The 67134-nt window shown below is 36.3% G+C and overlaps 14 protein-coding genes, 1 long non-coding RNA gene and 2 other non-coding genes across 22 annotated transcripts in view; 9 read left to right on the forward strand and 8 right to left on the reverse strand.

Moving 5' to 3' along the window:
• Positions 1–2103, forward strand: part of LOC116000050 (metal-nicotianamine transporter YSL2-like) — a 5202-nt gene extending 3099 nt beyond the window's left edge. For 2 of the 3 annotated variants that reach the window (XM_031240055.1, XM_031240056.1), the window contains 5 exons: positions 69–166; positions 255–389; positions 484–673; positions 763–877; positions 990–2103. In XM_031240055.1, coding sequence (XP_031095915.1) covers positions 69–166; positions 255–389; positions 484–673; positions 763–877; positions 990–1927 — 1476 coding nt within the window. In that variant the 3' untranslated portion in view covers positions 1928–2103. The remainder of the gene's footprint in view (positions 1–68; positions 167–254; positions 390–483; positions 674–762; positions 878–989) is intronic. The other variant, XM_031240057.1, reaches the window with a different exon arrangement.
• LOC116000054 lies at positions 168–2359 on the reverse strand. The gene is made up of 2 exons (XR_004094060.1): positions 2277–2359; positions 168–2121 (listed from the first exon to the last, which is right to left on the reverse strand). It is a non-coding gene; the product is annotated as an uncharacterized LOC116000054 (long non-coding RNA).
• Positions 2360–3798: 1439 nt separating this feature from the next.
• On the reverse strand, positions 3799–4419 carry LOC115999615. Its single transcript, XM_031239456.1, has one exon. The coding sequence runs from the start codon at positions 4417–4419 to the stop codon at positions 3799–3801; it is 621 nt and encodes a 206-aa protein (XP_031095316.1).
• A 2608-nt stretch (positions 4420–7027) lies between these two features.
• TRNAL-UAG lies at positions 7028–7107 on the reverse strand. The gene has a single exon. It is a non-coding gene; the product is annotated as a tRNA-Leu (tRNA).
• Positions 7108–11810: 4703 nt separating this feature from the next.
• Positions 11811–13751, forward strand: LOC116000053 (cytochrome b5). Its single transcript, XM_031240059.1, has 4 exons — positions 11811–11932; positions 12081–12170; positions 13114–13180; positions 13262–13751. Exons 2-4 carry the CDS (start codon positions 12084–12086, stop codon positions 13510–13512), a joined length of 405 nt encoding a protein of 134 aa, XP_031095919.1. The 5' UTR covers positions 11811–11932; positions 12081–12083; the 3' UTR covers positions 13513–13751.
• Positions 13752–14336: 585 nt separating this feature from the next.
• Positions 14337–18686, reverse strand: LOC115998956 (small G protein signaling modulator 2-like). 2 transcript variants are annotated; one of them, XM_031238631.1, is made up of 5 exons: positions 18130–18686; positions 16866–17001; positions 16728–16777; positions 16130–16183; positions 14337–16002 (listed from the first exon to the last, which is right to left on the reverse strand). In XM_031238631.1, exons 1-5 carry the CDS (start codon positions 18321–18323, stop codon positions 14775–14777), a joined length of 1662 nt encoding a protein of 553 aa, XP_031094491.1. In that variant the 5' UTR covers positions 18324–18686; the 3' UTR covers positions 14337–14774. The 2 variants fall into 2 exon arrangements, with proteins under 2 accessions (XP_031094491.1, XP_031094492.1); XM_031238632.1 differs by having other exon boundaries at positions 17831–18273.
• Positions 18687–24402: 5716 nt separating this feature from the next.
• LOC115999991 (probable 6-phosphogluconolactonase 4, chloroplastic) lies at positions 24403–26410 on the reverse strand. The gene is made up of 3 exons (XM_031239979.1): positions 25993–26410; positions 25772–25907; positions 24403–25103 (listed from the first exon to the last, which is right to left on the reverse strand). The coding sequence occupies exons 1-3, from the start codon at positions 26154–26156 to the stop codon at positions 24636–24638; spliced, it is 768 nt and encodes a 255-aa protein (XP_031095839.1). The 5' UTR covers positions 26157–26410; the 3' UTR covers positions 24403–24635.
• Positions 26411–27197: 787 nt separating this feature from the next.
• Positions 27198–28827, forward strand: LOC115999992 (ubiquitin-60S ribosomal protein L40). Its single transcript, XM_031239980.1, has 5 exons — positions 27198–27401; positions 27486–27572; positions 27702–27804; positions 28504–28570; positions 28658–28827. Exons 1-5 carry the CDS (start codon positions 27299–27301, stop codon positions 28682–28684), a joined length of 387 nt encoding a protein of 128 aa, XP_031095840.1. The 5' UTR covers positions 27198–27298; the 3' UTR covers positions 28685–28827.
• Positions 28828–29070: 243 nt separating this feature from the next.
• On the reverse strand, positions 29071–31841 carry LOC115999990 (pyridoxal reductase, chloroplastic). Its single transcript, XM_031239978.1, has 8 exons — positions 31657–31841; positions 31361–31589; positions 30655–30748; positions 30348–30471; positions 30051–30152; positions 29838–29989; positions 29629–29722; positions 29071–29549 (listed from the first exon to the last, which is right to left on the reverse strand). Exons 1-8 carry the CDS (start codon positions 31783–31785, stop codon positions 29364–29366), a joined length of 1110 nt encoding a protein of 369 aa, XP_031095838.1. The 5' UTR covers positions 31786–31841; the 3' UTR covers positions 29071–29363.
• Positions 31842–31886: 45 nt separating this feature from the next.
• TRNAL-UAG lies at positions 31887–31966 on the reverse strand. The gene has a single exon. It is a non-coding gene; the product is annotated as a tRNA-Leu (tRNA).
• A 1155-nt stretch (positions 31967–33121) lies between these two features.
• On the reverse strand, positions 33122–35176 carry LOC115999989. 3 transcript variants are annotated; one of them, XM_031239976.1, is made up of 2 exons: positions 33698–35176; positions 33122–33575 (listed from the first exon to the last, which is right to left on the reverse strand). In XM_031239976.1, the coding sequence occupies exon 1, from the start codon at positions 34845–34847 to the stop codon at positions 33735–33737; it is 1113 nt and encodes a 370-aa protein (XP_031095836.1). In that variant the 5' UTR covers positions 34848–35176; the 3' UTR covers positions 33122–33575; positions 33698–33734. The 3 variants fall into 3 exon arrangements, with proteins under 3 accessions (XP_031095836.1, XP_031095835.1, XP_031095834.1); XM_031239975.1 differs by having other exon boundaries at positions 33122–33613; XM_031239974.1 differs by having other exon boundaries at positions 33122–33622.
• A 1945-nt stretch (positions 35177–37121) lies between these two features.
• LOC115997948 (auxin-responsive protein SAUR32-like) lies at positions 37122–37606 on the forward strand. Its single transcript, XM_031237369.1, has one exon. It carries the CDS (start codon positions 37253–37255, stop codon positions 37601–37603), a length of 351 nt encoding a protein of 116 aa, XP_031093229.1. The 5' UTR covers positions 37122–37252; the 3' UTR covers positions 37604–37606.
• A 3632-nt stretch (positions 37607–41238) lies between these two features.
• LOC115999617 (auxin-responsive protein SAUR32-like) lies at positions 41239–41580 on the forward strand. The gene has a single exon (XM_031239457.1). The coding sequence runs from the start codon at positions 41239–41241 to the stop codon at positions 41578–41580; it is 342 nt and encodes a 113-aa protein (XP_031095317.1).
• Positions 41581–47542: 5962 nt separating this feature from the next.
• LOC115999618 (CDPK-related kinase 4-like) lies at positions 47543–52411 on the forward strand. Its single transcript, XM_031239458.1, has 11 exons — positions 47543–47812; positions 48198–48328; positions 48635–48676; positions 48760–48868; positions 48971–49049; positions 49880–50167; positions 50356–50465; positions 50780–50890; positions 51323–51385; positions 51629–51793; positions 52100–52411. The coding sequence occupies exons 1-11, from the start codon at positions 47543–47545 to the stop codon at positions 52205–52207; spliced, it is 1476 nt and encodes a 491-aa protein (XP_031095318.1). The 3' UTR covers positions 52208–52411.
• A 505-nt stretch (positions 52412–52916) lies between these two features.
• On the forward strand, positions 52917–54874 carry LOC116000347 (protein CANDIDATE G-PROTEIN COUPLED RECEPTOR 7-like). The gene has a single exon (XM_031240414.1). The coding sequence runs from the start codon at positions 53275–53277 to the stop codon at positions 54589–54591; it is 1317 nt and encodes a 438-aa protein (XP_031096274.1). The 5' UTR covers positions 52917–53274; the 3' UTR covers positions 54592–54874.
• A 5493-nt stretch (positions 54875–60367) lies between these two features.
• On the forward strand, positions 60368–62721 carry LOC115999925 (growth-regulating factor 7). The gene is made up of 4 exons (XM_031239882.1): positions 60368–60779; positions 61043–61213; positions 61317–61677; positions 61780–62721. Exons 2-4 carry the CDS (start codon positions 61045–61047, stop codon positions 62417–62419), a joined length of 1170 nt encoding a protein of 389 aa, XP_031095742.1. The 5' UTR covers positions 60368–60779; positions 61043–61044; the 3' UTR covers positions 62420–62721.
• A 2223-nt stretch (positions 62722–64944) lies between these two features.
• Positions 64945–65974, forward strand: LOC116000240 (small heat shock protein, chloroplastic). The gene is made up of 2 exons (XM_031240276.1): positions 64945–65307; positions 65496–65974. The coding sequence occupies exons 1-2, from the start codon at positions 65040–65042 to the stop codon at positions 65927–65929; spliced, it is 702 nt and encodes a 233-aa protein (XP_031096136.1). The 5' UTR covers positions 64945–65039; the 3' UTR covers positions 65930–65974.
• Positions 65975–67134: the final 1160 nt, after the last annotated feature.

The raw sequence follows: 67134 nt of genomic DNA on the forward strand, positions 1-67134 counted from the left end.
TTTTTTTTTTTTTTTTTTTTTTTTTTTTTTTTTTTTTTTTTTTTTTTTTTAATTGTTGTATGGCATAGATCATGATAATAGATAAGAAACTGCCTTATCCAAGTGGAACTGCAACTGCTGTTCTAATCAATGGGTTCCATACCCCAAAGGGAGATAAGATGGCCAAGTATGAAAGTTATTGAAAACGTCATTTTATGGAAATGAATCTAGTTTTGAATGACTGTAACATAAAAACGAAACACTGTCAATTCCAGGAAACAAGTTCATGGGTTCATGAAATTCTTCTCGATCAGTTTCCTGTGGAGTTTCTTTCAGTGGTTTTACTCTGGGGGAGACCAGTGTGGATTTGCAAACTTCCCACTGTTCGGGTTGAAAGCTTGGAAGCAATCGTATGTACTGATTCTCTCGTCTTCACAAGAATGAATCAGTTGTGTAACTATATCTGCTTCAATCTTGACTCCCTTGAACAATTGAATTCTGCAGATTTTACTTCGATTTCAGCATGACCTACATAGGTGCAGGAATGATTTGCTCCCACCTCGTAAATTTGTCTCTGCTTCTTGGAGCTGTTCTGTCTTGGGGGATTATGTGGCCCTTGATTCTCGAACGCAAAGGATCTTGGTTCCCAGCAACTTTATCCGAAAGCAGCATGAGGAGTCTGACTGGTTACAAGGTGTGTAGTTCAACTTTCATACTTCCTTCGGTGGACTGCTATTACTTAATGCATATGCCATAACCCGCCATTTTTGGCTTACAATGCAGGTTTTTGTTTCGATTGCTCTGATCCTGGGGGATGGTCTCTACAATTTTCTCAAGATACTCGTTTTCACTGGTAGAAGCATATACACCGCCCTGAACAAGAAGAATTCTAGAACAAGTAAATTCTTCGTATAAATCTCTTCTTCCTTTTGTCAAGTTTAATCGGTTCTTTACTTGCTACTGTTAGAATGAGCCTCTTGATGATGCCACTGACCGTGTTTGCCACATAGCAGTTCCAGAAGGCGAGAATGAGCCCCTTGATCATCTACAAAGAAACGAAGTGTTCATTAGAGGCAGCATTCCCTTGTGGGTAGCGTGTGTTGGGTACATGTTCTTCTCTGTTATCTCCATCATAGTAATTCCAATCATGTTCCCCGCTTTGAGGTGGTACTATGTTCTTGTTGCTTACGTTCTTGCGCCATCTTTGAGCTTCTGCAACGCGTATGGGGCTGGTCTGACTGACATGAACATGGCATATAATTATGGCAAAGTGGCTCTCTTTACACTAGCTGCTCTGTCTGGGAAGGAAAATGGAGTAGTTGCTGGGCTTATCGGATGTGGGCTCATAAAATCCATTGTTTCGACATCCTCTGATCTGATGCACGATTTCAAGACAGGCCACCTCACGCTCACTTCACCTCGATCAATGCTCGTTAGCCAGGGCGTTGGGACTGCAATTGGCTGCGTGGTAGCTCCTCTCACGTTCTTCCTCTTCTACACCGCCTTTGACGTAGGGGACCAAAACGGGGAGTACAAGGCGCCTTATGCTCTCATATACAGAAACATGGCCATCCTAGGCGTCGAAGGCTTCTCTGCTCTCCCCCGCCATTGCCTACAGCTTTGTTATGGCTTCTTCGCCTTTGCAGTATCTGCCAACCTGACGAGAGACGTAGCCCCAGAGAACGTCAGGAAATGGGTCCCTCTTCCAATGGCTATGGCTGTTCCCTTCCTCGTCGGGGCTTCCTTCGCCATTGACATGTGCGTTGGAACCTTGATCGTATACGTATGGCACAAGCTTAACGGTAGGAAAGCCGATCTAATGGTCCCTGCAGTGGCATCAGGCCTGATATGTGGTGATGGATTATGGATTCTCCCATCAGCAATACTTGCATTAGCCAAAATCAAGCCTGGAATCTGCATGAGCTTCTTCCCAACAAAGACCTCTTGAAAATCCACCTCAGATTCTGCAATTTCGACAACAATATCACTATACCAGACTGTCATATACAGATAATACCTGCTAGTTTTACTCAACAAACGTTGTAATAGCGTAAATAGGAACAGCAAATGTACCTAACTTTGATGCCAAATGAAAGTGCAACTGATACAAGAAACATTCCCTGACTCTCCCTTTTCGTTTTCCTGTTGATGATGGCGATTGGAAAAGTAAGAAAACGAAAAAACTTATCTGATACAAATTAGCTTGTTGAAATATCAAAAGTTGAGAACACAAGTTGTGGTATAATGGGATAAGCATAAAGGAATTAGATGATATGATAAGATAAGAAAGAAGTCACCTTAGTGGAAAGCACGGTTGCCTCGTTCATCAGCCAAGAGGGCAAGAATCTTTCATCCTCGCCTTCAAATATGGAATGCAATCATGCTGGAGCCAACCAGTCACAAGTAGTGGTTTGTGAAAGCTTTTCGACAACAGAAATGATTTTGCAATCACCACAGGTTTCCACAGTTTGAAAAAATCCAACCAGACCAAGCCATTAATCATGAAAACGATGTGTTCCAGAGAGTGACGATGAAAAAAAGAACAGACAAATGATGTTTTGTCTGGAGGGTGGGGTGTCACCATCCACCTTAGTTTCCATCCCCACAGTCCACACCTGGCAGTGCTCTTACCACTACTCCACTAGAACAACAACTATTGCTTTTCCCCCCTTTCATTCGTTCTTTCTAGAAGCCTTTAAGGTGTCTCATTCACTCACTCACTCACATGTTTTATCAACAGAGAACTTCACTTCCATCCTCAAAAGACTTTACATCTAATATCTAATACTAACAGAGAAGATTTGGGTTTTTCCCCAAATTATTCTGGTTCAGGTTGTGTGAAATACACAAGCACAGTAAAGACCTGCACTAAAATTAGACCAAGATGGAGTAAAGAACTGCATCCAAGTGTCCAATAAGCATTTGGATTATAGCTTACTGACTGAAAACAGCAGTGTCTACTGTCTAGTCTGCTATAGAAACTTCAAAATACAATGCTTAGCAGGTCTCGGGAGAGCTCTCTCGGGTCCAATTGAAACTCGAATCCAGAAGGAAGAGCTCTCTCGGGTACAATTGAAACTCAAATCCAGAAGGAAGAGCTCTCTCGGGTCCAATTGAAACTCAAATCCAGAAGGAAGAGCTCTCTTGGGAACTCGAATCCAAAAGGAAGAGCTCTCTCGGGTCCAATTGAAACTCGAATCCAAAAGGAAGAGCTCTCTCGAGTCCAATTGAAACTCGAATCCCAAAGGAACTAGGTATGATGCACAACAATACTCCTAATTAATCAAGTTAAAAGGCCAATGTTACTATTTGCAGTATAAATCTTGAATATGCAACTCAGAAAACTTGTTTGCCTGAAACAAATGAATGATTAAAGGATCCATTGCCCTAAACAAATGAAGAATTACATACCTAATACCTACTGAGCATATTTTCCTCAACTAGCACTGCCAATCAAGAGCTCATCAGCTTGAGCAGTTCAAGACAGTAAAACTTATTCAAACTGAAGCTGCTGAATTCACAGAACTTCAACTCTCATATACAAAATTAAGGAATTCAAGCATTCAAGAGAAGAGAGCACAAGTTAAAGAATCAAGAGATCAAGAAAATGGCACTTGAATTCTCATATCTCAATCCATTTGCTTAATTGCAAGATGGGAATAAGCTACAGCCAATTTAATCACACAAACAGATTCCCAAAGACTAGCTAACTTTTCTGAATTTTTCAACTGTTCAAAGTTATTTAGGTACACAAAATAATTACAGCTTCAATAGCAGAGAGGAGAATACAAGATTGAATGTTTCTTTTCCATTATGGTGTCAATCAATGAAACCTGTTTTCTGAAAAACGGCGTTGCGAACACGCCGCAAATCTCTCCCTTTGAGCGTCCGTCCAACGCCTTCGAAGACGGAGAACGTCACGTGCGACCTAGCCACGATCACGTGCGGCGGCACCATTTCCTCATCCTCGTCGTCGAGCTCATCTTCCGCTTCCGCTTCCTCGCACCGTTCCATTTCTCCGGCGCCGGCGGTGTTCTTCTTCGCCCACACCGGCACGTTCACGGGCGCCGACTGGTGGAACTTCGCGACGCCGTGGGAGCTGGGACGGGAATTCACCGCCGGAATCACTCTCGCCGCCGAGGCGGCGGCGGAGAAGGAAGGATTGAGGGTGGATTTGCGGCGCACGAGATTCCCGCAGTCTCCGGCGAGCGCTGCGGAGAGGCCGGACGTGGACGGCTTGAAGTGAGTGTGAGCACGGTGGAGGCCGGGCGGCGGAGGCGGAGGAGGGGCGGCGTAGGCGAAGTTTTCGGGGGAGTAGTCGGCGGACCAAACGACGTCGCTCTCGTCGAGCTCGAGCGGGTCGGAGTCGGGTTGTTTGAGAAGACCCATGAAGCGGAAGGATGAGGACGACGGCGAGATGTTGCTTTGCAGAGCAGCCATGAAACTGTTGTTGACTCACGCCCGCCTATCCTCAACAAACACCTTTTTATATTTTATTTTCTACCGCGGAGTAATAAATTAATTATTCTCTTTTTTTTTACTGCACGCATAATTCTGCACCAATTATTGCTTCACTGCCTTTATAAATTATATAACCGTGCTGATTTGACTAGGTAAATTCTATTTTTGATTTTTTAAAAGTTTTAATAAAATAAGGTAATCCTTTCAAAAAAAAAAAAAGGTAAATAGTGAAATTTCCTCCTTTTTTTTTTTTGGCAAATATAGTGAAATTCCCTTAAAAAGCTATTTGTTGAAATTTAATTATATTTGTCATATTTCTAATTCTTGATATGGAATTACTAATATGGTATTTTAAAAAACCATTATAATTCTCGATATGGGATTACTAATATGGTTTTTTTTTTTTAAAGTTTTAATAGAATAAGGTAAATAGTGAAATTCCCTTAATCATCAAATTATGGTATTTGTCTCTTATCTATATTATAATCATAAAATTATACTTCCAATATGGAAAATATCTTTTTTAAAGGTATATATATTTATTGATAGGTTTAGATTCGAATTTTATTATTCTATTTCTATATATGAAAGTATGGTTTCTTTTTGTTGAAATAAATAGTGGTCAACGTAATTCTTGTAGAATTCTTTTTATTGTGCACAAAAGAAAACAGAATTTCTGGCAGTATCTTTGCTCATCAATATATGCAAATTGCCTCAATAATTCTGAGATTCTATAATCGTATGATAGGTTAATTCTTGTCATTTGAGGTATACAGTGCATGCACCGGTTCAATCATGATTCATGCACTTTGGCATTTTAATGTATAAAAAATTTATTTAATTATTGATGGAATATTAACTCGTAATTTTGCCTAATAATTCTAATCTAACAAATATTTATAATCCCGGAAAGTTTGGTCTAAGACCGTGATTCATACTTGAAAACTCTAATTTGTATGACACGAGTGCCAGGTATACCATTTAGTATGCCACGTATGAGTGTCAAGGCAACATTAAGTAACATTTAATATGTCAGGCATGGAGCCGTTACAAACACATAACATGAGAGGTGTGACCTTTGAATCTTTATCTTGATGATTAATTGCATATGATAACGCTCAGAATATTAGAAGGATTATAATATAGATAAAATTTTAAAATACACACCTACACATAATTTTCTATACTTGCAGTTGCATTTAATATGCCACGCATGGAGCCGTTATATACGCATACCATGTGAGCCTGTGAGGTGTGACCTTTGAATCCTTATATTGATGATTAGTTACATCTAATAACGCTCAAAATATTTTTAAAAAATCTAATTTAAATAAGAATTTAAAATATGACACCTGAATATAATTTCATCTATTTGTATCAATATCTAATATTGCAACTATTGATGATTATATTATACCATACATAGTTACATATTATTTAATTTCTACTCAATAGTATATCATACTCTATTTTTTGTACTTATTTCTACTCAATAGTATATGCACTGTTGATGAATCTCATCGTGTAGTTATCAAATCAATTAATCGACAATTTAGCTGTGATTATCCTAGTACATATTTAATAATTAATAGGTTGAATTTTAAACCTCAATGGCTCCACGTGTCGGTCTAACAGAGTATTTGGGAGGACGTAAATCATGATAACTCAGTTCCCCACAACTCAGTTGAACACATAAACTAGACTTTTGCTTATTGCGTATAAGGAACCCCTCAATTTGAGAGGTTGTTCACATACTGTTGCTGGTGAAATTTGATCGCTGCTCTTTCTTTTCAAACTTACTATTGTGACAAATTGAATTGCCAATTCGAACTACCTATTTAACTCGATGTGACAGATGGTTGTGCGTACGTGGACACACAGTGACAACATAGAGTGTTGTGTGACTTGTGTCAGTGTCACATATTCAATTTCAAAATAGTAATAAATATAAAGCATTGGCATTTTCTTCCTGTTCTTTTTTTCCGTATAATAAATGCAAAATTTTATGAGTTGCAGCTTGTGTAATGAGAAATATTTGAAACGTGAAAGGGACTCGGTGCAGAGATTGCCACATATTTGTGTTCTTGATGATGTTTAGGGACCCCTTTTTCTATTTTTAGACTTACCCCATTTTCTTAAAGGTCTAAGGCAGAGATAAATTGTCATCGCAATAATCACCAAGTGTTTGGTCCATATTATATTGTATATAAATCTATCTGTTTTTAAGTGATATTTGCATAATCAACGTGATATTTCGACATTTCGTGCACTAAACGCATCGGAATAATTAATTTTTTATGGGCCGTTTTGTTGGAAGGAGTCAAAATGTAATATTAATCGGGAATAAACTATTGTTACTTATAAGTAAAAACGTAATACTTTTGACGGAAAACAAAAAACTACTCTTTAGTGTTTGTTTATTTAATAATTACAAAAATTATTTATAATTTTTTTAAAAAAACTTATAGCGGGCTGGGCCAGTATGCAGTATTTTTGTCGTTAGTACTCCGTAACTTTTTCTGGAGCATCCACTAGCGGGCCGGGCTGAGCTGTTAATATTTTGGGGTTTGAAAATGGCTTGGAAAAATGACGGCTGTGGGATTTGAACCCACGCCCTTTCGGACCAGAGCCTAAATCTGGCGCCTTAGACCACTCGGCCAAACCGTCACATTGATTTATTTTTATCTTTTTAACCTTCTAGAATATTAATTTTAAGTAAAAATATCATTCAAACCATATATATTGGGGCCGATGCCCCTAGAGGGCTTAGGCCAGCCCAATATGATAGAGATTTTGCCCAAAATGGGCCAATGCTCCATTAGTGCAAGATAGAAGACAATATGGTTCAGCATGTATAAATAGTGTTTGTAAGGGAGTAAGGTACTCCCTCTAGTATCTTCATAGAGTTTGGTTGGGCTATATTCACTCGGGTGGTCTGACTCAAATAACTCAATAAATATATGATAATAGGGAATAAAGACAAGGAAAGTGAATGTAAAAACACGAATATTCGTCAAAAAGACAAAATTGTATTAAAACTTATGTAATGCTATTACAAGAGAGTGAATGATGATGTCTCAATGAGACAAAGAGGGGTGCTTTTATACTAAGTCGCACTTCAACGACTCCCACGATAAAAAGGGCGGGTAGTTTGGACCTTTTTGACCGGGTTTAATGCCTCCACTAAGCGCGCTACAACTGTCCATGAAGCCACGAAGAGCTCGGTCTTGTACCTCCTCAAAGTGCCAAGCTCGGAGCTAGCTAGGCCTTGGACCTCCTCAAGGCATAGAGCTCGGCCTGGGACCTTTGAGGTGCACTTAGCCTAGAACCTCCGATGTGCCAAGCTCAAGACCTGGCCTTGGGCCCAATCGGATCCGCTCTATCGAATTAATTTGCTCTAGGCCCATTTATAATAGATCCATCAATTTTGTTTTTAATCTCGAACATTCGTGAGTAAATAATAGAGTTAAGACACTCCTGAATTCAAAACCAAACTATATATTTTTAGCAAATAATGTAGTATGTAACAAATGTTATAAATTTGTTTTTTTTTTTTCACTTGTTATTTGTGAAATAATTAATTTTGTCATATCTCAATCAAATAAATTTATATCAAAGTGTTAAATGTCACATAAACCCATTTTGATTCATATAAGAATTGTATATTGTCAAACTTATAGCGGTTTTTATGCAATTTAAAAGTTGGTTATGATTCATTACTTTTAGATTTGAAAATTGGAATAAATTTTTTGGTGATTGTAGAATTCCAATTTTAACTACCCAAATCGATCTTCACAAGGCTTTTCCATGAGAATGAAGACTTTATCCACTACTTTCTTCTCCCTAATTTCCATCTCTTTGCTTCTTTCTTTATTTCCATCATTAATTAGGTGAATTTCTTTGTAAAAGGCTAAAAGCATAAAATGAGTTTCTTGGCAACAACTTCGTAATTTAAATGATATTTATGGATTGACTTGTTAGTAGTAATGAGTTGGTAAGATCTTATAATTCTAAATTGCATAGTTGAGCTTTTCTCATAATTAGCCGTATTGTCGGTAAGTATCTCTACTAAAAAAATTATGTAAATATGTTATGACCATCATACACGCACAAAGTTAAAGAGAAGTCATTTAGAAAAATCATTCTTTTATCGATTCTTATCAACACCCTCTCAGTCAAGCTCGTCGCATATGATCTTTCTAGTGTGATTTACTTATCATGTATAATTTGTAAGCTATTATACATGAGCGGCTATCCAGTGCGCAATCTCGTGTAGCGACAGTGGGTTTTCGTTGTCATAAAAAAAAAAAAGAATTGATATATATTAAATTAAAATATTTTAAATTGTTAAGTGAAACTATACTGGACGGTACATTTTCAATATCAAAAATGAAAAATTGTGCAAATAACATGTTTTCTTTTTAATTTTTATTTTAAATACAAATTTCTCTAATGAACTTACTTGTTTGGAGAACTCTTCTAAACATAATCCAACTAAAACTCATGCAAAAAGAAAATGGTAGGTAAAAAAAAAATTATTTTTATTTGCAAATGGTGAGTAAAATGATTTTAATATTTGACTAATTGTTTAACCCATAATGCTGTGGGCTGAAGAACTCTATGGACTAAACAAAGACTCCTGGAATTGACTCCTTTTATATCTGTATATATATTTTAAGACTTATTTGAGAAAAAAATACTTTTTTTTTTATATAATGTGATAAGAATATTTAAAATTTTAGAACTTTAATTTATAATTTAATATCAACTTTTAAAATTTCATGTCAATTATATTGGAATATACTATGATATTTAAGACGACCAACTTTAGCTTGAGCCGCCAATTAACTAGTATATAAATTCACAAATTATTTAAAATTTTACACCTCAACATTTAGCTCACTCGTCATATAAATCAAATGCCTATTAACAATTTTTTTTAAAAACTTTAATCCAACAATTTGAGAGAGCTAGTAAGCATACCGTTAATACACCTACAAGCTAAGGTTGAAAGTTTGATATTAATCCCTCACTTTCTTAAAAAGGTTTGGTCAAGTCTAAATTAGTCCTACCGTAGTAAAGATACCATATGGCGTATGGAAAAGATTAAAAAAAAAAAGCATTTAATAATTTCAAACATTAATTTTTTAAAATTCTTATATTTAGATAATAGATAACAAAATTCTTAAATTGTTAGTTATAATGTGTAAAACTGTTTATTTTTTACATCATAAATTAGTTTGTGTGCCTTTTTAGCTTTTTCCCACTTGCCAACAAATGCTATGATTTGAATATATATGGGATATAGTGATATACCACGAGTATGTAAAATATAATTCTTGTATCATAAGATTTTACATAAGACTATTACATAACTGTACTATTGACTTATCAAATAGTGGTTATGAGTTTCCAATCACACAAAATAATAATAATTTGCCATAGGGGGCCATGTGGTCCAAACTTTGCTTAAATGGAGCATTTCGTTTTGTGTTTATAACTTTGTTTATGACGGCATGAAGTCGGCCTTCATGTGATTCATTCATTTATTTCTATTTTTTTGGTGATAGACAGACAAAACAGAAATATCAGCCAGCCAATACCAGCCCCACTAATTTTCTTAGCAATAGCTCTTTTAAAGTAGTATTTTTTTTTTTTTTTTGATAAAATCCCTGTTTGGTATAAAGTCGAGTCCAAAATAAGAAAATTAACACACACACACATACACACACGCACACACACAAAAAAAGTCAGGGAAAGGACAAAAAAGGAAGGTAGATGGTGGCTGGTGGTGCAAACACGTGTAGAAGCTTCAATAATTCTGAAGCACGCGTAACGTACGGCAGTGGGTAAATTTCGATTGGATTTAAACCCCAATTTCCCACCCAACAACTTCTACTAGAAGTTTTCTAATTGGTCACAGAAGTAAAGTTTAAAAAGAAAAATTAGAGATCGAGATTCACTAAGGACAGTATAAGAGTAATCTTTTAAAGTGATGAGCTTCTTGAGCACACTAAACGAATGTCTAACATTTGTGTTCAGTTGAGTTACCATAATTTACATTATCTCATATACTCTGTCGGGCCGTGACGTGGAGCCCTTGGGATTTTAGACTATTTTGATGCGTCCCAAGCAAAATGTCTACATGAGGAACTTGCGAGATGCAGTAAAAGTTAGGAAAAATTGAGAGCACGACTAGCATATTTTATTTTATTTTTTTTATAATTCTTTACCAGTTAAGCTCATAATGGCATATAGTGACTCTCCTATATGGGAGATCATGAGATCGAGTCTCAATAGGTTGAGAAAGTATACATAAACAGTACTACAATATAATAGAATAATACTAAAAAAAGTCATAATAATGAATTTACTCAATGTATATCATCGAATAATAATAAGTTTTTATTATCACCAAAAAAAATAAATAAAAATTACATGCATAAAATCATACAAAAATTCTTAATGTTCACAATTGATTAATCAATTTAGAATAAGATCCTTACAAAATTTATTAAGAATTAAACCCAAAAAAAAAGGAGAGTTTGAAACGATCTTGTTGTGGGATTATTGCACAAACATTTAAAACATGAAAAATGTAAAAAAGAAATAGTTATAAATTTAATGATAAGTGATTGGGTGGTAGAAGTAAGATGAATATATGGCGATAGTCAATAGGTACATGTGCGATATATAGGGGTTGGCAAGAAACAAATTTTAATTTTAATTGCTATATTGTGTATAATTTATGTTTAATTTTATAGATTTTGTAATTTTTTCTTCTTGTTGTTGTAAATTTTTTATACAATTTTGTTGGACTAATGCTAAGTCCACAAGACCCCGCCCCATCGCAATTCGCGCAATCAGTTCACACGTCAAACTTTAGCACGCACAAGGAATACGATACATATCTTCCATCATTATGGGTCTTTTTTCAATTAATGTTTCCAAGTGAAATTCGAACTTTCACATTATCGCCTTCAGTCATAACATCAAATTAGGTGACAAGCCATTACGCATAGTCACGGAAGGCTCTTTTTGTAATTTTTAGAGAAATCAATTGGACGAGAGACATTTGAAAAATCAACATTTATATGTGCCAATAAACGACCATTCACAAACGAGGAAGACCAATTGTATCTTCAAACAAAACCTGCTCGACACCAAAATCTTTATAAAGTGAAAAATAGAATACATTACCAAAAAAAAAAAAAATGCCTCCTAAATAAATAATTTGGATTCAATTTAAGTTTAAAAAAAAAACATTTTTTCCTCCAAACAAATATGAGTCATTGCAGTACTGCAGTACACCAAAATTGAAAAAAAAAAATAAAAATAGGAATCTAAAATGGTAGTAAAATTTACTTATAAATAAACAACTATGCTCTGGGTCGGCACACTCTCAACTCCCAGTAGTCAAGAGAAGAGCGGTGCGAATAGCGGAGGAAAAAAGCTGCAGTCTCGTCATTGACTTTCTCGAACAATCCATTTCGTGAGTATCTATCTTCCTTTATCGTAGATAGAGATTTGTGTTCTTGTTTGACTCTGAATCGCGAGTGTATTTGATTTTGATTCGCCGGTGTTTTGTGTGCAAAGTTCTGAGCGTTTTTCCCCTCAATTTCTCCGGTTGGTTTTGATAGGAAATGGGTTCGGATCAGAAAGTGCATGTCTTTGAGGAAGTCGCCCAGCACAACAAGACTAAGGATTGCTGGCTAATCATCGATGGAAAGGTTAGATCTTTATTCGCCCCTTTTGGCTTTTTCCCGTGTGTAATTGCGCCTGAAGATGAATCAGGGATTGATTCACAAGTTTTTTAGGTTTTTAGACAGATTTCAGATGGAATTTTGAGTATTTTTCCCAATTTCAATGAAGATGGGCATTCTTTATGTTCTGTGGCTGTAAAGTTTTGGTGCTTTTCATTGGATTCTTACTTTGTTTACTAATGATTGTTGCCTTGTTGAGCTTCAACCCTTCTGAGCTCATGGTGTTTGATAGAATCTATGAAACTTTTAAGAATTTTCTTTTCAAGTTGAAGTAGAAAATTTTGATGATTTTCTTTGTGAAGTCAGGGAAGATAGGTGTTGTGTGGAGTTGAAAATATATATTTTCAGTGAATTTCTACTCTACTAGTACATATTACAATGATTCAAAGGGATTAGTTGCATTGAATCTGCATGATTTCCCCTATTTTCTCCCATGGTCTCCCCTATTAGGAGGAGGCAATTACTGTTATTTAATGTTTAATAGCATCTATAGACTATACATTGATGGTACATTAAATATTCTCTCTTGTTATACTTTAACAAAGCCACATTAGAAAGCTAAAATCTTGTACTTAATTCCTACTTCACTATGCTACTTCTGAAGTCTTTATGGTGTTTTGAAACTAAGCATGGTTTCACGCAATAGCTGATGTTCTTTGAATTGTGGACATGGTTCGTGGATTGCGATTTCACTTCTCTATATTAATTTGCAATCTTTTACCATGGCTTTTAGTTAGTACTGTGGAATTTTGTATATCTTTGAATGTGTTATAGCCTTATAGGTATGCTAAGATATGGAGTGTGGAGTTCTTGCCTTGAGCGCCTTGTGTTCTGGCTGTTAATATTCAGCGTGTTTTCCTATCTTTCTCCAATAGTTCTGTTAGGTTATAACTTCAAAGTTGTTATTTAGGTTTATGATGTCACTCCGTTCATGGAAGATCATCCAGGAGGCGATGAGGTTTTGCTTTCAGCAACCGGTAATCTTTGTGATTCTTAATCCTTCCCTTAATGTTCTTTAACGGTGGAAGCGGGTTCTAAGTTTTGTCTCGGATGAACAGGGAAGGACGCCACCAATGACTTTGAGGATGTTGGCCACAGCGATTCCGCTAGAGAAATGATGGACAAGTACTTGATTGGGGTGATAGACAAGTCGACAGTTCCATTGAAGCGCACTTACGTCCCACCACCACAAGCTCCATACAATCCCGACAAGACCCCAGAATTCGTGATCAAGATCTTGCAGTTCCTTGTACCCCTCTTGATACTGGGATTGGCGTTTGCGGTCCGACACTACACCAAGGAGAAGTAGTTTACTCTGAACCTCTCACAGTTGCATGTTCAGGTCACTGCAGTAGTGCAGTCACTAATTTATTAAAGTTCAATGTGGATTTCTTCCCATGTTTTGGTCTCTAGTCATGTGTTTGGAGTTCGTCCATTCTGTGTATTTGAAATGACATTTTACTGTGGTTTACTTATATTTGCAATTTGAAGAGTAATGCATGTTAGAAACAGATATTTGTTCTAATTGATAATTGTTTGTCTATCCTATCACAGTTGTGATTCATGAGGTTTATTCAATGCAATTGTGTCATAATTTGTGAGTTATTGCACATGATCAAGTTAAGAATAGGGTTTATTCAATGCAATTGTGGTTTGTGAGTTAGGACACACAAACATAGTCTATCTAGTGTAATTTATAGAACGGGATAATGTAATTATAATTTGTAAATAAATTATTACATATGAACATGTTGAACAGTAGACTCAATTTGTAGACTATTACATATGAACAGATTGAACATTGGTCTATTGTAGATGAATGTTTACTCAATATAATATATACCCTTAGATAGTAGTTCGTCACCTAAAAAAATGGATCTGTAGTCTCATAAAAAAATGGATCTATACTCATTCTATCATGTACAATATAACATGTAAAACACATGATTGATTTATCAATAACAATACCAATGGACACTTTAAACATTTTCTATTGATTTATATAGGTTAAAAAGGTGTTTTGCAAGGCATTCAAAAATATAAAAATGATTATTTAATGTATTATATCAATAATATATTTAAATAATACTCCGTAATTTTTACCACAAGACTCGAGACAGACACATAATGGTATCACAACAAACAACAGATTAACACAAGGAAGAAATATAAAACCATTTGTTTATGGTTGCACTGGTAAAATATGATGATGTGCTTTTTTTGTAATTCCCTAAGATGTTCTTGAAGGAATGTCCGATGAATCTAAAGGTACACAGGCTTCAGGAGACCATTCACATAAACAGACTCCATTACAGCAGAAAATCAAGAAAATTCCAAGAAACAACAACAAACTAGTTAAGCAATGAAAATTAGTTAGGGAAGAAGAAGAAGAAAGTATTGGAACCCCACCGGAGAGGCGAGAGGCGGTGGCAGCCTAGAAGAAGAGAGTATCAGAAGCCCACCGGAGAGGGGAGAGGCGAGAGGCAGTGGCAGCCTAGAAGAAGAGAGTATCGGAAGCCCACCGGAGAGGAGAGGCGGTGGCAGGCGGCCTGTCATCGGAGAATTGGGCAGCTATATCTTGTCATGGAGGGTGACCACCAGGTCATGGGCATCATCCAGGAGCTTCCATACATCAAGATGACCTGCCATGTTATTGCACTCCCTCAAAATTTCATCCATGCTACTATATTTCTCTATGATTTGCTTCCTCCTTTGCAGAACAGATGCCGCAATTGCATAAAGCAACAGATCTTCAGTTGGTGGGGCTCTCAATCTGATCCTGCTCCAAGCAGATTTACCAATCCCGGCCCTAATCGCGGCCTGGTCGGCCCACATCACCTCCCACAAGCAAAGCGTTTGGTCGAATGTCAATTCTCGCCTGAAGAGTACTATCACCATCCTATAGACAAAAAAACAGTCCTCTGCCTGGAGCTTCTCCAAGTGTCTGTAAAGATGTGAATCCTTGTATTTAATGATTTTAGAAACAATGTTGAGTTGCCTCCGGATTCCCACCTCGTCGAGCCTGAAGTTGTGTCGAGCCTTCTTCATGAAACCAACAAAGCACCAGAAAGCTTCAAAGTCCTCTGTTATGACACTGATTATTGGAGAAAGTAAATCACTCATACCCTGGCAGTAGCCGATTTCAGGGTCATAAAGTGCATAGGCTTCAAGAATGGCAACTAAGCGAGCAGCGTGGAAGATTCTGCTAGGATCCAGGTGATCGTAGTCCTTCAGACCAACAGCTTCTGCACAACGGCGTGCCCTATCATCTGTTACTGGAGCACCCTGAGTGGCTGAATATGTCATCCACTCTCCATTAGAACGAATTGCATCAAGGCGAATGATACGTTGCCACGTGGCAAAATCTTCTGAATTACGGAGTTGTGACTGGACCTCTGTTGAAGGGGAAGAGTCCTCCCTAGAGGGCATCTCAGTAGTATTTTCCTCCATGCTTTCCATGGATGGCAAAGTTAGACTTGCTTCAGGATCAGAAGAGGAGTCTGAGTCTGATGATTCGTAGTCAGAGACATAGTTTGGCTCTGTTATTCGTCTTGAAATAGCAACTCTATCAAACAATACATCAGCAGGATTGTCTGAGTACTCGTTATACGGGCTTCTTTCCCCACTAGAAAGAGATTCCCTGGCACTAACAGCATCTTCAGAGTCTGGAGACTCCATCCCTTCAGTGAGAATTTCACTGTTTCCATCACCGGTTCCACTAGCCCCCCTCAATTTATAAGTCTCATCGGTGCATTTCAATAGCCGGCGGCAATGCCTCCGCAGCTTCTCATATTCCTTTCTGTATTCAATGACAAACCAAGACATATGTAAATTTAATTTTTTTTTTTTTTTAAAAAAAATTCCTTTTTTTGTTTCAGTTTTCTTTTTGGGCAAGGGAGCAAGCAGTATTGAGTCTGGAATAGTACCTTTTCTGATTTCTCACAGCATCTCTTTCTTCTTTGGAACTGTTCAAGTCATAGCTGCCAAAGAAACAAACTCGAGGACATTAGAGGTTGTCAACCGCATCAATACCGTTAAATTTTATTTAGCAATAATCAAGAAGAGACAATTAAGCAACAACTACAGCACAATTACTAACCGTAGGTAGATCATTAAATTCGAAGAGGAGAAAGTAAGAAATAAACCATTTAAGTTCATTCCAATTGTCAATGACAGAATTAGAAGGTTAAGTAATGAGGAATTCACACGTGCTTGAGCACTAAAAGACCATCCTCTGTTGCCCACTAGGGGCAGACAAAGATATTGGTGGTTCATGACTTCATGCCTCTATATATAAAACAGTTCTTAAACACATATTTAAATGGTTTTGTCCCACAATATAACAAATCAGGAAGAGGACTTAAGATGAATATACTTATGGGTATATACATAAAATTAGATGGGGACACAAAGGAATGCAGCAGAATGGTAGATAAAAACAAAAGGTAAATAGAAGACGGGAATGGGACTTTCTCAAACCAGAGGAAAGAAAACATGTTTATCAAGAATTCAAAAGAAACTCACACTCCAAGCAGGAAAGGCCAGACTTCAGCCCTGATACTGGGATCAACACCCTGCATAGCAAAGTCAGGAAATCATCATCAAAAACCAGTTTCATTGATCACCATAAGATCTAAAAATCTTAGGGTTGCTAAGGCTTACTCCACTTCGGACTTTCTTCAGAAATTTAACTCCACCAGCTCTAAGCCTTCCATCTTGTGTGAAAAAGCTTCTCCACTGTTGGGGCGAAAGAATGCGTTTTCTTTTTCGCCTTGACCACGGTGATTTGAGATGACCCCTGGAAATGAAAGATAACAGTGATGATTTTTAAATATATTTGACAACTGAGAATAAACACAATCGTACTAGCCAATAATAACTTGCAAAAACTGTTTGATGCAACAAGTAACATCCGCATAATTCATTCAACACATTTAGATATTTGAACAGAAACTGAAAACAATGAAGAAGTTTCCACCAGAGAAGAACCCAAAAACACCAAAATTGCTGAATTTATCAACCCTTACATCACTTTATCCGTGTATTTAATTTCTAGCAGAACTAGAAACAACATTGCAGAACCCAAAGTTTAAATACTAAAAGAGCATTTGGCCTGCAACCGAACTTTAATTGGATCAAAGCACATATTAATGATATTCTTGAATGAAGCAGTGAAGGGTTCCATCACAGTACAGGAACTCAAATCGCAGTTGAAAAGATTCAACCATCAGGCATATCCAAGTATCCATATCACCATATGGTTCCATTAATCACAGTGTATGGGAGAGGTGGGTGCACAATTGCACATCCTTTCAAGTACTATACAATAACACAAATTGAGATGAGAATCAATAACAGCAGAGACTATCAAGGGAATGACTCTGAAATTTAGGAAATTAGGAATTGCTCAGTAAATGTGATTGAAGAAAAAACCAACTTTTAGTGTCAGCAAACCAGCTGGCAAAATAAATAAGGAAATTGCAGAATAAAAAGGGGTCTGATTAAGATCTGAAGTGAAACCACTGAACTTTACTAAAACCTGAGATGAATCAAAAGCCCCCCCCAACAAAACTAGTGCAGAAAAATCGAGAACTAAAAGTGAGGGTAGAGAGAGCTGAGAGACTCACCGATCAGAAGAAGAACAGGAAGCCGGTGAGGAAGAGGCTACTACGAATAGAACCGATCTCAAATGGACCCACGACGTCGATGACGATGACGACGAAGATGAAGACGGCGAGGAGGAATTCGAAGAAGTCGAAGTCTGACTCCGTTTTAGGGATTTCATCTACTCCTATTATCCCTGTTTCTCACTCTACTCAAAAATATCTATCTAATCTACAGATTTCTAGGGTTTCAATGCTCAAACTTCCATCATAATTTCTCCCAAACAAAAATAAAATAAATTCCCCCCTTTCTGGTATTTTACCTAGAACCGCAATAGACGGCGGCGGCCAGGGCGAGACCAGCCAAGACCGTGACGGCGACAGCTACAGTAGCATCGGAAACTCCCGTCTTCTTCCAGAAGCCGCCAGACGCGCCGCCGTAGCCGATGATACCTCCTCCGAGCTTACTGATAGCGACGCCGACAGCCTCGACCAAAGAACCGTCGGAGACGGGCATGGAGAAGAAAAAGGCGATTTTACCCCTCCGCGAGCTCAGATTCACCGAACCAAAGCGAGTAGAATTTCCACCATATCAACCACCACCACCACCCAGCTGAACAAAAGCAGCATTCACTTCAACTGCTTTTCCTTTATTGTTCTGAGGAATCGCTTTTTCTTTTTTCTTTTTACAATTTTTTTTTTTTTTTTGGGTTTTCGCTTTTGTTTTTTTACACTCCCATGAGTCTCTTTCTTTGTCTCTTCTCCCTAATCACTGTAAATTAGGTGTGCAGTAGAGAGACTGCGTTTGATCCCACTCTCTTTCTCTCTCTCTATCTCTCTCTAAAAAGTGTTGTGATCCAGAGACTTGGACTCTTGGATGATGGAGTCTCCACACAACTATAGGATATTTAAATGCACATTTTCATTTTCCTCTTCTTTACAAAATGATTTGCATTAGTTTAATCATTAATTTGTTTTAATACTATTACATTATAATATCTCTTCATCTATACAGCATCCACCTAAGTTTGATCTAATGAGCTCCTATTTGAAAGAGTCACTGCATATCACTACAAGGTCATTGACAATATAAACAAAAAAAGTGTTAATTTTCTTACAAATTTTTTATAGGGATAATTACAAGCGGATTCTATTATTTGATTTACTTTTAGATTAAGTTTGATGATCATTTGACGGTTACTTTCAATTATACCGATATCATGATTCATGAATTCTCGATCTCGGAACCGTGTGGGGTTAAGAGTAAAGCATCCCGAGATTGGCGCATCTCGTTGTTATTTTAGAGTAAGTTTGCCCAATATTAGGTTTAGCGTTGATGTGGTGGCCCCTTTTGATTATAATGATTTTATGATTCCTCTCATATCTGAGACTATGAGATAGTATGATTCTTCTTCATATGTTTTGTTATGTAATTGAGTAGTTATGCATTTATTGGTCCCCAATATGTAATTTTCATGCTTAATAATGCAATTGACTAAGCATTATTTAATTGATTTTACAAAATTATACTTTTTTTTTCAAAGGATAAGTAGTCAATGAATATTAAAGAATTATGGAGTACAAATTATATTACTTGTCATAAGTTGTTTGTCAATTATGCGCAATATTTGATACCAATAACATATTTTAAACACTCCCTTTTTAGATATTTGTGGTTTGACAACTTTTTTTCTTTTCTTTTCCAATTGTGTGAGTGTGGTCAATGGTGATAGCGGTAATAAGTATAAAACCTATATATTACATGTATACGGATAAGAATACAATAGAAATATGCGAAGTAGTAGAGTAAAAAGTGTTGTATTGATAATAAAGGGCTCTTAGTACAATCCAAGTTTAATATACATATTTATCAGCTTTACCATACTTGAGAAGTCTAAAAAATTGAATCCCCAACTAGCGGGAGGATACTTCAATTTATAGTATTAGAGCATAGAGCATGTGTCGAGTTCTTAATAGTCAGGTTTGATATGATAGTACAACACTAATGGCATGCCTATATTTATAGAATTGGAATATAGTACACATGTCGGGTTCTTATCTGACGTATTTGATTGATAGTAAAACACTAGTGACTCAAGTTATTCGTGTAAAATGTTGATTCTCGAGGTCAAGTCTATACTAGTGATTATCCCCACAATGTGAAGTGCATACAATTCTTATAATTTTTACTTAGTTGTATTTAACCTAGGAATATATATATATATATATATATACACACACACACACCAAACATAGGATTTCATTACGCATCAAATTGCCGTTTAGTCCATCCTTATAATCAACGCTTAGGCGATGCTTATTGGATGAAAGACCTTAGTATGGAATTAATGATGAGCTAAGCAACTTAAATGTTCATTAATATTAGTAGAAATGTCTTTGTCATAAATTACCAGTTTTATACACATATTCAAGAAAAAAACTAATTGGTCTAACCCAATGATCAAAAAAAATTAAGCGGGTGCATAACTCTCATATATAAAGGTCATGGGTTTAATTATTGTTAATTCTTTTACAATCAAATTCGTCACACAAAATCTTCACATTGTGATTTACCTGTCTTGTGTGGTAACTCGCTCACTCCCTCAAATATGTTGGGTTTCTCTTGCTAAAATATATGTCGAGTTTGATTCTTATAAACACTTTTTCGATTGAATTGGTCTCATATAGTACTAACAATATAGTTTACCTCTCTTTATGAATTATTATACAGAAAATAAAATCTACCTCACTTGTACTCTTATCAAAATGAATTGATAAAAAAATAAAATAAAATTTGTTAATTACACTCACATGGGAAAACATGATGTTGAAAAGGCATTGTGAAGGACATATTGATGAGAGGGAGAAAGGATATTATTGTGTTTGTGCGCCCATGATATCATACGGTGCACACTCATCTTCTTTCTTGTAAATCTAATCATAATCGCTACACCAACCAAACGACCCTTAGGACGGAGTCAATGGACTTGATTCATACTCTTTCAATTTCATCAAGCCGGTCAAACTTGTAGCACCAACTTTGACGTCAATCAAACAAACCCCTAAAACTATGTACTATGTATTTTCAAAAAAAACAAAAAAAACTATGTAGTACTATGTTAAAGGCTTAAAGTTATGTACTATGTCAATCAAACAAACCCGAATACTTGAGAAGTAAATTATCACTCAAATTTCGTTTGTGATTTTGATACATTTACTAATTTTAAGTTACAAATGTCCGATATTGTATTATATTGTAAGATATTAATGTCAAATACAATTTATACGGAGTAATTGATAACATAACTCACATAGTCACATGTCACATCAAAAATTACTCACACTAGCAACTCATAGGAAGTCGAAATCGAAACCTTATAATTACTAAATCAATTGTCCAATCAACTCGATTGAATTGTCCAAAAATATTGTCACACTTTAAGACATTAAATGAAGGAGCAAGAGGAGTACAATGTGCCATGAGATACTTGGGGTTGAACTTAACAAATGTGAGTGCTATAGTAAATTTAGGTCGATCCCTGATTTGTATTCCCAAACATAGTTCCTGTGATCAACTGAGTTCCAACAGAGCATATTGGAAGATGTAATAAATCATGGTAACTCATTTGACTCGGTTAAACACCTTACTGCCCAGGAGCCCTCTCACTTTGAGAGTGAGTGACTTAGAGAGATTGCGCCTACACCGCCGTTTGTGAGACTCGATCCCTGATTTGTATTCCCAAACATAATTCATGTGACCAACTGAGTTGTCCATACAGACAATTTATATTCTTAATTAGACTCTTGAAGATGAAGTTCTGCATTCTAAATCAATGGCCATTTATTCATATTAAGCAACTCTAGTCAAACAAAGCCTATGAATTATAACATTTACGATTATACACTTATAGTACCGAATTGAAAACTATTATAATATGTATACATATTACTACGTACCAATATTAGTGTGTTACATGTGGATGTTTATGAAATTAGGTTTGCATTATAGGCAATCTATTCCATATCCTCAGCACAAGCAACGCCTTTGTAGTTGTATGTATGGACCAGTGCGCCCCATAACATTGACCAACACATCGTATTATCCTTTTCAATGTCCAACGCGCCACTGTTCTTTTCCTTTTGCATTTTCTTGTCCCTCTTTGCTTTCTCCGCCATCATTCTTTCTCAGCGCCAATAACAACAAAAGAGAACTAAGCTAGAAAAAAAACAAATTAAATAAAGAACACAAGAAAAGGGAGATTAACTCTTTAAAGAACCATTTCTTGAAGCCAGCACCCACCCTTCAAGAATTTTTTTTTATTAGTAATAGAAATGTGCTGTCACGGGTGTCTGTACTGTGTTATATTTGATACAAATATACATGTGTATCAGGTTATATTGAGTGTTGTTAGCTCGGGCTTGGGTACTAAAAGTATTCATACAATTTGGTATGTTGTGCCATTAATTAAAGTATTGAGAATATTTTTCTAGTACGAGAAAGTAGGGAAGAATGCGCATATGGTGTACTCATGATAAGCGTTGGGTGGTCGAGTAGAGTTTAGAGTTTGTTGCTATTGGTATAGGTATTGTGTTACATATGATACAAATATGCATGTGTAGCAGGTTATATCGACAACTGTTAGCCCTAGTGCTAAAAATATTCCATACAATTTGTGATATTATGACATTGGAGTATTTAGAACCTTTGTTTAGTGTGAGAGGTAGAAAAAGACGTACATGTGATGTACCCACAATACCATGTTATATATGATACAAATATGCATGTGTAGGTTGTTATATTGAGTATGTACAATTCACGATGTTGTGACATTAGAGCACTAAGAGAACCTTTCCCAGCTAGTTACGAGACGGCCAAGTAAAATACACTTTTAGTGTACCAGTTATTATGCTCACAGTAAATATTGAGTGTGGTCGAGTATTGTTTGAATTGAAGTTTTATCTTGTGATTGTTTTTTAATTGATTTTAAGGGAAATTGGGCAGCTATCTTGCAGGACAATTGAGTATGGCTCTCCTTTATTGGGAGTATTGGGACCATACACAGCCCTCTCTGAAAGCAAGCCTTGTTAAGGTTCCATTGTCTAGCTTCATAAGACATAATCATTAAACAACCCCCATCCTCAAAACCAGGTGACTCCTGATTTCCTGTTCATCATTCCTGCAAATCATCATCTTCCAAAATCTCTCTTTTTCTATTTATTAATCCCCATGATCTTATAAAGGTAAGCAGCTAATATTCTTTTTTTAAAACAATTCTTTAAACAAACGAGTGCACTAAATACATATGTAACACTAAGATACAGATACAAAATGACACATTTCTCACGATATGTAATATCTTGATTGCGTGTTATGTTTTGGTACAATAAATTTAGGCACATGAGATTTGCAACAATTCCCAAACCCCACCTCTCTCCCATTCCCCAATAGCATTGATATATTAGCAGACAAAGGGGGGGAAGAAAACTAGGGAAAAACCAGTCAAAAAATGAAAGTAAATATGTAAAGTTATAAGCATAAAAGGGCAGTTGGAGTGCATGAAAGTTAGGAGCATAATATAGGTAGGGGGTAGGGAGTATTTAAAAGAAAATTAGTTCAATTTATTATTACCTTCTTGAGACAAACACAAATTGCTTCAGAAACAAGATTTGTTGTCTTTGATGACTCAAATGTATGCCAAATTAGAAACCCAAGTGCCAGGTGGCAAGAAATGGGTGGGGGAGATGTAGAAAGGACATCTCATCCAAGCCAATCATGATGCATGAGCAATGAATGAATGAATGCCAATGATGGGTAGAAGAAAGAACAGAAACCAAAAAAAAAAGAGGGGGGGGGGGGGGATAAAAAAATTACCTGAAATGGACTGCACAGCATCACAGCAATCTGTTGTTTACAGAAATCAAAGAGAAAAGTCTTCAACTTGCCATTTGAATATCAGAGTAAAAAAATTGCCAATGGGCATTGCAAGCTTATTGGGCAGTGGACACAGCATTTATAATTGGCCTTTGCAGAGATATCTCCTTGAGTTTTTCTGCATTTCTTGGGTGAAGTGAGATGGGTAGACTGTAAGTTAAATAAGCCAATTTGCTGTTAAAAGATAGAGGCCCATTGGCTGCTAGGTTGACTCCCAGCTAGGCCCATGGTCACTTACCTCCCTGCCAGACCCTCATTTGCTCACAAAAGACAAAATTCCTCACCCCCAAGACTCCACACCCTACCAAATAGGATAATGTTAGGTTAAATCACGGTAACTCAGTAGTCTATTAGATTTTTTTTTTTTTGGTGATTGGGAGGGCCCGAAGGCCCTGGGTTTACTGGATTCTGCTAGAGGCGGTACCGTATAGGTCACGCCGGAGCAACTCTTTCACTCTATCCGGGGGTTGATCCAGTAGCCTATTAGATGAGAAAACCAATATCTGGTGCCCACATTGGGTATAAATCTCATATTGCGTATGTCAGGGCTCGACCCAATGTCTTTGTTCACAATCTATCACCTAGAAACCAACTCAGTTGTCCTTGTGGACCCCTGGCAGACACTCATTGGAAAAAGGATTGCATATCCTAATCTTATGGACCATGAAGAAAGAAGACAAGCCATGTAATTCCTTGTACATCTTATTCATTTCTAAGGAGAAGATACTCCAATTCTACATTAACAAAGATACAAGGAATGTAGTACACAGACAGCACAACAAGGGAAGTAATTAAAGTGGTACCATTGATGAAATGATAATGAGGGAACTAGTTATTAAAGTGGTGCTTGCAGTTACTATTTTAGTTGGTTCCCACACCTAACTGATGTCCATGGCTTCACAGTTTAGAAGCTGCATCCTTGTCCAAGAAAAAGGTCAGCTCATCCTCAGCCGAAACTTCAGTAATCGGCGGGGGTATCCCGTCAGGAGCCACCCCATTACCCAGAGCAATATTCACCATGTAGGCTAACTCAGCACCGGTGAGCACCATGGCGTTCTCTGAAGCAGCGTTGATCACTGGAAATGTGAAAGTGATCCTCGGGGGAGGCGGTTTTGGTGAATCTGTAATGAAAGTTACCCATCTCTCCTTCTCGTGGCGTTGAGGACGATTGGGGAATAGAGAAGCCACATGCCCATCAGGCCCCATACCTAGCAGCATCAGATCAAACTTGGGGAATCCAGTGGCAGATAGAGGTAGACCCTTGGACTCAACCAGCTGCTTGAGGCGAGCCTCATAATCATCAGCTGCACCTTCTGGGGACTTCTTGTCATTGATTGCATAAATGTTCGTCGAGGGAATCGGTACCTAAACACGAAATAACAGTGCCCCAAGATTTTAGCTGCACTATCAATAGGATCATCATAACAAGAAGTGTGAAATAATCTCCCCACAATCTCATCAGTTCTCCAAACTAAACTGCATCACCCAATGGCAGTATCATATCCTCTCTAGCTTGCTTTACTTTTCAAAAGCTGAACTAATATTCTAATAACTAGGCTGTCTAGACAATCCAATATCAGCTACTCTTCACTTCTCAAACATAGAGATTCTATGAAGTGAGCATCTATTGTTATTCATGGCAACCCTAGCCAACCCCATCCAATTTAGTCAGATTGTTGGTTTAATAACCATAAGGTTACCAGTTCGACTCCTGGTGGGAGTAGCCTATTGGCTTTCTTGGTTTGACCCAATCAGCTATTAACTGGCAATAGGCTTGGTCCTTTGCAGGCTAGGGGTGCACACTTTTGGATAGTAGCTACGAGTTTTCTTACTCACTTAAACATCTATTGTTATCCCCCTTAGCTTCATCAAAGTGAAAATCTCCACCCCTAATTGCATTCTATCACACACTATTTGATCTTATAACACTTAGGGTTGTAAACAAACCAAACATTCATAAAACTGTTCACAATTGAGCTGTTTGTGTGTTTAATCACACAATCAAAGCATAATGGAAAGTGAAGAGAAAGAACCTTTGAAAGAAAACCATTCCAGGCAAGAAGATAATTGCTGTCCGGGTGATCCAATGGAACCACCCTCTCATCCACCCAAAAGATCCACCATTTCGACCAATCCACTGAATCCTTGTACGGAGCCTCCACTAATTTCCTATTATCCCATCAACATTAATCACAATTTTAACAAAGACTGTAAAAGAAGAAGAAGAATGAATCGAAGAATAAAAGCAAATTACCTCATGGTGTCGATGAGGGAACCTCCGGAGAGGACAACAGTGAAGGAGCCTTTCTGTGCGACGAACTTCGCGGATAAATCGGCGGTGTATTTCGCCAGAGCCACCGCCACGTCATCCTCGGAATCGAACTTCAAGACGGTCTTTTTACCTTTTCCGGTGGCCATCGATAATCGGAACGGAGCTAATAAGCGAGAAAAAAAAAAACAGAGAGCTTGAATGCTTGCTTGATTGTGCGCACGGGTAGACGAAGATTTATAGATTCCTAGCCGTCGTTTTGCGGTATGGTGAATTGAAAACAGATTCTTGTAACCATTATGGTAATACGAATACGTATGTATTCAATGGAGGCTTTCATATCTGCGCAATTTCGGGTAAGGAATGATAAGATGCCATACTTTTCAGTTTGATTAGATATGCACCATGATTTTTAGATACAAAGTGTCGGAAAAATATAGCTACTGGCTATTTGTGCCATGTTAACAAATTCGAGGCTAATAAGTTTGGTTCGTAGGTTGCTATACCGATATGACTTATTATAATTTATATCCTTTGTCACGGATTTACGGTAACTATTAATTATAGTAATTCAGCTAAACATACTATTGCTCTTATACTGTTACTGATGAAACTCGATCCATGATATTTCTTGTCAAACTTCACCATGTGACTAACTGAGCTTTGTTAATATGAAACAAAGTTGTTTTGCTAATGACTATAGAATTAACTTAAGTCAATTAGTTATAACTTTTGTATTTATTTTATATGGAGTAACTCATGTCATAAAGACTAATACTATGCAACACTTTATGATTCATTGGCCTTGTACTTCGTTATGAGCTTAACAATAACTTCATAATGTATTCTCAAGTCTATTGATAGAAAGCAACATGAGAATCATGGGACCCTGGGACTTTGTAAAGAGACATATCAAAAAAAAGTTTCTTTAATGTCTTTAACAATAATATGGGCACGCAGTCCAAATTTCTTCAACAAGCTTTGAAAATTGATTCGTTATCATAATACGGGCATTGCTCTGATGATCGTTATCTTGTAAGTTACCTTTAGAAACGCAACTAATAAAGTTGTTACAAATAACAAATATACACGCAACTCAAGCGGTATTGCATCATTTAAAAAAATTGAGGGGAGGAATTCGAAGGTATTGAAAATTATAGGGGTAGTAAGTATAAAATTTTCCATAAAACACAATACCATGATCCTTAAACCCTAATCGGCGGCGATATAAGCTCACCCAGTGAGTTGACAAGTCATCTTAGAGATTCACAGCTCTGAAGAAGGAAGCAAAATGCAGATTTTCGTGAAAACTCTAACCGGAAAAACCATCACTCTCGAGGTTGAATCGAGCGACACCATCGACAATGTTAAGGCTAAGATTCAAGACAAAGAAGGTATTGCTCATATCTTGAAATTTGATCTTAAACTTTCAATTCTCAAGCTTTCTTCTCTAATTCTTCATTTTATCTTGTGTTTAGGCATCCCACCGGACCAGCAGCGATTGATCTTTGCTGGCAAGCAGCTTGAAGATGGCCGCACCCTTGCTGATTACAATATCCAAAAGGGTTAGTTCAGAATTTGTCCACTGGAAAAAGATCACATTTTTATGATATGATTATAAGAGAATTGAATTTATTGTTAGTTTATCATATTAAGCTTGGATTATATGTGGTTGTTTGTAAATTAATGGGCAGAATCTACCTTGCATTTGGTTCTGAGACTTAGAGGTGGGATCATTGAACCATCTCTCATGGCTTTGGCCCGCAAATATAATCAGGAAAAGATGATTTGCCGCAAGTAAGTTGCTTTTATGTTTTTTAGTTTTGTAATTCTATTTTATGTTGTGATTTTCACTTGGATAGTTGAGTTGACTGTTTTGAACCCTTGCTTAGAATTCAATGTTATGGTAATGCGTTTTGGGTTTTTGTCAAAGCTTATCTTCATAACTTGGCATATTGGTTGTTAACACTCTATAGAATGCTAGAGTGGTTCTGTTTTAAACATGAAATGTGTTTGACAGTTAGAATTGTTTGCAGATAATGTTTTCTCGAACTTAGTGGTAAAAGTCTGTTCTTTGTTTGCAACCTTTCTTTAACCTGCAGCTTATATGTGCAAATCAAGGAGCTTCAATAATGCAGGCTACTCAATGTGATCCTTCTCGAAGTACATTTGAGAGGCTTTCTTTAGTTTCAACTCGTTAGAAACATGCCCCGAGTTTTATTTGAGCACCCTGTTATCCAGTTATCCTACAATTCTAGTTGATTTCCTAGAAATGGTTCAACGGTGTTTGTTCTCAATAGTGTGATTGATTAAAGAGTGGGTCTAAGAAAAGTTTATTGTTTATTACTGTTAGCTTATTATTAAACAGTAATCCTACATTGGTGCGGTCATTCTTCATCCGTATTCCTTTCAATGTATTATTAAGAATATTGTGATTTTGATGTGGTAGTATTGTTCTTCTCTTACAAAAGAAGTATTTTGTTGCTTTTCTTCCAGATGCTATGCTCGTCTGCACCCCCGTGCTGTCAACTGCAGGAAGAAGAAGTGTGGCCATAGTAACCAGGTTCGGTTTTGTGGATTTTCACCCAAATATTGTGCTTGCAGTCTCTTCATTATGCCCTAATTCATACCGATTCTGTTCTTATTTCAGTTGAGGCCGAAGAAGAAGATCAAGTAGACGTGTAGTCGGCTGGGGTGCTTGGATTGCTTTCTTATTGGGCTGTGCTTAAAGATATTTATTCCTTGTCACTGTTTGTTGGATTATTGATGTTCTCAAGATTTTCACTTGCTGATCATAATATCATCCTTATTTTCTTGACAGTTTCATCTTCTGCTCTATGCATGTGTTACATGTTACAGAACCTTATAGAGCAACACAAATAGAAATAAAGTGCTGACAGACATTATTGGAGCAACAAGAATGTTAAAAGAACAATGGGAAAAGGAAAAAAATATGGTTGGCACCAGACACTCGTTCTCCCATCTATTGGGCTGCCGAGTCAATATGATCTACCCTTTCACTGTCCTGTTAGGATCGGGATGTGGGGCTCGGGAGCAAGGGAATGGCCTGTTAATGTCCACTAAAAACTGATTTAAATGACAATAAAAATGTGAACTTCACAACTGAAGTGTTCACTTGAGATAAATTTCTAACATTACACCTTAAGATGTGGATAGTTACACAGACCAAGGAGCCTCAGAAAGAAATGATACTGCTATCTTGCCTTCTCAATCAATGCCATGCTTAAACAATGAGATTTTGTATGCTGAATTCTTGTCAAGAATTAAGAACATGGAGCAGATAGGAGCTGATCTTGAAACAATTTATGGAGACGTTTAAGAGTTTCTGTGCATCATCATCTCGTTTGAAATACGTTTTGAATCATCTTTCGAGGGGATTCAAGAGCCGCATTTTCCAACTCCACCACTTCATCTGCAGATAGTTGCCAGCCAAGGGCACCCACATTTTCTTCAGCTTGTTTCAGCGACTTAACTCCGGGTATAGGAATGGTACCTTTGCAGATACACCAGTTAATAGCTACCTGCAAATACAATCTTAAATCATATGAACATTAAGGGAAAAAAAAAATGACATGCATAGAACCATTGAAACCAAAGAACCTGAGGTATAGTTTTGCGCCTTCTCTGGGCTATATCTCTTAGCGAGTCCAGCAATGGTTTCAGCCCGGGTAGAATTTGACTGAACAGCAAGCCCCTGTGAAATGATGGAGAACAGAAGTAAACACAGCCTAAGATTGAGAGGATGAAGTTTATCATTGCAGATGAACTCACACACGAATATAGGGTGAGAAACCGGGAATGAATCATACCTTGGCCCTTTTGGAAGATCGGAAGGGCCATATTTTCCTGTAAGCATACCAAGACCGAGGGGACTGTATGCAATCACGCGTATACCCAGGGAATCACATATATCTTTGATCTCCATTTGATCACTTCCCATACTAAGCAATGAGAATTGTACCTAATTTGCAGAAAGCTTAAGATATGCATATATATACACACACACACACTTATTTCTGAACCTGAGCTGATGACAAAGGAACTCCACGGGATTCAAGATAATCGTGTATTTTCAGTAGCTGCTTTGGGCCGTAGTTGCTCACCCCAACTGCACGAACTAATCCCTACATCCAAAATGCAAAAAACTACCAAATCAAATCAGGCTAAAAGACCTAAATGGGTTAGCGATTTTCAAGATGAAAATACATCAATATCTTGAGTAACATCTTAAGCAATCACAATCATGACAGATATCTGAAGAAGTATAGTGATCAGCACATATAAGCCATGGCAGAGAATCACAAGAAGTTCAGGATAACCTTCTCATACATTGCCACTAAACCATCCCAGAGAGCTTTCTCCTGCAGAGGCGCATAGTTTGCAGTAGACCAGTGCAACTGCCCTATCCCAATTTGCTCGATTTGCATCCTGTCTAGAGAAGACCTGCCCGCACATAATTCAGCATAAAAATTTCTTCTAATTCACAGCATTTAAACAACTAAGATTATGAAATATAAGCTCTTGCAGACCTGCGGGTCTTTTTCTTTTGACAAAATTAAAGAAAGGTGTCATAGATCTTGTATAGACAATGTAGGGATGCAAGAAGAAATGATGATTGAAGCATACTGGCAAGCATTTACAAATTGCCCCGGTGTCAGGCGCCATGGGTATGCTGCAAACTTCGTAGCAATCACAATGTCATTTTGGACTTGCTTTTTACCTGAAACATAGATGGCCAAAAACCTCAGTGCCTTACAAATCTACAATAGCTGCTGCCAGAATAGTGAAACCAAAAACTAATATGAAAAGGGCAACTCGGCTAAATTGGTCAGGCTGTTAGCTTGGTAACTATAGGTTTCAAGTTCAACCGCCATTGAGAGCGGCCTATTTGCCTTCATGTTATTAGCTTGTTAAGTATAAGATTTCAAGTTCGACTTTAACTGAGAGTGGCCTATTGCCCATTCAAGCTATTAGCTTGGTAACTATAAGGTTTCAAATTCGACCCCTAGTGAGAGCAGTCTATTGGCCTTCAGGCTGTTAAATAAGGTTTTAAATTCGACCCCTAGTGAGAGGGGCCTATCTTGATAACTATAAGGTTTTAAATTCGACCCCTAGTGAGAGGGGCCTATCGATTATTGGCTTTCTTGATTTGAGTCAAGCGGCCTACTAGTCTTCTTAGTTTGAGTCATCAACTATGAACAATTTAGGCTGGTTTACTTTTTTCCTACTGATTTGCTGACTAGAATTACATGGTTTTCTAGTACACACTCTAGGGGAGGGGCTGTTTTAGCATAATGCTAACAAGAAAATTGGGGAAATTGAGCAGAGAGACCTTGAAATTGACGGATGAACTTGCCAAGAAGCTTTTCACTTTGCCCATTCAACTTTCCGGTGCCATAAGAATCAGCAGTATCAAAGAGATTGATCCCATTCTGAACAGCAAAATTGAAAGTCTCCTGAAGCTGAGTATCCATGGATTCCTCATACCCCCAAAGAAGCTGGTTTCCCCAAGCCCAAGTCCCAAAACCCATGGGAGATACGCTTAAAGGTCCGACCTTTACCTGTAATACACAAACCAGTGAGCCAAATTTTCCAGAAAATGTTCAGAAACACAGTAACAGAGAGTACCTTTTGCCATGGCCAAAAAAGGGGGAGTTTGAGAGCCTTAAAAGGTGAAGAAGAGAGGGAGGAATCTATGGGGGAAGAGCATCTGACATGAAAAAAAGTAGGCTTTGATACTGGGAATGAAAGAGCCATGGCTTACTGTAAAAGAAGATAGGCAAACATCACCTTACAGTCAAGGAGAATAGAAATGGTTTTGTGGTGGGTGGAGTGTCTGATCCAAAAATAAAGGTTAATGACGGCTGTGGGATTTGAACCCACGCCCTTTCGGACCAGAGCCTAAATCTGGCGCCTTAGACCACTCGGCCAAACCGTCAATGTGTACTATGCCTAGAATTTATTATACAAATCCTAAAGCATAGCAAATGTTCTAAGTTCCGGGAAGTGGTTGGCCCGGGGGTGTGGCCAATTCTAGACTAAGTAGTGATTGATTAAAGAGTGCGATCAAGGTGCATAATTGAGCACTTAAACTAGATAATAATTAATTGAGAAAATGTAATTGATAGACATAATTAAGGATGTGCTTGATAAAGATGATCGATTAGCTGAGTTAGTAATGATCATTTGACAGAGTGAGTGATGGTTAGTTGTAGCATAAGTAATTAATTAAGACAAAGTCAATGATATTGAAGTATGTATAGCAAAATGTGGATCCAATTTTAGCATATATAAATTGCATGAATGTATGAAAATGAGGAGATCTTTTCACATCGAAATGTTATTTTAGCAGGACTATTTACTGCTACGTATTATTCAATCTAAGCATCTTTAAAAACTAAACAAGTATTATGTTGTCCAACCTCTCATCATTATCCATTCTTTGGCAGAGAAGGCGACCATAGTGGTCCCCTTCTCTAGTCTAAGGCAACCACAATGGTCACCATCTCTAGGCGAAGGTCTTCCAAAAGAAGTGGTCGCTTTCTGCTCGGATGAAGTTGGCGGTTGACGACGGTCGCCAGAATTTTCAGAATCTAAATGACGTAAAAGTGACTTGCTATTGGAGGTCATTAATCAATTTTGGAGTTTCAATGCATCAAAATAGCTAGTTGGAGTGTTTAATTGAATTTTTAAAAAATTTAGGGAGCTAATTGCACTTTCATGTAAACTTTGAGAGCCAATTTGATACTTTCTTTTTCAAAATCTATCAATTATAATCCTTCACAATTTAGTTAACATCCTCATAATTAGTTAAATGATCAATGTTTTCAACAAAAAAAAGTTAAATGATCAATGAATGTCAATTAATTCGCTTAACACTGAAAAAATTAGGACAAGTATAATGAAAATAAGAACAAATATGTATAATAAATGATTGTAACTACTTAGAGCAAGGTATGTGTATTGCAAAGCAGATTAATCAGTACATGAATAGAACATCTCCCTTCACAACAATATTGCAACTACTTATATAGTTATATTGTCAAATATAATCCCAAATTAACTATCAAAGTAGGTTTTAGAAAAAGTAAAATTGTTGTAAAAGTGTCTTATACTCAGTAGCATTCAACTCATGATCGAAACAATACAAAATTTATTACAAGTCTTTACAAGACTAAGTGTATATGATCAATTATGTAAACACTATGTACGAATTGGTCACTCAGACATACATATATACATACATGTATATTAAAATTAAAAATATACACACACTTACAAATAGTTATATATATATATACACACTGGAGTATATATGTATATATAAAGTAACACAAATTTTGGATTTTTTTTTTTTAAAAAGAAGCTTTTCTCCCCTATGTGTACCCAAACTTTTTCTGAGACTATCAACAGTTTTGCTAATTATGAAGAAAAAAAAATCATTTTTACAAATTAGATCCGAGGGCAGAATTGTGAACTCAGTGCTTCCGCGCCGCCTTTCATTCTTTCCATGGGTATGCTTGTAAGATTGTACCCCGTGCTGTGGCCTGTGAGCACGATCATATCCTTCGCTAGATCTCATTTTCTAAACTTACTGGGAAATCAGGTTTCTCGTAAATTATTATTCATTAAATTATTTAAATTTAACCGATTGTTCTCAAGTGGATACCTGAAATGACGGATTTGTCCTCCTCGGTCGACGACAATCATCCTGCCTCCTCCCACCGCCGAGTTTCCGCCGTGGCGTCGGAACTGCACGGGCTATAATCTCCACCTCCGCAGCCGCCGCCGCCTGCGGCGGCGGCGGCGAGAGAATCAGCAATCGGCTTGATTATCAAAATAACCTCTCCCACGGCCACGCACCATGAAACGGAGACAAACATGGCGAAGATGGCGCAGCCGTGGATATTGCCGCCGGGCAGCGACACCAGCAATACGCAGAGACAGACGATTTGCGCCGGCAGCGACACCATCACCGACACGGCGAGCGTGTTGATCCGGCAGCTGATTGTCTTGTTGATGACGAACGCCACCACTTTCCAACACGATAACATGAAGGCGAGCGAGTAGCCGACGGCGAAGGCGCCGAAGACGACGCAGCTGAACGTGGGATAAGTACAGATCACGAATTTGTTCCCGTGAGAATCCATGGATAGAATAGAGCTCGGATGCAAGAAGATTCTCTGAGACGGGGCCTCAAACGGCGAGAAATAAACCAGGATTATCTGCAACAAGAAAACCGGCGAACAGGCCATGACGACGGCGGCTACGGCCCATAACCGGCTAGGGTTACTTTTTTTTATTGAGACGTTGACGAGGAACAATAGAGTGACTAAAAAACCCGGTTCGAAAAATCCGAGCGAGAGAACCACGTGCACTTTGCACAGCCCGGTTTGTTGGTCTAGGGTTAATGGGGGCAAAAGGGGAAACGTATTATACGCCCGGTGAAGGATGGGAAGGCGAAGGACTTCATTGAGCGCCCAGAAAACCGCGAAGAAGACGAGAAGCAATCGGACGGTCCAGAGCGAGTTGAAATTCTGGAGATGAGGGAGAAGCCGCGATTTAATCCGGAGATGAATAATGAAGAACAATGAAAGAAATGAGAGGATCAGAAGACAAGCGATTAACGATAGGGAACCAAAATCTTCGCCGCTGTCAATAACAACCGGAGGCGACGGAGATGAATAAAGCAATCGCGAGGTTGAACGTTGAGGCGGCGGCGGCGGCGCTATCTGCGGAGGAGGAGTAGGATACGACGTCGTATTCGTTCCATTGTGAATAAAATGATGAGATCCGGAAGGAGTGGGGAATTTTCTCATAGATACGATCGATGATCGGATAACGGTCGTTGCCGGCCCGAGAAAACCGCGCGGCCGTTGTGGGGAGGCACAACCGCCGTGCGGAGGAAATAGTTACAGTGGTATCTGATAATATGATCGGTGTAATTTCATAACGGTTAGGGGGTGGGGGTGGTGGGGTCAGGCTAGGGAGGGGGGAGGGGTTGTGATTTCCCTCCTCTTCTCCCTACCGACGGGGAAGACCGGTTTGATGGAAAGCTAGAAAAGATGGAGAGAGAGTGAGAAAATGGTGGAATGGTGTTATGAAATGGTCCCTAATATGCCGCTTTACTGTGCGGTCCTGCATGAGACCACACCCATGCATGCATAGTAATAATAATACCAACCTTATTCTATATTTATATCTAGATTCGGTCAGTATGTTACGTGTTGAAGTTATATTATACAGTTCTAGATGATCAATAACTACATATTAAATCAGACAGTTTGTCTTGTCTGCCTCATATATTATATAAGAGATAAAGTCAGCGTACATTTGAACAGATACATACCAATTGTCTGCCTCAGATATTATATAAGAGATAACAAAGTCAGCCTACATTTGAACAGATAAATACCAACTGTCTGCCTCAGATATTATATAAGAGATAAAGTCAGCAGACATTTGAACAGATACATACCTAGAGTACAATAGTATCAACTCGAAAGTTATAGCATGCATAATGATAATACCAATCTTATTCTATTCATATCTTGATTCGGTCATATTATGTTACGTGTTGAAGTTATATTATACAGTTTTAGATCAAAAACTTTAATTCATATTAAATCAGACAGTTTGTACTGTCTGCCTCAGAATTATATAAGAGATAAAATCTGTCTGATATACGTGTCAAGTCAGCAGACACCAGATGCTGATACGTAGAGTACAATAGTATCAACTCGAAAGGTAGATACATTTCATATATGATAAATACTAACTGATTTGCTATAAGTAAAATATAATCTTTGTATATGAGTCATTGGTGGCCGATCAACACTTAGACTTTTCCCCCATATATATTCTATACTATTTACTTTTTATTTAGGGTTTTAAGCATAATATATCAATTAATTGATAAAACATCTTAGTAAACAAAATTATTCTTGCTAGTTACTCCGTAATTAGTTAATTACCTTCATATCATCAATGGGGAGTTAATTATTAATTAAGGACAATTATCGAATGTAGTTATTCTTCTAAATTATTTTTTAATTAAATTTCATCTCAAATAATATGAGTTGTGGGCATCGCAACTATTAACTTTTTTTTTTTTTTGCTTGAAATTAAATGAAGTTGCTTTAATCACAGTTTATTTGAAAAGAATTCCTGTACCCCCATGTGTACTCACTATATTATGCCTTAAACCTTTGTAGTATTGATAGACTAGCTAGTATTAGTTGTACATCTTTTCGTCAATTATTAACTCACCTACAAAACCTAGATGTAAACCATCAACTTCCCTTTCTTTTTTGCTATATTAATTATTATATAATAAAGTACTATAATAGCATAGGTTAAAATGTCATACTCTAAAAATAAAAATTAATTTAAGCAATTAAAGTAGGGATGCTTCCCGGTCCTTGGACGGGATTGGATGGACCAAAATTCGGGGAATGGAAATGAGACAACAATGGGATATCCCTCTTCACCCCGCCCTTTTCCCAATACATACACACACTTTATTATGAATTTGTACTAAATTTGTCAGTATAAATATTATATTTTCATATTTATCCGACTTGTCTCACATACAATAATATGTGAGATGGTCTCATCACACAAGTTTTTGTCAATTTTTTTTATCACTATTGAAAAGTATGAATGAAAGTAAAAGATTTTCAAAATTTCAACTACTTATTAGGTAGACAGAAATAGGTGATTGTTTAGCCGAATTTGGATGTGGCATCACTTAATTATTTTTCTTTTTTTGACATTTTATTACTATATGCGAATTGTTTTTGAACTCAACAATTAGTCAATTAATTTATGAGTATAATGGGTTTTATTGCCACAATGACAAAGAATGTACACATTTTTTCAACCCAAAATATATCTCGATATATACATAATTGGTTAAAAATATAGAAGATCCTAGTATATTTAATTCAACATGTGTTAAAACAAAAATCAAATATCCTAATATGTATATACAATAAAATACTCCGTATAATATAATATCTATACACACGATATGCATGATGTTATACATATGTCAGTCCATATCTCTGTGTGTGTGTATATATATATATATATATATAGATGATAAGAAATTAAGAATCACTCCAACGGTTACAACCGATTCTTGAATCCCCCTATTCATCTCAGCTTTAATTTCCCTTTGTAACCATAATCCCATTTTCTTAACCACCAAGCAACGGCGGTTATGGACGGCGCCGGAGAAAATCAGCAGCTCCACCACCAGTCGCCGCCGGGAACCCCGAAAGGGTGCGTGGCGGTGATGGTGGGGTTGGAAGAGGAGCGGCGGAGGTTTGTGGTCCCAGTGGCGTACTTGAAGCACCCGTCGTTTCAGCCGCTTCTCAAAGACTCCGCGGAGGAGTTTGGCTTCGTTCACGACGGTCCGGTCAACATCCCCTGCTGCGTCGAGAAGTTCCGCCGCGTCCAGCGCAGCATCGAGGGAGAAACCGCCGGCGGCGGCGGCGGCGGAGGATTTCACCACCACCGTGCCGCCGGCAACCATTTTTGTTGGAGTGGTTGCTTCAAAATCAAGCCTTGAAGTTTAATTTTCTCTTTCACATGTAAAGTTTTTTTGTTTTTTTGTTTTTTTGTTTTTTTGTTTTTTTGTGTGTGTGTGTGTGTTCATCTCCCTAAATTATTTCCTAAGGTGAAGATGATGAAAAAAAAAGGTAATAAAACAATATTATTTATGGAAACTTTTATTTTATTTAGTTTTATTTTTTTTGAATACTATTGACTCTATTACAATACAGTATCTCGAGTCAAGCATCCACTAAGATTCGAATGTACAATTTGGTGTCACTAGACCACAATTTTTTATTTATTTTATGCACATTTTTATAAATACGAGTGAATACAAGAAAATAAAAACTAAAATAATGAATTGTTACATGAATTGAGGTCGGCTGCTTACGCTACTCGCCTAAAATATTGATTAGACACCGTATAGGGTATATATTCAATGAAATTATATAAAAGGAGAGTATAAGTCTATAAAATATAAATTACATCTACAAATCTATACTATCTTAGGCAAGATATTGTAGAATTTTCATATTGTTCATACCTTTTGTAGGTATGATAACAATTGATATAAAAGATAAAGTTTCATTAATTAGTATGCCCATTTAGTACTCTTTTATCTGCCATAAATAAAATAGGATAACGTTTGACCTTTATTTGTACTTTTATTATATTTAATTTAAATGTGTAGGTTGGTTGATAATGATAAGTGGCTAGGTGATGTATGAGGCAAGAAATGGAGGGTAGGAAGATGGAGAATCAATTTCCCTATATTTAGAAGTGATATTCTATATCACCAACTTTATGTTGTAGTCATTTTTATGTGATATTTTATTTAATTAAGTTATCACATGCTAGAGTGTAATATCTATTAATAACTATTTTCTCAATACACTAAAATACAAAGAGTCAATACCGCTCTAATACTTTCTCAACCTACTGAAGTACAAAGAATCAATATCGCTCCCACTAGAGCTCAATTCCATGATCTCCCGTTTGGGAGATCAGAGCTACTGTGTTACTAGACCACAAGGTCATTGACGCGCTTTTATATACTATCATTTTCTCATCCCGTATTTTGAGTTGACCTCTTAATATTTATCTCATTACATAACCATACAATTATGTCATATACTCGCTACTGTAACTGGAGCGCTTACCCACCAACGATAACAAAAATGAATCTACTTATTAATCAAATATGAAAGAAATCAATAAAATATTGTCATGTGAAGGGATGAAAATCACGAGGAAAATTCACTATTACTCTCTAAAATATTATACCATTTTGTTAAATCTTCAACGTGAAAATACAATATAATAATTTGCCTATTTGATCATAAGTAGATTAGTAGCAAAATTAAAATAGTAAAACTACATATGATAATACCTCAATAGTCGATATTAAAAGTTAAATTTACTCTAAATTAATTTTTCTACTCTATATTCAAGTTTGTGAATGTAATAATTAGTTAGAATCTCGTGTGTTTGGTTGGGGGGTTTAGGCATAAGGTATGGGTATCAAAGTGATTGTTAGTGTTTGGTTGATAGGTTTTGTGAATGCTACTATGGGTTTGGAATACCCCATTAATGGCAAAACCCATACCCTTATTAAATAAGGGTTTCATCTTCCTTCATCATTTCTTCCCCAACTATTAATAATCATTCTCATTCCACCCAACTACCAAACATGCTAAATACTTTCACCAAAACCCATTACCCTTACCAAGTATTTGATACCCATTCCGATTCCGATTCCCATGTGCGAACCAAACGCACCCCTAATATAATTATTATGGTTTTCGATCAATACATTGAAAAGATTGTGCAAATGGATCCAAAGATCATGGGGCATAACATATATATATGGACAAAATCCAAACTACAATTGTCACAAACGATTACATGCTGATAAATCTGATATCATTAAATTACACATCTCTAATATTCCCTAATAATATGCTTTTATTAACTTAAGATTTTTTTTTTCATTTTGAATCTATTTCTAACATGTATATTCTTACATGACAATAAAACTCTTTATATTTATTTATTTATATCATCACAAATTGGTCAATCTCACCATGAGTTAAAAATGAATATATATATATATATATATATATATATATATATATATATATATATATATATATATATATATATATATATATATATATAGTAGTTAAATATATGAAAATATCCAATCAATTCTAATCATAATCAGTGATAAATATTAAAAAGTAAATTTAAAACAAAATTGTAACTTCACTCTTTACTTAAATAAAATTGATAACTAATTTTCTTTTCATCAAATTGGAAATATATTGCTTTGCAAAATTTTTGTATGAGTAGTAGTAATGCAAATTTTCCTTTCTCATGTTACATCTTACAGGGAGTTTGGTTGGGGAGGGAATTATTAAAGAAATAAATTGTAATTCCGTAGAAAAAGAATAAGGTGAGAATAAAGTAGGAATTCAAATTAAATTGTTTGGTAGAGAATATGGAAGAATGGAATTACTGAAAATTGAAAGAAAAAATGATATAAAGACTAAAATGTCCTTGTATAATAATAATAATAATAATAATAATAATAATCAAGGGTAATTTTGTCATTTTATTCTTTTTAACATTCCCTATTGCTGTTATTCGGGCGCGGGGTCTATGAATTCCAAATTCCCTCCCACCAAACAATGTAGTTTGAACTGCCATGCTAATTAAAAAATTTTATTGGAAAATAATTGTAATCGCATCCAACCAAACACCCTATTAATGTTTTTTTCCTAGATCAAGCTATATGGACCAAATTTTTTGTTTTTATCAAAATTCTTTGACGTGACAATATGTGTAGTTTTTTTTTTTTTTTCCAAATAAACATGTGGTTGGCTAATTCACGATAACCAATGAATAAAAATATTTTATTGTCATGTCATATGTTGAAAGATTTAGGTGATCGAAACTTTTAGTCCAGGTAATTTTATCATTTATCTCCTTGACATGACAATAATATTATATGTATATTAAAAAAATAAATCAATGTATTAATCAAATATAAACAAAATCCGTAACATATTATTAGGCAAGTAGGTGAATATTATGAGGTGAAATGAGGCAAAAAAAATCAATCTGTAAGTAGGTGAATATTATGTAATCCATACTTTTTAAAATTACATTTTATGAATAAAATTATAAATTAAAATATAATATTTTATATATAAATAATGCTCCCGGTGCACTAGACCATGGCACACGCGATGAAAGGCAGAAATTACGTGGGCCATCCGATCAAACCAGCATCAATAATGCACTAGGAGGATGCACACATTCACATAATAATGTGAGTGTGCACCTGAATAAGAATCTTCATTCGGGGTTCAAATGAGAACATGTTCCCTTGTAGTAGATCAAGATTGCGTGAGGTCTTTTTTGTAAATATTAAAACACCCGACAATTTTAATAATTATAAAATTAATTTGTATTTTTTTTTATTAAAATCCTGATTAATTTTAATGGATGACTGAGATCAGCCTGGCTGTCACTTATTTTGACCATATAACGTCCAGCTAACGTCCTATAATCATATCCTTTTCCAAACATTCTCGTTTTCCTGATTACCCTATAAGTACAGCAGTCAGCAGGTGTTCTATTGCTGAGATGGGCGGCGGAGATAAAGAAATCCGCCACCAAGAGGCGGCGGCGCCGCAGCAGATACCCAAAGGGTTTGTGGCGGTGATAGTGGGCACAGGCGGCGGCGGAGATGAGGAGGAGCAGCAGCGGAGGTTTGTGATTCCAGTTACGTACTTGAACCATCCTTTGTTCTTGCGTCTTCTCAAAGAAGCCGAAGAGGAGAACGGGTTCCATCACGACGGCCCGCTTAGCATTCCCTGTCCCGTCGAGGAGTTCCGCCGCGTCCAGGGTTTGATCGATAAAGAAACCGCCCGCCACCGCCACCACCTCGGCGGCAACCATTCTTGGTGCTTCAAGATCAGGGCTTAAAACTTTTCATTTTTACTGCTCCAACCCCCCTTCCCCACCCCCACCCCACATTTTTTTTGAATTTTATTTTAAATTATTTTGGAGTAGTGCATCGTTCTTGATTTAGGTGATCCAAACATTGCACAAATTCGATCTATTCATGCGATTTACATGCGTTTGGTTGGAAGAAAGGAATTATGGGAGAATAAAGCATGAATTCAAATTACAATGTTTTGTATCCATGAATAGGATTACAGGAAATTGAAAGAAAATAAGTTTATACAATGACTGAAATGCCCTTGTGTAATAATAATAATAGTAATAACAAAGGTTATTATTGGAGGAACAAAATTGTCTTTACACTAACAATTTTGTCCTTCTTGAACACTGCATTACAATTCATAGAGATACCATATGAATTGCAATTCAACATTTGAAGAAAATTGCAATTCCTTTCAATTAAACACCCCATTACTTCTCATATGCAGTTTTTGGATTGTTATTATTTTTTTGGGTTGGTTCATACTCTGAAATTACTGGCAAGACTACGGTGATTATATCTCTTATGATAGGTATAATTAAATTTCTAATTACTAGCACATTAATTTCTATTTAGAATTAAAATAGAAAACAAAACGCTTTTAATTCCTTAACTAATCTGCATGTTGAAATTTGGTTCTTTAATTATAAAATGAACATATTTAGTCTTTTAATTAGCGTCTTAGTTGTAAATATAGTCTTTTAATTCATGGTGAACACATTTGGTTTATTAATTGTATCTTTTATTGTAGATATGATCCTTCTACTTAATTACAACTTAAATAATAAGGCAAAAACTTGTGTGAGACCGTCTCACCATGAGACGGGTCGGGTCGGGTCAAGATGCAAATGTAACATTTATATGCACAAATGTCATACTTATATGCTCAAATGTAATACTAATTAGGAATAAAATTTTTGTTACTTATAAGGGTAAATGTAATACTTTTAAGGGAAAATACAATACTTTTACATTTCGATTTAAAAGTATTACATTTTTTCACAAAAGTATTATATTTGCCCTTATAAGTAAGGGGCACTTGTCAACATTACTTATTATGAAAAATGTATTACTTTTTCTCTAATAAGTAACAAAACTTGTATTCTTGATTAGTGTTATATTTGAGCATATAAGTATGACATTTGCATGGTGCGTCGATCCGACCCGACCCGCCTCACGAATAAGGATCCGTGAGACGGTCTCACACAAGTGTGACCCATATTTAATCGAATGGCAAGAACTTGTGTTGCTCTCTATTGTTCGTTGAACAATAATAAAGGAGAAAAGAGAAAAAAATATTATGCAGAGTTACCATATGGCATCTCTTTGTAAAGTTCTTAAATGGAGGTTCATTTGCTTCACAGTGGAAGAATCACGTTTGTAGCTTAAAAGATACGGAGTAATTAAGTGTCCGAATATGTGATTTTCTCATTAATGTTTAATCTTGAATTTTATTTGTGTGTGTATATATAATAATAATAATAATAATAATAATAATAATAGTCTAACCAATAAACAACTTTACAGGAGATATCCAACTCTAACACAATTATGTGTATAATGTGTATTGGCAAAGCTTACTTATGTGTTATAGTCTATAAATCACAAAGAGAAATAAATCGCACTAAGAAGACCATATGCAATCGTAGGCTTAAACAATCAAATATTGACAAGAATCAAACTTGTAATCAATCAAGCATGAAAATTATGTTCTACGTACTCACTACCTGTTTAGAGCTAACCCCAAATCTTAAATTGGAAAAGAAATGAATACACATATATTATTTAGTAAGTCTACTTGTATCCAATTTTACATAATATAATGCATTGCCCAACATAGCAATTTATCTTACTTTGGAAAAGAATTGAATACACATGCATCTGTTATTCAATAATTCTCCTTGTATTAAATTTCACACTATTTGTCCAACATGACAATTTTATAATCTTAAATTGGAAAAGAATTGATCACACATGCATGTATATTTCAATAATTCTATTTGTATCAAATTTTACAGTATCTATTGCACATGACAATTTATAATCTTAAATTGGAAAAGAATTAAATATACACATCTATTATTCAATAATTCTATGAATAGTGCTATATATTTACTTATCTTGATTTTACCTCCCAATATTTGCCTGTAATATGATAATAGAATCCTTTTAATTTATTCATTGGTTACTGTGAATTATTCCACCCCACTTAATATTGGAAATTGAATATATTTATTAATCAATATATAAAGAAGTAATCATATATTAGCACCTAAATATGTGAAAATTTAAAGATGAGATCACAAAGACAATATGTAATATTACTTTGATTCTACTTTATCAAATTATACACTATTAGTCCAATATGACAACCTTGGTCTTAAATTGAAAAAAAAAAAAAATGAATCCACATTTATTATTCAATAATTCTACTTGTATCAAATTTTGCATATTTTCCCAACAAACAATTTATATTAAGTAATACTAAGCGGTAAATTGTATATGAGTGTAGCATTATTCTATTTTTTGGTTAGACCACAATGTGTCACGAGTAGGTCCTAACTGTAGGAATTAGGATGCACCTATAAATCTGTATCATATTCAGACTAATCCTCGTTTGCACCGACACGATCTAATTAAAAGACAAAATGCTGATTATATTGATTTTTTCATACGAGATAAGGCTCAAATTTCAGACCTCTCTTTGATTTAGCGGAGGTCAAAAGTTCGAATCTCAAACATTATTGTATTTGATTTAGCCAATACGCGAAGTCGCCGATCAATGCAAAACTCAATACAAAAATTCTGTACTTCATATTAATTAGTATGGAGTAGTTTTCTTTTAGACAATACCGTTGCTTGTACCAAATGGCCGTGAAAATAACACTTTTGAGCCAACAATGGCCGTGAAAATAACAACAATTGTGACGAGAAACACATCATTTAATACAAAAATACAAAATTTTAGTAAAAAAATAGTATTTGTATTTTATATTCATCAACAGTTACATTGTATTTTTGTTATTTTATAAGAATATTAGTATAGTATGGCAGTTAGGCGGCTAGGTAATGTATCCGGCAAGGATGGAAAGGTGGACAGATGGATATATAATCAATTTCCCTATATTTAGAAGTTATCTTCAATGACCAATTACTAACCTTATTTTCTGCTTTTTTCAAAAAATAAATAAATTATTTTCTGCTCATTTTCGTATTTAACAAAATTATTATTTTTGAATATATCCAGATTTCTACCGACCCAACCACACCCCAAGATTATTAGAGTTCAATCGAGAGTGTATAAGCATTAAAATAGGGATAAACTACAAATAAGTTATCGTACTATTTGGAACAAGCAATTAAGCCATCGAACTCGAATAATCTCTAAATAAAGGGATAAACTACAAAAATCGCTAGGCGCTACCTCCTCGGACGCCCGGGAGCGCCTAGCCCTCGTGTATTTTTATTTTTTAAAAATTTATTTAATTTTTTAAAATTTTTTAAATACTAATAATTATAAACTATTTAATAGTTAATACTAAAATACTAAACATTAACCTAAAAAATATCTAGAGTATGAACAATATAATTTAGGGTTATTTCGCTCAACAATACCGTTTTGAGTGAAATAACCATTTTTTAATTAAAAAAAAAATAGCTAATCAGACCACCGATTATGGTGAACTGTGGGGCCTTTGGAAAGGTCTTCTCATCTCAAAAAATTGAGACTTCACCAAAATCATATCATTGCCGAGACAGATTCATATTCAATGGTTCAGGTCCTGACTAAGGGGACAGAGTCCACGGAGGCGGCTACTACCCTTGTTACAGCTGTAAGAGTCTCCTCAGCTCATTCCAAAATGTCAAAATTGTACACATCTTTCGTGAGGGCAATTAATGTGCCGACTTCTTAGCCAATATGGGGCAGCACTCACCTTGGGGCACCTTGGTGCTAGAGCACCCCCCGGATGGTTTAAAAGACCTGCTTTTACGTGATGCTGCGAGCGTTGCTTGTAGTAGGCGCCGCTAGCTCACTCAGGACCGTTGGGTCCCTCCTACTCACCAAAAAAAAATGAAGATACTTGGACTTAGCTTCTACCTACTTGGATAATGAAAGATTCCTGCTTTCATTATCCAAGTAAGTAAAATCTAATTAATAAATATCTAAGTAGATAATGGTGAGAATGTAGTTATAGTGAAATATAACGAAATAAATGATAGATGATTCTGATTTCTATTTATAAAACAATTTTTAATAATTTTTCAATTTTCTATTGTTTCGCGTTTTCAAAATGAAAAACTATGCTAGTAAATATGTTTCTTGATTTTTATTTTCCAATTTTTCAATTTTCTAGAAAAATGAGAAATTTTCCGGTTAATAAACTAGCCCTTGGTATTTTGTTATTCATAGGAAACTAATAGAACAATTTTGCCCTCAATAATGATTTGTCTTTATTAAGAAAAAGTGTCAAATAGGCCACTGAACTTATCGCTTTTGTGCAATTGGGCCATTGAACTTAGAAAGTGTGCAATTCAGCCATCAAACAAGCAAAATTTGTGTAACTGAACCATTTTTACAAAAACTTTATGATAAAATCCAATTATATTACTAACGTATATGTATTAAGAGTGGCATTTTCTTCTACCATGCTAGTTGGGAGTCAATATTGAAATGTTTTTAACTCAAATTGAATTAAAAAATTTTAGAAAAATGTCCTAATTGCACATATTTTACTTGTTTGATGGTTGAATTGCACACTTTTTAAGTTTAATGGTCTAATTGCACATAAGCGATAAGTTCAGTGGCCTATTTGACACTTTTTCCTCTTTATTATTATATTGTTGTTGTTGGTGGTGGTGTTGTTGTACCTAAGCTTAACTAATCACTGCGATTAATGAAAAACTAAGGATAAAATTAGAATTTTGACTAATAATCATGGGATCGCATTTCTGTTGTTAGACTGCTTATCTACTATGAGACGAAGTAATTAACTCCTTCTCCCATATAGACTGACGTTCACGCAAGTACCACACATGTTCCCTAATACGTATTTATGTCCTCTAAAATACCACACAAACCATATACTTTGCTTGTACTACACTTCTAATGCATAAGTGAAGATTTATGTCCTCTAATACCAGATATAATTAAGTAGTAGCGGTATTGGCTAGCTTGTGGAGGTGGTATGTTTTCTTGTGGAGGCTGCGTGTTCGAATATTTTAATCTAGGTTTCCAATCTATGTTATAAACTAAATGAAACATAAATACGAGGTCAGTGCTTTAAGACCGTCTGAATATACTTAGCCATAGTTGTTGAAATTGTACTGTCAATGGTAAGCCTGCTGTATAATAATGTTAGTGTTTTGACCACCACTTTCTCCTAAATACTAGATGGTGTGTATTCTGAATATAAGACAGGAGAGGACTCTATTGTTTAAAAAAACCTATATGCTATCAATATAGGCAGATATTCATCATTCAGATAGTTAAATTGAATATCCTGAGTTGTCTAAGTGACTATATCACTAATTGACTTAATCATATGTTTGCACCACAACCACTTAATAATATAATATATTATTATCATATTATATATGTGGGAATAAGCTTACAATACAGTGTTAGAATTGGATTGCGTGATTAAAGTTTAATTTACGTGTGTCGCCATGTGGAGATTGCATGGCATGCATGCACCCTTCATCCATGCACGTTTCCTTCTTCTAAGGAGACGTATTAACCTCGGATCGGACTACCTACTTACAACTAGATTCTACCTAATCTCGTGTATATATATAGAGCTCGAAGGCTCATCGCAGGATTCATTTCAGAGCAAAGACTTCTGATCTTCGTAAATTTCTAATTATTTTACATCATATCCCTCTTTTCTTCTTCTTGCTCAACTTCAGATCGTGATCGGAGAAGTTTTTGTGTTTGTTAGCAATATGGCTAATCTATGCCTCAGACTCCGGGGAGCGCAGCACGCGGCGTTGTCGACATCTGAGTCGCCGATCCCAAGGGAAAATGACGGCGGTGAAGGCGGCCGGAGAGGGCCTGGTGTAAATTTTGGGTATGAAAACGACTTCTCCTCCCACTTTCAGTTGAAAAAGAAGAAACTGGGTCGAGGTGCTTTCGGTTATACCTACAAGGCAATAGGTTTAAGAGGAGAGCTCAAGAACCAATTTGTGGATGTCAACATCATTCCCAAAACCAAGGTCTGGTCTTTCATTTCTGTTTCCCATGATGTTTGGTAAATGAATCTTAGCTGATTGAGTTAGTAGGTTTAACTAGTTATAACATTAATATTTAGTAATTTAACAGTTAGGTGATAGCTGATTGCATGCAAAATGCTTTTATCAAAAAGTTTATTGAAAATTTTACTTTGAACAGCGTTTTGAAATTTAGCATTTTAGAGTAATACGCTATTAAAAAAGCTAATTAATCCGGGATATGTTGTTTAACAGGTCAAACAGGTAATAGTGGTTGACTTATAAGCTAATTATATTACCAAATGGGGTCATAGTCTCCTCATATATATTCTACTTAATTTTAGGGTTTGAATTACTGGTTGCTAACTTTATGAATATTTGTGTTTGGAAGATAATTACTCCCTTTGACTTTAAATATGTTCAAAGAGAGGTGAACATTTTGGGGGGCTTAAGTGCACATCAGAACCAGATCCAGTTTCACAAGGCATTTGAGGATGAAGAATATGTGTTCATAGTGATGGAGTATGCTTCTCTTTTCACTTTTCAGCTTTCTGTCGCATACATGTTACAACAGTCTCATGTATACAAACAAAACTTGAATAATATAATGTTGGTTACACTGTTAACTTATTAGTAATTATAAGTTTGCCTCACAAGAGAGCAACCTATTAGGTTTCTTGATTTGATCGAGCCGATTAACTATAAACAATTCAAGCTAATTTATATCTTGGGGCTTGATTGTCAGGGTCACAAAAGGGTTTAATTATATTTATTCTATACACACCCTTGGATGAGATATGTCTAACATTTTTGTTTTTTAATCAACAGATACTGTAAAGGAGGTGGACTATGGGAGAGCATTCATTCAAGGTAACTTTCATCTTGTCTAAGATGAATAATGGTTGTCTAAAATGATTAGGTCAATACATATCTTTTTCTAATTTTTCTTGCAGAGGTGGAAGATACAAGGAAGAAGATGCTAAGAGAGTTATAGTGCAGATATTGAATTTTGCTGCACATATCCATCTCCAAGGGGTTGTGCACCGTGACTTGAAACCTGAGGTAAATGCACGCATGCATGCATGCATTGTTGAATTATTTAATTATAGGACAATTTTTTATTTTTTTTTAAGTTTTTAACAGTACACGTAATATTGTTTACAGAACATTTTGTTCGCTAAAGAAAGTGAGGATGCTACAGTGAAGGTCATTGGCTTCGGCCTATCAGACTATATACAACCAGGTCCTTGTTACTATTGTAAAACCTAGTCTCTATAAATTAATCCTCTTCAGGTATCTAATTTGATCTTTCAGTTTCCTTAGCTTGTTTATCTTGCACATACACCTAATGCTACCAATCCTCTTGCATTGAGTGGGACTACTATTAGTAAAAGAGTTCTATTACATACACTCTCATTTTATATTTCCTCGCTTTTATTCCCTGACATGGTAAGATATGATAAGTTATCTTCATCCTGTACGTGAGTCTTAAGGAAAGTGTTAACATCAAAATTTATGTGCGAGGGAGTAAAAGTATGAAGTAAAAGTTGGAAGTCCAAATAGTACGTATTTTCCTTAGTAAAATAGGGCCAGCCCTAGATGAGCACCTGCTCTGAGCCCAATGTTGGAAGGGGTCCCCTAACTTAGGTTTTTTATTTAATTATGTAATGAAGTTTAAAAAAAAATAGTTGCATATGCAAATCTATTTAACAATTACAACCATTTGATATACTTATTAATAGATATATATTAGCAAAAGTTGAATTAATTTATAATTACACTTCGTACAAATGTTTTGGGATGGTTTCTTCTTATATGTTTACAAAAATTTAAAATTATCATTTAATTATTTGAACTCATACAATCTTAGCCCTTGTTTTTATTTTGCCCTGGACTGATATAATCAGGCATGTTAGTAAATATGGTGTCCTGTCTTAAGTGAAGGTCCTGGGGCGAGAAAATTGGATTTCGCCTTTGTTGATAAACTAAGGAAAATTGTAACTTAATTTCTAATAATTTGAATTTTTCTTTAAAAGGATAAAACATTACTCATGTTTTACTCTTAATTTGCAGGCAAGCGTCTGAATGCTTATGCTGGCACTTCACCTTATATTGCACCTGAAGTACTTGACGAGTCATATGGTGTTAGTGCAGATATGTGGAGTATTGGTGTCATAACTTTTATTCTATTGTCTGGTACCTTCCCTTTTGGGGGACACTCAATTTTCGATTCCATATTACATTCGGAACCGAATTTTCAAGGTGAAGCTTGGAGTACTATATCCAACAAGGGCAAGGATTTTGTGCTAAAACTTCTGATTAAAGATCACAGGAGAAGAATGACTGCAGCTGAAGCTCTCAGTAAGTTTGTTAATTAATTGCTACATAATATTATTATTATTATTATAACATATGCTCCATATTATAAACGTACCTTTGTTATTTAGAAGCTGATCTGAATGAATATATATGCTTTTGTAATGGCTTAATAAAAAATTTTAGAAATGAAATAAATTAAAACTAATGCATATATGCTTTTCTAATGGCAGGTGATCCATGGCTAAGATCACAAAAACCTGATATCCCGTTGGATATAAGTATCTATAAATTATTGAACTCATACATGCTGAACAAACCATTAAGGCGTGCAACAATACGGGTATAGTATCTGGACATAGTGATTAATTCAATTTTTTATAATATTAATTTAGTATTAGTATACAAAATTTATATTTTTAAAAATTACACTAAAAATACTATTAAACATATAAAAATAAATTTAAAGATAAAAAAAATACTAAAAAGAAATAAACAAAGAAGAAAGAATTGATTTAATCAATGAATAGTATGTATTACTGATAAAATAGAACATATGGACTACATAATTAATTTCAAATTGTCATAGAGTAGTTCCTTCATTTAGTTCCAATATTCTTCTTAACGATTTTACATCATATCACATCGATACTGTAGGCTCTTTCAATGGCATTAATACCCACCAGACGACAGCTTACATACCTAAATGCCCAGTTTCAGCTTTTGAAGCCAACAAATGGTTATGTTTCCATTGATAACTTCGGAATGGTTAGTTAGTAATTGTTGTTTTTCTGCATTTGTTTAATCAGACATTATTTAATTGGTTTGCAACACTCCTAGTTTATCTTTTTTCTTTTTTTTTTTTTATTGTAAAAGATGCTAGCTGATTGACTTAGTGAATTTGATTAATTGATTGTAGAAAGATATTTGATAAATTGATTATTAGTTGATAGCTGATTATATTCTCAAAAAGTTAATCGGAAAAGTTACTTTGAACAACTTTTTGAATTTTAGTATTTTGGAGCAAATAAGTTGTTACAAAAATCTAATTAATCAAACACTTATATTAGTTGTTTAACTAAGTCAAACAACTAATAGTAGTCAAATAATCCAAAATTAGCTGATAAGCTAATTATGTTACCACCACTTTTATCGTACCATTTACCATTTCTGATGCTTACTAATATGAATCTTGTACAGGCACTCATGAAATATATGAGCGACGCAATGTGGAAGGCTAAAGTCTTAGACATCATACACCAGGTAAATATAATAGACATATGTTATAATGCAGTATCTGTAACCTACTAATATAAAGCAAAAAGAGTCAAATATCACCTCCAGCTTCGAACTCACTCATTTCTATATAGGAGTGTAACCGAGTGTTATTAGACCCCCCACACACACATAAATATATATATATATATGTATATATATATATTTCATCCAATTTTGTCTGGAACTAACTCTTCCCAAACAAATTAAACCTGAATATGATCGAGGCAGATGCCAAAGGAAGAAATAATAATGGATTTTGAAGAATTCTGTGCTGCTGCAATCAGTCCACTGCTGCTAAAGGCTATTGGAAACCAAGATTACATTGTGACAGAAGCCTATAAGCATCATTTTGAACAATGGAATCGTGTGATTACTGTTGAGGATATCTCAGAGGTAAGGTTGCTTTTAGTTCATATGAATTTGCGGTATATATAGAGTAATCTGTCAACTCTAACTAAGTTGGTCAAGTTGTTGAGTCGATAATCACAAGATTATAAATTTTAACTCTTCCCTGGAGTAGCAGCTTATCGGCTGGCCTCTTTGGCTTGAGCCGGGAAACCTAAGTTGATTTAGTTTTTGTAGTCTTTTGCCTATTAAGTTACAAGTTAAGGGAGTTTAGCAATGCTAACCTTGAGACAGTCAAGAGAGTTCGTGAGTTTCAAGATATAAAAATAATACAAATGTTGTTTGTCTCTGCAGGAACAGAATCTGGAAACATCGGTTTGGAAGTGGGTGAGAAGTGATGGGAAGCTATCCCTTTTTGGTTATAAAAAAATTCTGCAGAACACCTCTCCATATTTGCTGTGAAGAAATCTTTCTAATTCTAATATGATTGATTAGTGCATTCTATTTATTTTTTAAACTATTGTTCGCCCTGATTTTTTCGGGTGCTGGTATGTGTAAATGATAAAAGAATAAGACAATATTTTATAGTTTTCAAGGCCCTAATTTTTTGGTGCTTGACTTGTATGTGTAAAAGACGACAATATTGTATATTTTTCAAGGTCCTAATTTTTCGGGTGCTTGATTTGTAATTTTGTATGTGTGAATGATAATAGAAAAAAAAATAGTATTGTATAAAAATGTGTAAAGTACTTTTTATCATTATCATTTTTTATATTAGGGTTGCACAAAAATCGACAAAGGAGCATTTGTTGATATTATTATTATTATTATTATTATTATTATTATTATTATTTGTTATATTATCATTATTATTATTACGAAACTCAAATATTATTTAGATGTGCAATGCATGCATCATTGTATCTTTCTGGATTTGGTATTTAATCATCTGATTCTAATGACACATTCAACGGATATTCTCATTCCAATCATTCTTTAATTTCTACAATGATCAATACATACGTTTAATGTTATAATTAAGAGAATAATATTTTATTTTTTTCTAAATATTGTACCAAAATTGAAATATCTGATGCACTGGTTTTAGACTTTTAGTATAGAAATCTTGGAAATATGTCTTATGCCAATGTTTCAAAAACAAAAATGTCTTATGCCAATGTTTTCTCCGTAAACATGTGAAGCATACGACATATCGTCTTTGTCGTTGCCGTTTATGGATGCGTGTTTTTCCAGAAATAAAACGACATCGTTGAAGACGACGACATTGTCGATTTGGTCGTCGAATTGCATGGGCGTTGTGTTAAAACGGCGTCGTTGAGTGAACAACAGTCCATGGCCGTTGTCCCGGCGGTCATCAACCGTAACCTTAAAGCAAACGACCTTGACTTCTCTCCTTCCTGTCGGTTTCGCCATTGACGCCATTGATTAGCTTTGTTTATAGCCACAAACCACAAAATCTTTGTGTTTAAGCGCTAAAGTTCGATTCTTTTTGCCTTGAATTCGAAGCCATGGCAGATTTTCGCGGTTTCTCTCTGGTGATGATTTTCGCAATTGCTCTCTTTTTCGCCGGCGCCGGCGCCGAGATCCGGACAATGGAGATCCGATCCGACCGGCGTTCCATAATTCCGTTCGACACATTCGGATTCACCGCCTACGGCGAGCTCAATCTCTCCGTCACCGGTATCTCCTTCTCCTCGCCGAAATCCCAGCCGAGTCCCCGCATATCGAGGCTAGGGTTCTTCTACTGCACCGGCGACGCGTGGCTCCACGTGCTGGGAAAGCTCCGGGCCGGAGAAATCCAGTGCCCTCTCGATTCCGAACTCACCAATAAAGTCTTCACATTCCACACCTCAACCAAAAATTTCGCGAGCTCCGTCGAGGTAATGGAGGCCAATCAATACACTCTCCTATTCGCGAATTGCGAGCCGGATCTAGAAGTTTCCATGAATGTACAATCCGTGATGTACAATCTCAACCCTAGAACCCACCGGCCGGATTTCCTCTCCGCCGGAAAAACTCCTCTCCCGGCGATTTATTTCTCCCTGTTCTTGGTATACCTAATTTTAGGTATTCTCTGGGTTTATACGCTTTACAAGAACCGTTTATCTGTTTACAGAATTCATTTCTTTATGCTTGCTGTTCTGATTCTAAAAGCTCTGAATTTATTATGTGAGGCTGAGGATAAATCTTATATCAAGAGAACTGGGAGTGCTCATGGATGGGATGTTTTGTTCTATATATTTAGTTTCATGAAAGGGATTTCACTGTTTACTTTGATAGTCCTAATTGGGACTGGATGGTCATTCTTGAAACCCTATTTGCAAGATAAAGAGAGGAATGTTTTAATCATTGTGATTCCCTTGCAAGTTGTGGCTAATGTGGCTCAGGTTGTGACTGATGAGACAGGGCCTTTCGGGGAGAATTCGTATCGGTGGAAGCAGGTGTTTTTGCTGGTGGATATTCTGTGTTGTTGCGCGGTTTTGTTCCCGATCGTGTGGTCGATCAAGAACTTGCGCGAGGCGGCCAAGACGGATGGCAAGGCGGCTGTGAATTTGATGAAGTTGACATTGTTTAGGCAGTATTACATTATAGTTATCTGCTATATTTACTTCACGAGAGTCGTGGTTTATGCTCTCGAGACTGTTACTTCGTACCGCTATCAATGGACTAGCGTGGTGGCTTCTGAATTGGCCACGCTCGCTTTCTATGGCTTCACGGGATATAATTTCAGGCCTAAGGCTCACAACCCGTATTTCGCCCTGGATGACCGAGAGGAAGAAGCTGCTGCAGAAGCTCTCAAGCTTCAAGATGAGTTTGAATTGTGAATTGTGATGATACCTTGGCAAAGCAAAGGTAGAAAAAATGGTTTTTTTTTTGCAGATGCATTTGAGCATCTCTTTTTACAGAATTCACAGATGTTTGTCCAATCTTATTAGGTATAGGTATGAATATTGTCTGTCTCATAGTGTCTGTTATCATCTCTGTGATGTTTTCCACTGTTAAATCCTGTTTGGGCTGTTTTATGTGTTTGAGGAATGTTGTTCAATGCCATTGTTGAATTCTAAATTAAAAAAAGTAGCTGCCATGTCCATTGAGCTTGGTACGATATCTGGTATCTCCGTCACTATGATTTTACAGTTGCATTAACATTTCACTTATCAATCGTCTTTTTCATCATGTATGTGACGTTTTCCACTGTTAAATCCTGTTTAGGCTGTTTCATGTGTTTGAAGAATGTTCAATGCCATTGTTGAATTCTAAATTAAAAATAGATATCCATTGAACTCTGTAGTGTATATGTATCCTGTATCTCTACTACTATAAGACTCCCTGGAGAAACCAAGAAGGGGAATGAAACACCAACCCAGAACAGCTTATCCTCTCACCACCAAACATATCTATCTACCTTCTCCAAAAATGAACTGCACCTCAGAGAGTAAATCCCTGTATGGACTTTTTACACAGCATAGCAAGAACGAGCATGACGGACTAGGAAGTTGCTCAGGTGACTCGCAATTTACCTCATACAGTAACTCTTAGGTAGGAATTTTGGGAACTTGATTAGTTTGGCGTTTCGCCTGCAATTTACCTCATACAGCAACTCTTAGACAGGAATTCTAGGGGCTTGATTAGTCTGGCAATTTGCCTCATACAGTAACTCTTGGACAGGAGTTCTGGGGACTTGATTAGTCTAGCGTTTCGCCTGTAATTTACCTCATACAGCAACTCTTGGACAGGAGTTCTTGGGACTTGATTAGTCTGGCGTTTCGCCTGCAATTTACCTCATACAACAACTCTTGGACATGAGTTCTGGGGACTTGATTAGTCTGGCGTTTCGCCTGCAATTTACCTCATACAGCAACTCTTGGACATGAGTTCTGGGGACTTGATTAGTCTGGTGTTTCGCCTGCAATTTACCTCATACAGCAACTCTTGGACAAGAGTTCTGGGGACTTGATTAGTCTGGCATTTAGCCTGCAATTTATCTCATACAACTCTTAAACAAGATTTTGGGAACGTAATTAGTCTAGCATAAGCTATAAACAATGAGCATGACAATAATTGAAGAAGATAGCAGGGTAGCAGGGAAGCACTTTAGTAGTTGTAAAAGGTTCTGGTAAAACTGGTACTAGATATCTACATGTGTACTACTGTGGAACAAGTTGTTGTGTAGTTTCCCTGAGGGTGGTAGCTTGGGAATCTGAGAACAATGAAGGGTGAGGCTAAGGTTGTGTCCCATGTATTTGTAATCATTTTGATGCATGTTCCTTACCCGGAAACATACCTACTTTCACCCTCCATCCCAATAATTCTTGACCCAATTCCATACTAAAGTAGTCTTTGAGCTTACCCTCTTTGTGATGGATGTCCCCAATTTTAACCTAAAACCATCATGTTATCCAACTACCAATGCTTTCATCATCTAATAGTAGACAAAAAAATTGACAATGTAATAGTTTTAGCGCTTAGGTAGAACTGTAGAAGCGAATAAAGATTTTTTTTGGATACTAAAGAAAATGATAAACAAAAGTCTACAGTCATACACAGATATTGAGCAAGCAACATCGACGATATATACAAAAATAAGGTGTTTCATGCCTTCAAAAATGATAAAAGATCTTAAGACAAAAAAGGAAGAATAATGGTGGGCCGATATCTAATCTACACAAAAACTTGCGTTTCTATTTATGTATGTATGATTGAACAAAGACGTTATCGTTATACGAGTACTTATGTGGATATGTTATATGTATAGTTGTCCTCAAAATTTTAATCATATTGTGATTTTGGTCCTACAATTTGCACTACAACAAGGCCAAATTTGTGTAGTGATTTAAATTTTTAAGAACTATTTTGTTAAAGGTTAAAATGGTTATATATATATATATATCACTCATGTATTTAAGTGGATTATAAATTTTAAGAAAAGATACAAGCATATCTTCAAATTTGATTTGGGGTATCCATATTTAATGCCTTAGCTAACAATTAAACAATAAATAAATAAATATCTTTTCTAAAATTTGTGAACCAAATTAATTGAAATTAGAATATGTGATAATTTCCTTTTAACATAAGAAGGAAAAGAAAAAAATGTAGTGGGGGTGGGTGAGGGGGGGTTGGGGGTATACTAATTGTCTCATTCTGAATGATAGAGACAGGCTATCTTATACTACAGCTGTCTTCCCCTCTCCTTTCTCCCTCTTCATTAATACTTTCCTTTCCGTGCTTTTTACTTTTCTTCTCACTGTCACCCCCACCCCCTACCCTCTACTTTGTCGCTAACTCACGGAGTATTATGTTACAGCATATCTTTTCAAGATTATCTACACTTCAATATATACGGACTATATACTTCCATTTATATATTACTCTAAATATAAAAATTAAAAAATTAAATAAATAATTAAAAATATAATATGCCAAAGACCTTGTAGTCTAGTGCACCCGGTTGCATCATACATTGGAGGAATGGATTGAAAAAATAGTTATGAACAGATACTACATTGTTACAGAGTCAATAGTATTTAGAAGTGAAAAAGTCTTAAATTTTTTGAAAACAATAATTTGACATTTAAATGTATTAAATAATGAATGAATATTTAAAAGTTCTTCACCAATAAAATGTTCATTAGTTTAATAATTTCTCCCTTTTTAATTAAAATGAACATTCCCATTTTAAATTTTCCAATAAATTCATCACATTAATAAAATGGCACCAATTTATTCATACTCGAAATATGTTAAAAATTAAAATATCGCAGCCGTCTTTTCAACCAATGCGTGATTGAGCAATGCTGGCCTACTCTCTTTTTAAACTACTATTGCTGTTTATAAAAAATATTATTATTTTTTTATATAGAAAATTTTAAAGCTATAATTATTTTTAAAGAATATTTTGTTATGTTTGTACCTCATCACCTTTTTTTATATAATAAAAAATATGCATAAATGCAATGATAAATAAATAAACAGTAAAAAGGGTTACATATATATTTTTTTTATGCAGCAAATCAGCAATGTGTTATGAGAACGGCTCCAAACATGCTTAATCGAGACTCGACTTAATTAGTTATAATTTACAGAATTTATATATTGTTATATAAACATTTACTCATAATCACTGCACCCTTCGTATTTTCACTTACCATTATTCTTTATGCCACTTATAATACACTCATGACTCATATGTACTGCTGTACTTACATTTCCACTCTTCCAATATCTTCATTTCATTTGTCCACCTCCATTAGTATTTTAAACCTACCCAAACATAATTAACTATAATATCATTTTTATTCTATATATCTTTTTGTCCAATAAAAAAATTAAAAATAATTCCACATTAGACGACATATTTGTCATTGACAAAAGAAGAGTTGATATTTTTTACGATAAAAAAATTACAATCAATATCTGAGAATATGAACTAAATAAGTCTCTCCTTGTGTTTCTAAACCACAACAAAGAAGGTTAAGAAGCTTTAAGCCATTGCATTAGGCCGGTGGCATCCTGTGCCGGCCATCTCACAAGCCCTAGAAAACCGAATTAGTTTATGACAAAAACATACAATTGTTGTAATTTTGCAATGGTGAATGGGAAGAGTTGAAAATAAAATAAAATAAAAGAGTGCTAAAAGTCAAAACTACCCTCTCTCTAAAAATCTTTTGTAAAAGATGCAGTACAATCTATATAGAGATGTAATAATTATTTGGTCAAATAATTATTACTCCCATGTTGAAAAATAAAAGAGAAACATGTGAATTTATAAAATCATTCAATTATTAATCCCATGTTGATACGATTCAATCTTCTAATACGATTAGGCCTCCTTAAAATATCTCATTTGCACAAGTTTGCTGATCGTATAAAAGCTTTCTCCTCTTACCTATACACACTTTGCATCCTTCGAAAAAGTGTTATCCCAGAGATGATGAGAAAAAAAATGGATTATCTCGCTAAACCAAAACACGTTGAGAGGCTCATGTCATGACCATAATCATTAAAGGATTATAAAAAAGATAAACTAATTTATATTATTCAAATCAACTCAAACTAAAAATGCTTAGAGCATCTCAAGTAGTATGTTTTTGTACATATTTTTGAGTGCCAACTAAGAGAGAAGAATGAACGGAAAAAGAAAACGAAAAAACAAAAAAAAAAACAATTAAATGAGGACTACCCTCAATGGGCTCAGTGGCCGCGTGTTACTGGGCGTCGGCTGTGCGCCGTCTGTGCGTTTAACGTGACCAGCTATTTTCTTCTTTTTTTTTTCTTTTTTTTTTTGTTATGGCCCACAATAGGAGACAAAACTAGTGGCCGTGTGTTACTGGACGCCGGATGGTGCGCTTAACGTGACCAACTATTTTTTTTTGTTATGGCCTACAATATGATACAAAAATCAGTGGCCGCGTGTTACTAGGGGCGAGCTGGTGCGCTTAGCATGACAAACTTTTTTTTTTTTTTGTTATGACCCGTAATAGGAGACGAAAACCAATCTCTCTTGCAACACTTTTTTTTTTTTAATTTTAATTTCACCCTCATTTTCTTTTCTCTCCCACATAAGTTTAATCCTCCTAAAAAACCACATAAAATTCACTAATGGAGATGCTCTAATACTCCATTTGCTATCATTGAAAAAGAGTTGATATTTTAATAAATTAATAAGACAAAAGGGTCAAATATACCATCGAACTTTTGCTAAAAAACAATTATCCTCCTAAACTTTTAAAAGGTGCAATTACGCCCATAAACAATTTATTTGATGCAATTAAGACAAAAACCGGTTAATGACCTGCTATCACAAGTCTGACAACATTTCGACGACTTTTCAAGTAAAAAAGGGAGAAGGCTACAAAAAAAAAAAAAAAAAAAAAAGAAGAATGCTAACAACATCCACATTAGTAGTTTTTGCTCGACTTTTGAGGAAAATATAACTTATGTGGAGGAGAGTAAGAATATTTGAGTATATCTTTCAAGCACTTGGTTGTTTGTAGGTCCTGCGACACATAAAAAGGGGATAAACATGTTGTTTGTAGGTCCCGCGACACATAGAAAGGGGAGAAGCCGTTGTTTGTAGGTCCCATGGCACATAGAAAGGGGAGAAGCCAGCGCACATACAACGTCACTGCATGCGTCAGCTGGTGCGTTGTTACCTTCTTTTTTTTCTTTTTTTTTTGGTTTCCTTTCACGTTATATGTCAAGTGTCGCTTGCACGAAACGCGCACATAATTTATTTTTTTTGGCTTTGGTGTCAGTCCATTACTGTTCCAATAACTCATTTTTGCAATAAATCAAATCTATTATCTCTCCTCATTCGCTTTCCTCCACATCACATGATACTATTCTAGTGACTCTCAAAAAACCATTGGTATAGATGCTCTAATACCCCATTTGCTATCACCGAAAATGAGTTAATATTTTACTAGTAATAATAATGGGTTGACATTATCTTAAACATTTACGAAAGACATTATTATAAGTAAAAAATGTTTTTTTTTGGTTGAAAAAAATAATGTAACACAGGTGGGGGCTTGAGTACCTTATTCATGCTTTATCACACAGAAAACGATACATGTCGCAATAATAAGAGAGAGAAAGCAAAGAAAATTGTTGCCATTATTACTGCTCTGTCTATAACAACGGTGCGAATGTTGGAAGCATGGAAGCATACCAAAGGCCGATAATGGCGGCAAAACATTTCTAGCCCATTTCCCCAAATTACCCCTCCCCTTCAAAGACAAACCAGCTCAAGAAACAAGGCCGCTTTAAAAGCATCTTTCGCTGTTGCTTTTTTGTTACTCATAGATAAGGAAAAAGTTGGTTTGAATCTTTTTTTGGGTTTTTTAAAAGTTTTTTTTTTTTGTGCTTTAGCATGGAAAACGGTGCTGCCGGTGGTGGAGTCAATGGGTTTGGCTTTCCGGACAAGGAAACGGCGGCGCTGCGGTGGCCGTGCGGCTTTCCCAGGCTTTCAACTGTTCCAACACTGCTCCCCTGCCCTTCAAATCCCCAGGTATACACACTCACTTATACAAATATAGTCTAGCGATACTGAATAAAAATAATCTACAAGAAGCCTAATCTCATAGTAACGGAAATGAAAGCTTGATCTTCAGCTATAATTGATATTTTGTTGTGTTGCCGTCAGCCGCATACTTACTTAGGACCCTAGATGATGTATTGATATTTAATTGAATGTGATATATAATGTATCCAGTACCTCTTTTGCTGTCTCTTCTTGGCGATATGATACAGAAAGCTGAGATTTTTGTGCAGGAATGGCGACATCTTTAGGGTTTCCATTTACGTTTGCACAGTGGAAGGAACTGGAGAGGCAAGCTATGGTGTATAAGTACATGATGGCATCTGTACCTGTGCCGCCTGATCTTCTCTTACCTCTCCCCACAGACGCTTATAATGCTGCTCCTCCCAGTTTTCATGCTCAATGTAAGCATTTTTTTGTTTACAGTTTTTTCTCAATTGTAAAAGTAAAATTAGATCTCAAGATCTGGGTGAGATGGAGGATTGATTATTGGTGTGATCTGAGCAGCCGGCAGGAGCGGCGGCGTGGGATTTTCCGGCAAGAACAGAGATTTAGAGCCGGGGAGGTGCAAGAGAACGGACGGCAAGAAATGGCGGTGCTCGAAAGAAGTTGCGCTGAATCAAAAGTACTGCGAGCGCCATTTGCATAGAGGCCGTCCCCGTTCAAGAAAGCCTGTGGAAGATGCAAACAATAACAACAAGAAAACTCGTCTTCAACAACCACCTCTTGAGTCTCCTTCAATGGTGGTTTCCCAGCAGCCTGCAAATCCTGCCCCTTCATCATCAGATAAGCACAAAGAAGCCCCCCAGTGTGTTGATTCTAGAATGGATCAGAGCTTCTCCATCTCCCCTTTCAATGAACCACGCAGGTTTGTTAGTGATTCTTGAATGTGATTTTAAATTTTAATTGAATTTGACAATTTCTTACTGTTTCTGGGCATTTTATGGATTTATGATTTGTGGGGTTGAAGGAGTTTGGACTGGGAGATGGGAGGAACTGAGGAGCAATGGAAACAATTGATGTCTCTTGAGAGCAATGTCTACAGAGACAATGCACAAACTCTCCAGCAGATGAGCTTGTTTCACTGCAAAGATTATTATGGCAGCATTAGACAAAATGGGGAGTGCAATCTGTATTTCAATCCGGATTTGGGATCACTGAACAAAGAGTTCATCAATGCCTGGGCAAATGGCAGCATTGCTAGTAGCAACAGTAACACCAATTCAGACTATGCACTTTCTCTAGCAATGGCTGCTGGGAACATTCTTGACAGTGAGATGGGAGTGGAGGATGGCAATGCAGGGGGGAACTATGATGAAGAGCATACAATGTGCAGCGGCAATTTAACGTTGCGATCCCCTGTCTCGTGGGTCCCTTTTGCCTCGGGAGGGCCGTTGGCCGAGGTTCTGAAGCCCAGCCAACAGCTCCACCACCCCTCCTCGTCGTCCTACATCAGCAATGGTGACTCGATCAGCCCTGCCGGGACGACGGTCTCCTCGCCCTCGGGCGTTCTTCAGAAGACGAATCTGTTTTCGCAATCTGATGGCAGCGTTTGTAACAGCCCGACTGTTGCAGCTTCTGAATTGGTTCCATTCCAGTGGCTTAGCTAAGACTCTGCAGAGACAGCAAATTTTCTTGAAATTCCTATGTTTTTGTGTTGCTTTGCTTTGCTTGCTGCAAAGTGAAAATTGAGTCCTATTCATATATATATATATATATATATATATATATTTATGTTGTCCCTTTTACCATTGTATAAGTGCGTACCATAAAATACTGTCAGCAGATTTCCTTTGAACCAAAGTTGTAAATTTAAGACTGCAAAGATAGCAGTTTTTGTTATGTTTTTTATTCCAAACCTTAAAATTCCTATGTTTTTTTGGTTCTGTTTTTGCTTGCTACAAAGTGCAAATTTAGTCCTATTTATGTATACTGTGGTGTTCCTTTTACCATTGTAAGTTGGTACTATATAACACTGTCAGCAGATTGCCTTTGAACCAAAGGTGTAAACTTTAGACTTTTTTTCCCCAATTGCTAATGAAACCTCACTGTTTGACTCTTAACCACAAAACTCTATCTTGGTTGGACAATTAGCTTGATAATTATAAGGTTTCAAGATTGACAACCTATGGGAGCTTTCTATTAACTTTCTCGGTTTGAAACTATTATTTATGGACAAGTTAGGTTGATTCACCATCATATTGTCATTTGACAATTAAGGTTACAAAGTGAGTTTTACCCAAAACACAGTTTCGGGTAACAATTGCAAGCTTTTTTAAGAACTGCCCTAAGGTGCTCAATTGTTGGTAGTGGGATTTGAGTTCTTTGTTTGAGATGGTGTTTTCCTGCAATGATTTGGTGTGGTTTTATGTAATTCATTACATGGGGACGGAATTCACTGACTTTTAGGTGTGCTCTGAAACCCAAGTGAAAGTTTGGTGACAGTTGGGCATGAACAAACAAAACTGCAGCAAAGCAATACTTGTTAACCTTAATTATATCACTTTAAACTAACAAACAAACAGCAGTAATGCTAATTGTTAACCTTAGTTAATGCTGGGTTTGTTGAAATATCGGATTGAGAATCTTTACCAAAGTCGAAAGAATATTGAGGAATTTTATGGTCAGAATAGGGGCATCATGGTATCACGACAAACAAATATCATGGTTCCTGAGTTCTGTTGTGCCAAATATAGGCCAGAATAACTTTTCTTCATCGTCTCTGAGTCTGTGCCACATGAGATTGCTCTTGTAGAAAGGTGTGTGATGGGGGTCGGGGAAAGATTTATTGGCTTGGTAGACGAGTGAAGTGCCACAGTTATGAAGATCTGTTCTGAAATTGTTGCCAATGAGTTGAGATGGCGGAGTTGGTCTAAGGTGCCAGATTAAGGTTCTGGTCCGAAAGGGCGTGGGTTCAAATTCCACTCTCATCAATAATTACATTTTGGGCCCGTAGTAGCCCAAACATGTTAGTAGTAGTCCAAAAAATTGTGATCCCACTCTCAACAATAATTACATTTTGGGCCCGTAGTAGCCCAAACATGTTAGTAGTAGTCCAAAAAATTGTGATAGGTCCACCTCGAGGTGGACTGAGGTCCATGGTGGGACCATAGTAGCCTAAACACTATTTAGACACCGAATGAACATTCAGTATGTTGCAAATTATGATAGGTCTACTTTCTAAGGTAAACTCGAGGTCCACCTTGTAAGGTGCAATAAATCTGTTGTTGCATTTAGTTAGTATCAAATTAATTTCTTAGTAATACTACCCACCTCTCCAATCTTCTTATCCTTACATGATATTTTCTAATTAAATAACTTTCTTTTTAAGCATGGTAAAGACACTCAATTCATAAGCACCATCTGATTATAAGTTACACTCAGAGAAATATTAGAAACAAAATTTGAAGTGTATATATAAAAAACTTGTGTGAGACCGTTTCACCATGAGACGGGTCGGGTCGGGTCGGGTCAAGATGCAAGTGTAACACTTATATGCACAAATCTCATGCTCAAATGTAATACTAATCAGGAATAAAATTTTTGTTATTAGGGTAAATGTAATACTTTTAACGGAAAATACAATACTTTTACATTTCGATTTAAAAGTATTACATTTTTCCTCAAAAGTATTATATTTGTCCTTATAAGTGAGAGACACTTGTCAACATTACTTATTATGAAAAATGTATTACTTTTTCTCTTATAAGTAACAAAAATTGTATTTTTGATTAGTGTTATATTTGAGCATATAAGTGTGAGATTTGCACATATAAGTATGACATTTGCATGGTGTTTTGACCCGACCCGACCCATCTAACGAATAAAGATCCGTGAGACGGTCTTACACAAGTGTGATCCTATATATAGTATATATATATTATATATATATATATATTTTTTTTTTTTTTTTTTTTTAAATAAAAAACTGTTTTTACTATATCAAAACGAATTCATTTGCATGCCTAAATATGAGGAAAATAAAAGGAGGTTTCGAGAATGCGGGAGAAGGTCCGATCCAAGGTAAGCCCAAGCTAGCCTATGATGTTTGTCTCCTTCACAGTTTGAAGTTTTATCTCCAACGTTCACGATTCCTCTCCAATCTTCCCCCCTTCCCTATAAATTCATACCCCAACCTTTCTCAGTCATCCACCATTCAATCCGGCAAACTCCAAACTCCAAAGTTAGCAATCACATTTTCATTCAATTCCACATACAACTCCCAATCCAATGGCTTCCAGTGCTCTAGCATGCTCTGCTTCTCCCTTTCTATCCAACGCCTCCGTTTCCAAGACTCCCAGAGGGACCTCCGGTCCGTGCTCCGTTTTCTTGCCCTCTTCATGCGGCGTTAGAAGGCCGCTTAAGCTCAGAGCTCAGGCCGCCGGCGACCACAACAAAGACACCTCCGTCGACGTGCATCACGTCACCACCAACCAATCCGCCACCGCCGTTGAACGTCGGCCTCACCGCATGGCCGCCCTCGATGTCCCTACATTCGGTAAGTCGCATGTTGTCTCATAGATATTTTTCTAAGAGTACTCTAAAGTGTGGACGTGCTATATAATGTATATATCCTGTACTCATTGGTTCAGTTTTATATTAGGCAATAATAGTTATTCAGTTCAACCAAACTACTTGTAACAAGAAAAGATATTCATGTTTTTGTGTTGGATTGAGGATGAACAGGGCTTTTGGACCCTCTGTCTCCGATGAGAACAATGCGGCAAATGCTGGACACCATGGACAGGCTATTCGAGGACGCCATGACATTCCCGGGAAGGAGCAGAGCCTCGACGGGGGAGGTGCGGGCGCCGTGGGACATCCGAGACGAGGAACAAGAGATCAAGATGCGGTTCGACATGCCGGGGCTATCCAAGGAAGAGGTTAAGGTTTCGGTAGAAGACGATGTTCTTGTCATCAAGGGCGAACACAAGAAGGAAGAAGGCAAAGACGATGATGATTCATGGTCCAGGAGTTACAGCGTTTATGATACCCGGCTTAGGCTGCCGGAAAACTGCGACAAGGATAAGGTGATGGCGGAGTTGAAAAATGGAGTGCTGTTCATCTCCATCCCAAAGAGGAAGGTGGAGAAGAAGGTGGTTGATGTAGAGATTAAGTAAAGCTCTTGGTTTTGCAACTATAGGCTGCTTAAAAAGTGTGTTGTTTTTTTTTTTTTTTGAGTTTTTCCATCCATGTAATGTGTGTATATATATATATATATGCCTGCAATATAAATGCATATAAGTATAATATGAGTTGGTTTTATTAACTTTGGGCTGTTGTTTATAAATGTCTTCAAATGCAATCTTGTCTTAACGTGTCATCGGAGCGGCATCATTTTTTAGGTAAAAAATATAATAATATTAAGAAATGCAAAACAAAAGAATCACTAAAAATACACTATTGTACCACAAAATATAAACGCACATCTCAAAAATTCGTCATTGTTAGGTGTGGTGAGGTATAGTCCATTTTTTTCTTAACACTAATGATGTGGACAAAGGTTAAGATATAGCTGCATTAGAACTTGGCCTGTTATTTATAAACAATATATATCACTGACATGATATTGTTCCCCTTTTAACTATAAACAACTCCCTTAAAAAGGGCCTTAAAGAAAGAATAGAAGGCAGAAGTCTAGGACACCTCTGCTACCAGATCCCGTTGAAGTTCCCGTTGAAGTTTACTTTTAGAGTTCGGTCTATCGCAACCCAACGAGTTCTTTCAATAATAGTCCCCAAGAAAGAATAGTCCATTGCCTCCCTTTTTCAAGAGTACAATGTAGTATCTACTCGTCTCGAACCCACCCACTCTCATGTAAGGTGCAACCGGGTGCCACTAGACCCCAAGGTTCTTTTTCACATTTTATTCATCAAGAAATCTAATTTACTTTCCTTATTACACCCACAAAAACTGCACTGGGTCTACACCACCTTAAGAAGCTTTCAAATCCATCTCACCCGAGCCCCTCTATGTGTTGACTGTCCGGCTTACTTAGCCTTTTCATCCATCTTACCGGAGACGAGCTTCCGACTTTCTTCTTTTTTATACAAATTCGAGCTCATCTCTTCTATTGTCGTGGTCATCTCTCCATGTCACTACCCACCATGACTCTCACTCGGTAGCCCACGAGTCTAACTTCTCCTGACCGACTTCCTTGGCCTCGTAATCTTCTCCTTTGTTATTCGTCTTCTCCTCGGAATCTTCTCTCTCTAGTTTCTCCTCTTCATGTAATTTCTTCCACTCATTCACCCATGAATGACAATCGACCTCCGATCGGTCGTCCCATTCCTTCCGAGTATCTAACTTCTCTTGAGTATCTAAC

Source organism: Ipomoea triloba, chromosome 12 (genome assembly GCF_003576645.1).
Source record: "Ipomoea triloba cultivar NCNSP0323 chromosome 12, ASM357664v1".
In the NCBI taxonomy this organism is placed as follows: domain Eukaryota; kingdom Viridiplantae; phylum Streptophyta; class Magnoliopsida; order Solanales; family Convolvulaceae; genus Ipomoea; species Ipomoea triloba.

Excerpts from the sequence above, each read along its gene's own strand:
- LOC115999989 (XM_031239976.1), bottom strand. The coding sequence starts at position 34,847 with ATGAGAAAATTCCCCACTCCTTCCGGATCTCATCATTTTATTCACAAT.
- LOC115999991 (XM_031239979.1), bottom strand. The coding sequence starts at position 26,156 with ATGGCCACCGGAAAAGGTAAAAAGACCGTCTTGAAGTTCGATTCCGAG. Across the intron at positions 25,908-25,992 it reads TCCCTCATCGACACCATGAG|GAAATTAGTGGAGGCTCCGT; the intron begins GTAATTTGCTTT and ends ATGGGATAATAG. Across the intron at positions 25,104-25,771 it reads GGAATGGTTTTCTTTCAAAG|GTACCGATTCCCTCGACGAA; the intron begins GTTCTTTCTCTT and ends TTTCGTGTTTAG.
- LOC116000053 (XM_031240059.1), top strand. The coding sequence starts at position 12,084 with ATGGGTTCGGATCAGAAAGTGCATGTCTTTGAGGAAGTCGCCCAGCAC. Across the intron at positions 12,171-13,113 it reads GGCTAATCATCGATGGAAAG|GTTTATGATGTCACTCCGTT; the intron begins GTTAGATCTTTA and ends GTTGTTATTTAG. Across the intron at positions 13,181-13,261 it reads GGTTTTGCTTTCAGCAACCG|GGAAGGACGCCACCAATGAC; the intron begins GTAATCTTTGTG and ends TCGGATGAACAG.
- LOC115997948 (XM_031237369.1), top strand. The coding sequence starts at position 37,253 with ATGGACGGCGCCGGAGAAAATCAGCAGCTCCACCACCAGTCGCCGCCG.
- LOC116000240 (XM_031240276.1), top strand. The coding sequence starts at position 65,040 with ATGGCTTCCAGTGCTCTAGCATGCTCTGCTTCTCCCTTTCTATCCAAC. Across the intron at positions 65,308-65,495 it reads CCTCGATGTCCCTACATTCG|GGCTTTTGGACCCTCTGTCT; the intron begins GTAAGTCGCATG and ends GAGGATGAACAG.
- LOC115999618 (XM_031239458.1), top strand. The coding sequence starts at position 47,543 with ATGGCTAATCTATGCCTCAGACTCCGGGGAGCGCAGCACGCGGCGTTG. Across the intron at positions 47,813-48,197 it reads ACATCATTCCCAAAACCAAG|ATAATTACTCCCTTTGACTT; the intron begins GTCTGGTCTTTC and ends TGTGTTTGGAAG. Across the intron at positions 51,386-51,628 it reads TCTTAGACATCATACACCAG|ATGCCAAAGGAAGAAATAAT; the intron begins GTAAATATAATA and ends TGATCGAGGCAG.
- LOC116000347 (XM_031240414.1), top strand. The coding sequence starts at position 53,275 with ATGGCAGATTTTCGCGGTTTCTCTCTGGTGATGATTTTCGCAATTGCT.
- LOC115999617 (XM_031239457.1), top strand. The coding sequence starts at position 41,239 with ATGGGCGGCGGAGATAAAGAAATCCGCCACCAAGAGGCGGCGGCGCCG.
- LOC115999615 (XM_031239456.1), bottom strand. The coding sequence starts at position 4,419 with ATGGCTGCTCTGCAAAGCAACATCTCGCCGTCGTCCTCATCCTTCCGC.
- LOC115999925 (XM_031239882.1), top strand. The coding sequence starts at position 61,045 with ATGGCGACATCTTTAGGGTTTCCATTTACGTTTGCACAGTGGAAGGAA. Across the intron at positions 61,214-61,316 it reads TCCCAGTTTTCATGCTCAAT|CCGGCAGGAGCGGCGGCGTG; the intron begins GTAAGCATTTTT and ends TGATCTGAGCAG. Across the intron at positions 61,678-61,779 it reads CCTTTCAATGAACCACGCAG|GAGTTTGGACTGGGAGATGG; the intron begins GTTTGTTAGTGA and ends GTGGGGTTGAAG.
- LOC115998956 (XM_031238631.1), bottom strand. The coding sequence starts at position 18,323 with ATGCCCGTCTCCGACGGTTCTTTGGTCGAGGCTGTCGGCGTCGCTATC. Across the intron at positions 17,002-18,129 it reads GCCGTCTATTGCGGTTCTAG|GGGTCATCTCAAATCACCGT; the intron begins GTAAAATACCAG and ends TTTCATTTCCAG. Across the intron at positions 16,184-16,727 it reads TGGCCTTTCCTGCTTGGAGT|CTATGACTTGAACAGTTCCA; the intron begins GTGAGTTTCTTT and ends TTTCTTTGGCAG.
- LOC115999990 (XM_031239978.1), bottom strand. The coding sequence starts at position 31,785 with ATGGCTCTTTCATTCCCAGTATCAAAGCCTACTTTTTTTCATGTCAGA. Across the intron at positions 31,590-31,656 it reads TTTTTTGGCCATGGCAAAAG|GTAAAGGTCGGACCTTTAAG; the intron begins GTACTCTCTGTT and ends TGTGTATTACAG. Across the intron at positions 29,550-29,628 it reads GGCGCAAAACTATACCTCAG|GTAGCTATTAACTGGTGTAT; the intron begins GTTCTTTGGTTT and ends TTGTATTTGCAG.
- LOC115999992 (XM_031239980.1), top strand. The coding sequence starts at position 27,299 with ATGCAGATTTTCGTGAAAACTCTAACCGGAAAAACCATCACTCTCGAG. Across the intron at positions 27,573-27,701 it reads TGATTACAATATCCAAAAGG|AATCTACCTTGCATTTGGTT; the intron begins GTTAGTTCAGAA and ends ATTAATGGGCAG. Across the intron at positions 28,571-28,657 it reads AGTGTGGCCATAGTAACCAG|TTGAGGCCGAAGAAGAAGAT; the intron begins GTTCGGTTTTGT and ends TTCTTATTTCAG.